General features: G+C 37.9%; 3 protein-coding genes across 4 annotated transcripts; 1 reads left to right on the top strand and 2 right to left on the bottom strand.

Annotated features, from left to right (window-relative positions):
• Positions 1-24,063: 24,063 nt before the first annotated feature.
• LOC140153142 (uncharacterized) lies at positions 24,064-34,859 on the top strand. Its single transcript, XM_072175788.1, has 8 exons — positions 24,064-24,374; positions 26,158-26,257; positions 26,508-26,583; positions 27,815-27,875; positions 29,580-29,623; positions 30,864-30,928; positions 32,464-32,538; positions 33,747-34,859. Exons 1-8 carry the CDS (start codon positions 24,187-24,189, stop codon positions 33,792-33,794), a joined length of 657 nt encoding a protein of 218 aa, XP_072031889.1. The 5' UTR covers positions 24,064-24,186; the 3' UTR covers positions 33,795-34,859.
• A 3,610-nt stretch (positions 34,860-38,469) lies between these two features.
• On the bottom strand, positions 38,470-45,810 carry LOC140153141 (2',5'-phosphodiesterase 12-like). Its single transcript, XM_072175786.1, is given in 10 exon segments — positions 38,470-39,018; positions 39,872-39,992; positions 40,525-40,677; positions 41,473-41,602; positions 42,103-42,220; positions 42,223-42,264; positions 42,943-43,082; positions 44,252-44,374; positions 44,889-45,305; positions 45,307-45,810. Coding segments are annotated over 10 exon segments (1,902 nt in total). The 5' UTR covers positions 45,702-45,810; the 3' UTR covers positions 38,470-38,755.
• Positions 45,811-47,278: 1,468 nt separating this feature from the next.
• On the bottom strand, positions 47,279-64,145 carry LOC140153140 (uncharacterized). Of its 2 annotated transcripts, none has more exons than XM_072175785.1 (2): positions 63,943-64,145; positions 47,279-50,353 (listed from the first exon to the last, which is right to left on the bottom strand). In XM_072175785.1, the coding sequence occupies exon 2, from the start codon at positions 50,320-50,322 to the stop codon at positions 48,844-48,846; it is 1,479 nt and encodes a 492-aa protein (XP_072031886.1). In that variant the 5' UTR covers positions 50,323-50,353; positions 63,943-64,145; the 3' UTR covers positions 47,279-48,843. The 2 variants fall into 2 exon arrangements, with proteins under 2 accessions (XP_072031886.1, XP_072031885.1); XM_072175784.1 differs by having other exon boundaries at positions 63,947-64,145.
• Positions 64,146-72,089: the final 7,944 nt, after the last annotated feature.

Below are 72,089 nucleotides of genomic sequence, written 5' to 3'. Positions count from 1 at the left end.
CATTTTCAGTAGAATATTTCGTCCATGGTAGAATAGCAAAACCATGGATGAATAATACGTGCGTTGACGAAGTGCGTGAGAAACAAGTTAATACTGAAAAACTTTTATTCACAAACTGACTTTTTCCCAGTCATAGTATTACTAATCAAAAGTTGAGTAAGACAGTATATTGTTTATTTGAATCAAAATATTTCTGCTCATGAAACGTGTTTTAAAACGAGTTTTTCCCGTTATAATGAATTCATGCGTATTTGCTATCTACCGAAGATAGCTTAAATTTAATGCATTTTGTTATTCTTATCTCTTGAACGAAATAGATTGATGTTTATAGAATTGTGATAGTGGCGCTATCTATTCAAGATCTAGGCAAAATTTCTAACTGTTGCGATATTTTCTTTTTCTAGGCATAATAATTACGTTGAATCCACGTGTTTTTCCTATCTCCTGAAGATAACTCAAATTAAACGGATGTTGTCATTTTGTCTCAAAGAGATAGCTTATTATTGTAGAACCCTGTTAGTGGTGCTATCTACTGAAGACAAAGAAATTTCCAGTATGGTGGTCAAAAATTAACATTTTAAAAGCAAGCACTAAATAAACATGTTTAAAGCAAGTCTTCACTGCTTGAATTTTATTTCGATCTTCAGTAGATATTTATAGCACCAGCAGGCCTAATTCTAACATATCAATCCATCTCGTTCAGGAGACAAAAATGACAATGTAGGCCTGCATTTCATTTCAGCTATCTTCAGTAGCTAAGAATGAAAACACATGAATGTAAAATTAAACCAAAACAAAATGTTGCAACACTTGAAATTTTAAATTGATTCTCAGTAGATATAGCACCAGTACAGTAGGCCTAATTCGATTCGAAAATATCACTCTATCTCCGCAGGGGGCAAAAATGACAACATAGGCCTGCATTTTATTTCAGCTATATACCTATTCAGTAGATAGAACAAAAAAATACATGAATTTAAAATTATAAACCAAAACAAAATGTCGCAACGTTTGAAATTTTAATTTGATCTTCAGGGGGCACACCACCATTACCCTTCCCATTGAAATACGTGCAAAAAAGGCTCTCGGAAATCTCTTCTAATTATTTCCCTGCAATAAATAGAGCAATGAAATTGGGCATGGTTATGGGATTATCCTTAAGCTGTGATATATTTTCGTTTGCACATAGATCGCCAATGTCGGTTTTTTGTTGTTGCAAAGTTGACATTTTTACCCCATCCCGTGATTTCTAAGCGGTTGAAAACTCAATTCTTGCGATTTTACATCGATACATGATTTGTGCGATTAGTCCGCCAGGACAGATTTAAAATCATTTTGTCTACTCATAATTTCATCAAAACCATCCCAGGTTTAATATTGCATCAAAGAAAGGTATCTCAGACTCATATTGGCCGAAAAATTAAACAAATAAGCTCAATGTCTACGTTTTACGGGGACTATTTACGGGTTGCACTTTTTGACAGCGGAATCTTATGGTGGTGTGCCCCCTTCAGAAGATAGCACACCAGTAACATGATTCTATAAAATATCGCTTTATCTCGTTCAGCAGACAAAAACGACAACCAACGGGGCATTTAAATTTGAGCTATCTTCAGTTGATAGCAAAACCACACGAATGCAAGAAATACCAAATGACATAAAACAGATAGAAAAATGCAAAGGCTTTATTTCAAAGTTTGTTTCAGCGTCCTACTGTATTCGGTTCTTGAGATATTTCAATTTTAATATTACCCATGTATATCAATGCAGGAGCTTTATAGACACCGGCACCAGAATCGAGCAAATTACGGCATGTCTCTCCACATTTTCTTTTAGTTTAAAGTTATGGTAAATTCGTGTTTTACTATTACAACTGACGATAGCTTACATTAAATTGATGGTGTAATTTGGGTCTCCAGTAGTGCTATCTGCTGAAGATCAAGTTAAAATATTCAAGCACTTAGGTCTGCAGAGTGTTGTGGCATTATTTTTGAAACGGAGTACAAGAACGTCATAAGCGTAACGGATGCGCGCATAACGCGTGCAGTATCAAATTATCGCGTTGTTTTTACGCAATCCCGCGCGACATTCGATCTGTCAATCATTTTCAGTAGAATATTTCGTCCATGGTAGAATAGCAAAACCATGGATGAATAATACGTGCGTTGACGAAGTGCGTGAGAAACAAGTTAATACTGAAAAACTTTTATTCACAAACTGACTTTTTCCCAGTCATAGTATTACTAATCAAAAGTTGCGTAAGACAGTATATTGTTTATTTGAATCAAAATATTTCTGCTCATGAAACGTGTTTTTAAAACGAGTTTTTCCCGTTATAATGAATTCATGCGTATTTGCTATCTACCGAAGATAGCTTAAATTTAATGCATTTTGTTATTCTTATCTCTTGAACGAAATAGATTGATGTTTATAGAATTGTGATAGTGGCGCTATCTATTCAAGATCAAAGCAAAATTTCTAACTGTTGCGATATTTTCTTTTTCTAGGCATAATAATTACGTTGAATCCACGTGTTTTTATCTCCTGAAGATAACTCAAATTAAACGGATGTTGTCATTTTGTCTCAAAGAGATAGCTTATTATTGTAGAACCCTGTTAGTGGTGCTATCTACTGAAGACAAAGAAATTTCCAGTATGGTGGTCAAAAATTAACATTTTAAAAGCAAGCACTAAATAAACATGTTTAAAGCAAGTCTTCACTGCTTGAATTTTATTTCGATCTTCAGTAGATATTTATAGCACCAGCAGGCCTAATTCTAACATATCAATCCATCTCGTTCAGGAGACAAAAATGACAATGTAGGCCTGCATTTCATTTCAGCTATCTTCAGTAGCTAAGAATGAAAACACATGAATGTAAAATTAAACCAAAACAAAATGTTGCAACACTTGAAATTTTAAATTGATTCTCAGTAGATATAGCACCAGTACAGTAGGCCTAATTCGATTCGCAAATATCACTCTATCTCCGCAGGGGGCAAAAATGACAACATAGGCCTGCATTTTATTTCAGCTATATACCTATTCAGTAGATAGAACAAAAAAATACATGAATTTAAATTTATAAACCAAAACAAAATGTCGCAACGTTTGAAATTTTAATTTGATCTTCAGGGGCACACCACCATTACCCTTCCCATTGAAATACGTGCAAAAAGCCTCTCGAAAATCTCTTCTAATTATTTCCCTGCAATAGATAGAGCAATGAAATTGGGCATGGTTATGGGATTATCCTTAAGCTGTGATATATTTTCGTTTGCACATAGATCGCCAATGTCGGTTTTTGTTGTTGCAAAGTTGACATTTTTACCCCATCCCGTGATTTCTAAGCGGTTGAAAACTCAATTCTTGCGATTTTACATCGATACATGATTTGCGCGATTAGTCCGCCAGGACAGATTTAAAATCATTTTGTCTACTCATAATTTCATCAAAACCATCCCAGGTTTAATATTGAATCAAAGAAAGGTATCTCAGACTCATATTGGCCGAAAAATTAAACAAATAAGCTCAATGTCTACGTTTTACGGGGACTATTTACGGGTTGCACTTTTGACAGCGGAATCTTATGGTGGTGTGCCCCTTCAGAAGATAGCACACCAGTAACATGATTCTATAAAATATCGCTTTATCTCGTTCAGCAGACAAAAACGACAACCAACGGGGCATTTAAATTTGAGCTATCTTCAGTTGATAGCAAAACCACACGAATGCAAGAAATACCAAATGACATAAAACAGATAGAGAAATGCAAAGGCTTTATTTCAAAGTTTGTTTCAGCGTCCTACTGTATTCGGTTCTTGAGATATTTCAATTTTAATATTACCCATGTATATCAATGCAGGAGCTTTATAGACACCGGCACCAGAATCGAGCAAATTACGGCATGTCTCTCCACATTTTCTTTGTGTTTAAAGTTATGGTAAATTCGTGTTTTTACTATTACAACTGACGATAGCTTACATTAAATTGATGGTGTAATTTGGGTCTCCAGTAGTGCTATCTGCTGAAGATCAAGTTAAAATATTCAAGCACTTAGGTCTGCAGAGTGTTGTGGCATTATTTTTGAAACGGAGTACAAGAACGTCATAAGCGTAACGGATGCGCGCATAACGCGTGTAGTATCAAATTATCGCGTTGTTTTTACGCAATCCCGCGCGACATTCGATCTGTCAATCATTTTCAGTAGAATATTTCGTCCATGGTAGAATAGCAAAACCATGGATGAATAATACGTGCGTTGACGAAGTGCGTGAGAAACAAGTTAATACTGAAAAACTTTTATTCACAAACTGACTTTTTCCAGTCATAGTATTACTAATCAAAAGTTGAGTAAGACAGTATATTGTTTATTTGAATCAAAATATTTCTGCTCATGAAACGTGTTTTAAAACGAGTTTTTCCGTTATAATGAATTCATGCGTATTTGCTATCTACCGAAGATAGCTTAAATTTAATGCATTTTGTTATTCTTATCTCTTGAACGAAATAGATTGATGTTTATAGAATTGTGATAGTGGCGCTATCTATTCAAGATCTAGGCAAAATTTCTAACTGTTGCGATATTTTCTTTTTCTAGGCATAATAATTACGTTGAATCCACGTGTTTTTCCTATCTCCTGAAGATAACTCAAATTAAACGGATGTTGTCATTTTGTCTCAAAGAGATAGCTTATTATTGTAGAACCCTGTTAGTGGTGCTATCTACTGAAGACAAAGAAATTTCCAGTATGGTGGTCAAAATTAACATTTTAAAAGCAAGCACTAAATAAACATGTTTAAAGCAAGTCTTCACTGCTTGAATTTTATTTCGATCTTCAGTAGATATTTATAGCACCAGCAGGCCTAATTCTAACATATTGAAATGCCCTGAGCCTACGGGTGTCTCCCTATCTTTTTCAGGCTTCACCTTTTTCTTGTGTATGAAACTTTCATCAAAATGTAATGACTTCGGCGATGCAATTTTCCGTCGCCTTCGACCTGACGAACGGACATTGACCCAGGAGAGTTTGTTGACTTGTTTACTTGCTGTATTTGCACAAGGCGCACATTCCTGATTGTTTGCGTATTTTCGGACTTTCATAAATGAAACCCAAATTATTCCTTTTGTTAATTAATTGACGCCAATTGCTTATAAATTGTCCCATCACTTCTCTTCCTCGTTATTGTGGATGCGTCTGCATTTGTGGTATGCATTATGCAGCGGAAGGTAGACGCATTTCTGCAATGAGGGCGGAGAGAGGTGGCGACGTATCAGTAGACGCACTTTTGCGTCCACTCTCGTTGTGCACTTTTACGTCGCCGTTCCCTGGCCCTGATTGGTTGGTGCTGTTGCTGGGTCGACTGGCATGTGAGAGGAGCGTGCCATGAGCGTGCGCGTGGGCCAGTCATCCGATGCACCTTCACTTATGATTTGGAGCTTGTTGAGTTAACACGTACATTTGTTTCTGTGCAAAGACGGCTTGACCATTTGTTTAGAGACATGACTTTCAATATTAAAGCGGCAGTCTCTGTATGGTTAGGATTCGTGTTTTATTAATAAATCGTGTTATTTTGTGATTGTACTTCCATTGTCGTTTTGCTCCATGTTTTCCGTTCTCTGAGTTATTTATCAGGAAATCACGCATCATCCATAAATACCACACCCTGAGTAAATCATTACAATATCAATCCATCTCGTTCAGGAGACAAAAATGACAATGTAGGCCTGCATTTCATTTCAGCTATCTTCAGTAGCTAAGAATGAAAACACATGAATGTAAAATTAAACCAAAACAAAATGTTGCAACACTTGAAATTTTAAATTGATTCTCAGTAGATATAGCACCAGTACAGTAGGCCTAATTCGATTCGAAAATATCACTCTATCTCCGCAGGGGGCAAAAATGACAACATAGGCCTGCATTTTATTTCAGCTATATACCTATTCAGTAGATAGAACAAAAAAATACATGAATTTAAAATTTTACATCGATACATGATTTGTGCGATTAGTCCGCCAGGACAGATTTAAAATCATTTTGTCTACTCATAATTTCATCAAAACCATCCCAGGTTTAATATTGCATCAAAGAAAGGTATCTCAGACTCATATTGGCCGAAAAATTAAACAAATAAGCTCAATGTCTACGTTTTACGGGGACTATTTACGGGTTGCACTTTTTGACAGCGGAATCTTATGGTGGTGTGCCCCCTTCAGAAGATAGCACACCAGTAACATGATTCTATAAAATATCGCTTGATCTCGTTCAGCAGACAAAAACGACAACCAACGGGGCATTTAAATTTGAGCTATCTTCAGTTGATAGCAAAACCACACGAATGCAAGAAATACCAAATGACATAAAACAGATAGAAAAATGCAAAGGCTTTATTTCAAAGTTTGTTTCAGCGTCCTACTGTATTCGGTTCTTGAGATATTTCAATTTTAATATTACCCATGTATATCAATGCAGGAGCTTTATAGACACCGGCACCAGAATCGAGCAAATTACGGCATGTCTCTCCACATTTTCTTTTAGTTTAAAGTTATGGTAAATTCGTGTTTTTACTATTACAACTGACGATAGCTTACATTAAATTGATGGTGTAATTTGGGTCTCCAGTAGTGCTATCTGCTGAAGATCAAGTTAAAATATTCAAGCACTTAGGTCTGCAGAGTGTTGTGGCATTATTTTTGAAACGGAGTACAAGAACGTCATAAGCGTAACGGATGCGCGCATAACGCGTGCAGTATCAAATTATCGCGTTGTTTTTACGCAATCCCGCGCGACATTCGATCTGTCAATCATTTTCAGTAGAATATTTCGTCCATGGTAGAATAGCAAAACCATGGATGAATAATACGTGCGTTGACGAAGTGCGTGAGAAACAAGTTAATACTGAAAAACTTTTATTCACAAACTGACTTTTTCCCAGTCATAGTATTACTAATCAAAAGTTGCGTAAGACAGTATATTGTTTATTTGAATCAAAATATTTCTGCTCATGAAACGTGTTTTAAAACGAGTTTTTTCCGTTATAATGAATTCATGCGTATTTGCTATCTACCGAAGATAGCTTAAATTTAATGCATTTTGTTATTCTTATCTCTTGAACGAAATAGATTGATGTTTATAGAATTGTGATAGTGGCGCTATCTATTCAAGATCAAAGCAAAATTTCTAACTGTTGCGATATTTTCTTTTTCTAGGCATAATAATTACGTTGAATCCACGTGTTTTTATCTCCTGAAGATAACTCAAATTAAACGGATGTTGTCATTTTGTCTCAAAGAGATAGCTTATTATTGTAGAACCCTGTTAGTGGTGCTATCTACTGAAGACAAATAAATTTCCAGTATGGTGGTCAAAAATTAACATTTTAAAAGCAAGCACTAAATAAACATGTTTAAAGCAAGTCTTCACTGCTTGAATTTTATTTCGATCTTCAGTAGATATTTATAGCACCAGCAGGCCTAATTCTAACATATCAATCCATCTCGTTCAGGAGACAAAAATGACAATGTAGGCCTGCATTTCATTTCAGCTATCTTCAGTAGCTAAGAATGAAAACACATGAATGTAAAATTAAACCAAAACAAAATGTTGCAACACTTGAAATTTTAAATTGATTCTCAGTAGATATAGCACCAGTACAGTAGGCCTAATTCGATTCGCAAATATCACTCTATCTCCGCAGGGGGCAAAAATGACAACATAGGCCTGCATTTTATTTCAGCTATATACCTATTCAGTAGATAGAACAAAAAAATACATGAATTTAAATTTATAAACCAAAACAAAATGTCGCAACGTTTGAAATTTTAATTTGATATTCAGGAGGCACACCACCATTACCCTTCCCATTGAAATACGTGCAAAAAGCCTCTCGAAAATCTCTTCTAATTATTTCCCTGCAATAGATAGAGCAATGAAATTGGGCATGGTTATGGAATTATCCTTAAGCTGTGATATATTTTCGTTTGCACATAGATCGCCAATGTCGGTTTTTTGTTGTTGCAAAGTTGACATTTTTACCCCATCCCGTGATTTCTAAGCGGTTGAATACTCAATTCTTGCGATTTTACATCGATACATGATTTGCGCGATTAGTCCGCCAGGACAGATTTAAAATCATTTTGTCTACTCATAATTTCATCAAAACCATCCCAGGTTTAATATTGCATCAAAGAAAGGTATCTCAGACTCATATTGGCCGAAAAATTAAACAAATAAGCTCAATGTCTACGTTTTACGGGGACTATTTACGGGTTGCACTTTTTGACAGCGGAATCTTATGGTGGTGTGCCCCCCTTCAGAAGATAGCACACCAGTAACATGATTCTATAAAATATCGCTTTATCTCGTTCAGCAGACAAAAACGACAACCAACGGGGCATTTAAATTTGAGCTATCTTCAGTTGATAGCAAAACCACACGAATGTAAGAAATACCAAATGACATAAAACAGATAGAGAAATGCAAAGGCTTTATTTCAAAGTTTGTTTCAGCGTCCTACTGTATTCGGTTCTTGAGATATTTCAATTTTAATATTACCCATGTATATCAATGCAGGAGCTTTATAGACACCGGCACCAGAATCGAGCAAATTACGGCATGTCTCTCCACATTTTCTTTTAGTTTAAAGTTATGGTAAATTCGTGTTTTTACTATTACAACTGACGATAGCTTAAATTAAATTGATGGTGTAATTTGGGTCTCCAGTAGTGCTATCTGCTGAAGATCAAGTTAAAATATTCAAGCAATTAGGTCTGCAGAGTGTTGTGGCATTATTTTTGAAACGGAGTACAAGAACGTCATAAGCGTAACGGATGCGCGCATAACGCATGCAGTATCAAATTATCGCGTTGTTTTTACGCAATCCCGCGCGACATTCGATCTGTCAATCATTTTCAGTAGAATATTTCGTCCATGGTAGAATAGCAAAACCATGGATGAATAATACGTGCGTTGACGAAGTGCGTGAGAAACAAGTTAATACTGAAAAACTTTTATTCACAAACTGACTTTTTCCCAGTCATAGTATTACTAATCAAAAGTTGCGTAAGACAGTATATTGTTTATTTGAATCAAAATATTTCTGCTCATGAAACGTGTTTTAAAACGAGTTTTTCCCGTTATAATGAATTCATGCGTATTTGCTATCTACCGAAGATAGCTTAAATTTAATGCATTTTGTTATTCTTATCTCTTGAACGAAATAGATTGATGTTTATAGAATTGTGATAGTGGCGCTATCTATTCAAGATCAAAGCAAAATGTCCAACTGTTGCGATATTTTCCTTTTCTAGGCATAATAATTACGTTGAATCCACGTGTTTTTCCTATCTCCTGAAGATAACTCAAATTAAACGGATGTTGTCATTTTGTCTCAAAGAGATAGCTTATTATTGTAGAACCCTGTTAGTGGTGCTATCTACTGAAGACAAAGAAATTTCCAGTATGGTGGTCAAAAATAAACATTGTAAAAGCATGCACTAAATAAACATGTTTAAAGCAAGTCTTCACTGCTTGAATTTTTATTTCGATCTTCAGTAGATATTTATAGCACCAGCAGGCCTAATTCTAACATATCAATCCATCTCGTTCAGGAGACAAAAATGACAATGTAGGCCTGCATTTCATTTCAGCTATCTTCAGTAGCTAAGAATGAAAACACATGAATGTAAAATTAAACCAAAACAAAATGTTGCAACACTTGAAATTTTAAATTGATTCTCAGTAGATATAGCACCAGTACAGTAGGCCTAATTCGATTCGCAAATATCACTCTATCTCCGCAAAAAAAAAAAATGACAACATAGGCCTGCATTTTATTTCAGCTATATACCTATTCAGTAGATAGAAAAAAAAAATACATGAATTTAAAATTATAAACCAAAACAAAATGTCGCAACGTTTGAAATTTTAATTTGATCTTCAGGGGGCACACCACCATTACCCTTCCCATTGAAATACGTGCAAAAAAGCCTCTCGGAAATCTCTTCTAATTATTTCCCTGCAATAGATAGAGCAATGAAATTGGGCATGGTTATGGGATTATCCTTAAGCTGTGATATATTTTCGTTTGCACATAGATCGCCAATGTCGGTTTTTGTTGTTGCAAAGTTGACATTTTACCCCATCCCGTGATTTCTAAGCGGTTGAAAACTCAATTCTTGCGATTTTACATCGATACATGATTTGCGCGATTAGTCCGCCAGGACAGATTTAAAATCATTTTGTCTACTCATAATTTCATCAAAACCATCCCAGGTTTAATATTGCATCAAAGAAAGGTATCTCAGACTCATATTGGCCGAAAAATTAAACAAATAAGCTCAATGTCTACGTTTTACGGGGACTATTTACAGGTTGCACTTTTTGACAGCAGAATCTTATGGTGGTGTGCCCCTTCAGAAGATAGCACACCAGTAACATGATTCTATAAAATATCGCTTTATCTCGTTCAGCAGACAAAAACGACAACCAACGGGGCATTTAAATTTGAGCTATCTTCAGTTGATAGCAAAACCACACGAATGTAAGAAATACCAAATGACATAAAACAGATAGAGAAATGCAAAGGCTTTATTTCAAAGTTTGTTTCAGCGTCCTACTGTATTCGGTTCTTGAGATATTTCAATTTTAATATTACCCATGTATATCAATGCATGAGCTTTATAGACACCGGCACCAGAATCGAGCAAATTACGGCATGTCTCTCCACATTTTCTTTTAGTTTAAAGTTATGGTAAATTCGTGTTTTTACTATTACAACTGACGATAGCTTAAATTAAATTGATGGTGTAATTTGGGTCTCCAGTAGTGCTATCTGCTGAAGATCAAGTTAAAATATTCAAGCACTTAGGTCTGCAGAGTGTTGTGGCATTATTTTTGAAACGGAGTACAAGAACGTCATAAGCGTAACGGATGCGCGCATAACGCGTGCAGTATCAAATTATCGCGTTGTTTTTACGCAATCCCGCGCGACATTCGATCTGTCAATCATTTTCAGTAGAATATTTCGTCCATGGTAGAATAGCAAAACCATGGATGAATAATACGTGCGTTGACGAAGTGCGTGAGAAACAAGTTAATACTGAAAAACTTTTATTCACAAACTGACTTTTTCCCAGTCATAGTATTACTAATCAAAAGTTGCGTAAGACAGTATATTGTTTATTTGAATCAAAATATTTCTGCTCATGAAACGTGTTTTAAAACGAGTTTTTCCGTTATAATGAATTCATGCGTATTTGCTATCTACCGAAGATAGCTTAAATTTAATGCATTTTGTTATTCTTATCTCTTGAACGAAATAGATTGATGTTTATAGAATTGTGATAGTGGCGCTATCTATTCAAGATCAAAGCAAAATGTCCAACTGTTGCGATATTTTCCTTTTCTAGGCATAATAATTACGTTGAATCCACGTGTTTTTCCTATCTCCTGAAGATAACTCAAATTAAACGGATGTTGTCATTTTGTCTCAAAGAGATAGCTTATTATTGTAGAACCCTGTTAGTGGTGCTATCTACTGAAGACAAAGAAATTTCCAGTATGGTGGTCAAAAATAAACATTGTAAAAGCAAGCACTAAATAAACATGTTTAAAGCAAGTCTTCACTGCTTGAATTTTTATTTCGATCTTCAGTAGATATTTATAGCACCAGCAGGCCTAATTCTAACATATCAATCCATCTCGTTCAGGAGACAAAAATGACAATGTAGGCCTGCATTTCATTTCAGCTATCTTCAGTAGCTAAGAATGAAAACACATGAATGTAAAATTAAACCAAAACAAAATGTTGCAACACTTGAAATTTTAAATTGATTCTCAGTAGATATAGCACCAGTACAGTAGGCCTAATTCGATTCGCAAATATCACTCTATCTCCGCAGGGGGCAAAAATGACAACATAGGCCTGCATTTTATTTCAGCTATATACCTATTCAGTAGATAGAACAAAAAAATACATGAATTTAAAATTATAAACCAAAACAAAATGTCGCAACGTTTGAAATTTTAATTTGATCTTCAGGGGGCACACCACCATTACCCTTCCCATTGAAATACGTGCAAAAAAGCCTCTCGGAAATCTCTTCTAATTATTTCCCTGCAATAGATAGAGCAATGAAATTGGGCATGGTTATGGGATTATCCTTAAGCTGTGATATATTTTCGTTTGCACATAGATCGCCAATGTCGGTTTTTGTTGTTGCAAAGTTGACATTTTACCCCATCCCGTGATTTCTAAGCGGTTGAAAACTCAATTCTTGCGATTTTACATCGATACATGATTTGCGCGATTAGTCCGCCAGGACAGATTTAAAATCATTTTGTCTACTCATAATTTCATCAAAACCATCCCAGGTTTCAAAGAAAGGTATCTCAGACTCATATTGTAACGAAAATGGATTTTCGCTCATTCTCTAAAATTGGTTATTTGAGCTCGTGTGTGGGTTTATGGTCTTATTTTTGTATTGTTACACGTACCTATCTCTGTTGGACTAGTTATCATGATTTTTATAACCAAATTTGATCAATTTTGATGAGTCCTCGATTTCGATGTTCTGGTCATGCATTTTTATAAGCTTACTGAATGAAGAGTATTGTATTACTCACCAGTCACTGATTTCGTCGCCAGATTTTCATGATCCAAATTATTTTATTGTGCAAATTAATAAAAGTTTATAGCAAAGCACAGGTGGAAATACTATCAAAATTACTTTTATTGAAATCTGAATTGAATTTCAGCTCAAATTAATTGATTTAAAATGATGTGTTTCGTGCATATTTTCGATCTGGGAAAGTTTTGATTTGTTTACATGTTGCCAGTTCTTTGTCGATTTGGGCTTAATTCTCTGAATCTATTAAAGATTCTGTCAAATTTGCGGCCCTGGCAACTCGCTTTTCATTCTGGAGATCGACCCCGTCTGGGGATGTCTATGGTCGGATTCTCGCTTGTCTGGGTTTGCGCCGCGTTCGTTTTTCATGTTTTTCAGTCAATCAGAAACCTTTTCGGAGAGTGAGTTCTCGTGAGCAGAATGTGCTGTTTTCTTGCTCACGAGAAAAGACGGTAAATTGCTCGCGAGCAAGGAAAGTAATTTTTCTGCTCACTCAACTCTCGTTTTGTGCGTGTTTTCGCGATAAATTGCTCACTATAAAAGCGGCTGCTCGCCAAAATTGCTCACTTTTTGGTTTGACGCTGCCAGGGGCAGTCACGCCCTGGTCAGCTCTGTCACAGCAGATTTGAAATGAGACTCATCGGGCATTGGAAGTGATTGCCACTCACTGCCGTAGCCTCGCTTTCCTTGACATTGGTTCACTAAATTTCAGCTTCGATGTGGAAGACATTTAATGCAATTTATGGGAACTTTCAGCCAAAAATGATGGTCAAAATGTAGCAGACGACATGCAGCCATGTCAGCAGTGTAAAGTGGGTTGTCATCTTCGAGCCTTTTTCAAGGCTAGCCTAGCTTTCTCCACTTCGTAGTTTAATAATTTTTGGTTCCCATGAATGCTTAATTGTCTCCCTCGAAGATAGGCCTATAGAACTGCACCATTTTAGCATCTTTACAGTCACAAATCGTCATAAATCGGTAAGCTTAGGTGGCCTAGGCTGCTGCCTTGCGACTTTTAGCGCCTGTAGGTGGCCTGGCCCTGGAAAGTTTAAGCTTACTAGGCTCTTGGGCCTTCTGCTTCTCTTGGACATCTTGGTTCATCGTGACTGATACAACAATGGTTTAATCCTATTAATTTAATTACGATAGAATATAAAAGGGGAAGTTCCTAGTCTTCAAGAAAGGCTAAGCTTAGCCTTGCATTATGATGTGCATGCATACCATGCAGATGGTGGCTCTGAATTTATGTGTTATGAATTAAAGGCACACTCGTCGTTTATGAATTAAAAAGGAACTTCCTGTTTATTCTATCAATCGTGCAGTTCTATACTTCAGAATCAAGGAAAGTACGTGGAAAATCTGCCAGTGACTTCAAAAGTAATTAAATAGGCTTGCCTATTATTTTCTGATTTATTTATTGATTTTTGGATCACAAAGAAATCTGACTTCTGATTGGCCTAAATTGCTCAATTGCCAAACTGATAGACAAGCTGGCATCAGTCGAAAGCTCCCGCCATGAGTAATATTTTTAAGAACCAGTGAAATTCGCTCAATAAGAATAGTTCACCATTTTAGATGGCATTTCGTACAGTTTGTCTTTTTGTCCAGTCGTTCCAGGTTCCGGATTCTCAGTATTCACCGCCGCGGCCCAGCCGCGTTACAAATTTTTGGGGTAGTGTAACGAAAATGGATTTTCGCTCATTCTCTAAAAATTGGTTATTTGAGCTCGTGTGAGGCTTATGGTCTTATTTTTGTATTGTTACACGTACCTATCTCTCTTGGACTAGTTGTCATGATTTTTATAACCAATTTTGATCAATTTTGATGAGTCCTCGATTTCGATGTTCTGGTCATGCATTTTTATAAGCTTACTGAATGAAGAGTATTGTATTACTCACCAGTCACTGATTTTGTCGCCAGATTTTTATGATCCAAATTCTTATATTGTGCAAATTAATCAAAGTTTATAGCAAAGCACAGGTGGAAATACTACCTAAATTACTTTTATTGAAATCTGAATTGAATTTCAGCTCAAATTAATGGATTTAAAATGATGTGTTTCGTGCATATTTTCGATCTAGGAAAGTTTTTATTTGTTTACATGTTGCCAGTTCTTTGTCGATTTGGGCTTAATTCTCTTAATCTATTAAAGATTCTGTCAAATTTGCGGCCCTGGCAACTCGCTTTTCATTCTGGAGATCGACCCCGTCTGGGGATGTCTATGGTCGGATTCTCGCTTGTCTGGGTTTGCGCCGCGTTTGTTTTTCATATTTTTCAGTCAATCAGAAACCTTTTCGGTGAGTGAGTTCTCGTGAGCAGAATGTGCTGTTTTCTTGCTCACGAGAAAAGACGATAAATTGCTCGCGAGCAAGGAAAGTGATTTTTCTGCTCACTCAACTCTCGTTTTGTGCGTGTTTTCGCGATAAATTGCTCACTATAAAAGCGGCTGCTCGCCAAAATTGCTCACTTTTTGGTTTGGCGCTGCCAGGGCAGTCACGCCCTGGTCAGCTCCGTCACAGCAGATTTGAAATGAGACTCATCGGGCATTGGAAGTGATTGCCACTCACTGCCGTAGCCTCGCTTTCCTTGACATTGGTTCAGTAAACTTCAGCTTCGATGTGGAAGACATTTAATGCAATTTATGGGAACTTTCAGCCAAAAATGATGGTCGAAATGTAGCAGACGACATGCAGCCATGTCAGCAGTGTAAAGTGGGTTGTCATCATCGAGCCTTTTTCAAGGCTAGCCTAGCTTTCTCCGCTTCGTAGTTTAATAATTTTTGGTTCCCATGAATGCTTAATTGTCTCCCTCGAAGATAGGCCTATAGAACTGCACCATTTTCAGCATCTTTACAGTCACAAATCGTCATAAATCGGTAAGCTTAGGTGGCCTAGGCTGCTGCCTTGTGACTTTTAGCGCCTGTAGGTGGCCTGGAAAGTTTAAGCTTACCTAGGCTCGTGGGTCTTCTACTTCTCTTGGATATCATGGTTCAACGTGACTGATAAAGCTTAATTTTAATCATCTTTAATTACGATAGAATATAAAAGGGGAAGTTCCTAGTCTTCAAAGTTCAAGAAAGGCTAAGGCTTAGCCTTGCATTATGATGTGCATGCATGCCATGCGGATGGTGGCTCTGAATTTTAGGTGTTATGGATTAAAGGCACACTCGTCGTTTATGAATTAAAAAGGAACTTCCTGTTTATTCTATCAATTGTGCAGTTCTATCTTAAGCAGAATCAAGGAAAGTACGTGGAAAATCTGCCAGTGACTTCAAAATTAATCAAATAGGCTTGCCTATTATTTTTGGATTTATTTATTGATTTTTATATCACAAAGAAATTTGACTTCTGATTGGCCTAAATTGCTCAATTGCCAAACTGATAGACAAGCTGGCATCAGTCGAAAGCTCCCGCCATGAGTAATATTTTTAAGAACCAGTGAAAGCTGAAGCCTATTATTTTCTGAATTTATTTATTGATTTTTATATCACAAAGAAATTTGACTTCTGATTGGCCTAAATTGCTCAATTGCCAAACTGATAGACAAGCTGGCATCAGTCGAAAGCTCCCGCCATGAGTAATATTTTTAAGAACCAGTGAAATTCGCTCAACAAGAATAGTTCACCATTTTAGATGGCATTTCGTACAGTTTGTCTTTTTGTCCAGTCGTTCCAGGTTCCGGATTCTCAGTATTCACCACCGCGGCCCAGCCGCGTTACAAATTTTTGGTGGCAGCTTGTGTGGATGAACTTTGCTTCTTAGGAGAGTTGACCTTCTTCATCGATGATAGACCTACGAGTACTGAGAGCGTCCGGAACAGACTGGACATGAATTTCGACATTCCATGGTAAGCTTACCTGTGGCTTCGCATCTCTATTTACATGTTTAGCCTATGGTGTTGTAATGTACTGATTCTACGCCGCTTCAGTTTCTACGCTACCCATGCCATGTCTACGCTACCAATGCTATGGTGATGTTTGTGATATCAGAACTGAGTCTGAAATGCTTCAAAGCCTTTTGAGCATGTGAGTGCCTGTATTCCTTGATGTAATTATGGCCTAAAAATGCAGCTTCAGAATTGAGTAGTACCAAATGACCAGTCTATCATCTTTTAATATGCAATGATGTCATTGCAAGAATTTACAACTGCATAAATGTTCTTCATATGTTAACTTTTATCAAAGTTTTTATACTTTTAGTGTTGCCAGATGGCCTACAGTCACAGCCTCATCTTACATTATCTGGTGGTATAGCAATCCTAAGGCTGGTAGACAACCCAACTACAAATTAAATAGAAAATCCTGTGTAGATGCAGGTGAGGCAGGCGCTGTAGCAGGGGCTGCAGGCGCAGTAGCATGTGATCCAAGCCCTGTAGCAAGGGCTGCAGGCGCAGCAGCAGGGGCTCCAGGCACTGTAGCAAGGGCTGCAGGTGCAGTAGCAGGGGCTGCAAGGATATGGATACAGTAGTATTGAACTGGTAGTAGTCACGTAGTAACCACCCGTCGTTCCCAGAGAAGGTGCTCGATTAAAGGAGTGAGGAAGAGGGAGATATAGCGCCATGCCTGGAAGATGTATTTATTTAGACATGTGTATTTGTTGGAAAGGACCGGTCCGCTTTTGTTGATACCTCCGATGTGGCAAGGACGAGCAGGGTAAGCTCAGCAGCCAACGGAGATTTGTTTTTGATCGCAATGGTTGAGTAAGCGCCATTGCTTGATCTTGTACTACGCCTTGAGACGACTACTACACAATGGGTGAAACCTTAGGATGATTACCAGGAGACAGAGAGTGTGAGACTGCTATCATTATACTTTATTTACATAAACCGAGAGAGGTAAGATGTGGCTGTATCAGCTGTGCTGTACTAATTGTACAGTGCTGCTGACTGGAAATTAAGAATTGAGTGGCTACCAACCAACAACAATTTTGATAGTTGGCATCTTTATTGATTTCTTCAAATAGATCTCACCTGGGGTGATGAATAATACCTATCTTTCATCTGTATGCCTTCCTGGTGTTGCTGATCACAACCTCAGAAAGTTCTACAATGATACAATGTTGACATTGATTTTTGTGGTACTGATCACACTGCAAAATTCCGTTCCAATATTTCTTCCACCTACCTTTCAGAGAGAGATGGTTTGGCTGCAATCAACCGTGATGGGCAACTTGATTTGATGGAGAAGAAAAGTCTAACATGTACCTTCAACTTTACAAAATAACTGCAAAATGTCACGTTTTATGATATTTTATTGTTCAACCAACTTTATTAATTCTGATGATTTGGTACCGTACTACACATTGTACATGTACAATACATGTATGATGCTATCAACTTGACTGTGTTGATGTGAATTACAGAATGTACCATTGCTTTGCTTGTGTAAACAACCATCTTTACTAGTTGTATCTTTTCAGCAATGGGTCATGATGAGTCAGCATTTGGTGACAGTGGTTCTTCAGTCTTCGATGGTTCTTATCTGCAACCTGGAGATGGCACGCACCTGGGACATGTTGCAATGAGAAGTTTGACACTGGTATTATATAATTATCTACCTTGGGCTCTATGTGGGATGTCATGTGAGTGATGGTCTGAACCTGTTCTGATGAGAGCCCTGTGCTAGCTACATGGTGTGATGGGATGACTGCGCTACCGAGTGTGTATGGTGAAACTTTGATGGTTCTTCCAACAATACCAGTGTTAAATTTTTTTCAAAGCAACATTTCCCAACTTGAGTCTTGACAAGGTGACTCCCACTGTGATCTGGAACCTGATTCAGCATGATGTCAGATGACAGGCTACCTGTGTGATGGTGTACCAAGCTGATGAACATCCGAGATAACCTGCAGAAGAAGACTATGCAAAGATTCAGTTAATTCAGCATGTAAAATTTGTAAATTCACACATCAAAAATCTTGCACAAATTTTGAACACAATTTCTAATTGATAAATAATTTATCTTTGAATTTTGAAAATTGGATTTTTGGAAAATGAAATTTATATGAATTTTGGTTATTTTGAAAAGCTCAAAGTGAAATACTATTATTTCTGATATCAAAATTGTGTGATGAATGGAAACATGTAAAGATTTTAGTTCATTCTGGATAATTGGAAATTCAAAAATTGACTGAAATTTTGAAACTTGAAATTTTGGAAGATAAAAAAATAACCTTTGGTTTACATTTGTATGATTTTGAAATAGATTTCAGAATATCGTTTTGAATTTGATATGTTTTGAAAACTTTTGATTATATTCTGGAATAACTTTTTATACTCAACTTCAGTTAAATTTGAAATAAATTTGCACAATTTAAATGATAAAAATAATAATAAAAATTTCTTGAAAAATCAAAACAAAATTAAACCAAATTGTAGAGTGAGATTTTATACTATGTATTTTGTACTCAATGTTGACAGAGATTGTCTTGCAAAGGTGCTCCTGGTGTTAAGTTCTCTTTAATGCTTCTTAAAGCAAGGTGCTGGAGACGTGGTGGAAATGTTCACGTGTCACAAGACGAATAATTTTTGGCAATGATGAGTGCACTAAAATGACTTAGGTATGGAATTGGTTGATCTAACCAGTTCAAATCCTGTGCATTTTTTTAAAATGAAATTTTGGCTTTTATTCAAATTTTTTTGCAAATTTGATTCTCTTTTGAATGTTTTGAATTTTAATAATAGTTCACAATTTGGATTGTTCACTTAATTGAGAAATTAAATAAAATTTCGATGACGAAATTCTTTTCAGAGGTGGGGGTAGTGTAACGAAAATGGATTTTCGCTCATTCTCTAAAAATTGGTTATTTGAGCTCGTGTGAGGCTTATGGTCTTATTTTTGTATTGTTACACGTACCTATCTCTGTTGGACTAGTTATCATGATTTTTATAACCAAATTTGATCAATTTTGATGAGTCCTCGATTTCGATGTTCTGGTCATGCATTTTTATAAGCTTACTGAATGAAGAGTATTGTATTACTCACCAGTCACTGATTTCGTGCCAGATTTTCATGATCCAAATTATTTTATTGTGCAAATTAATAAAAGTTTATAGCAAAGCACAGGTGGAAATACTATCAAAATTACTTTTATGGAAATCTGAATTGAATTTCAGCTCAAATTAATTGATTTAAAATGATGTGTTTCGTGCATATTTTCGATCTGGGAAAGTTTTGATTTGTTTACATGTTGCCAGTTCTTTGTCGATTTGGGCTTAATTCTCTGAATCTATTAAAGATTCTGTCAAATTTGCGGCCCTGGCAACTCGCTTTTTATTCTGGAGATCGACCCGTCTGGGGATGTCTATGGTCGGATTCTCGCTTGTCTGGGTTTGTGCCGCGTTCGTTTTTCATGTTTTTCAGTCAATCAGAAACCTTTTCGATGAGTGAGTTCTCGTGAGCAGAATGTGCTGTTTTCTTGCTCACGAGAAAGTACGATAAATTGCTCGCGAGCAAAGAAAGTATTTTTCTGCTCACTCAACTCTCGTTTTGTGCGTGATTTCGCGATAAATTGCTCACTATAAAAGCGGCTGCTCGCCAAAATTGCTCACTTTTTGGTTTGACGCTGCCAGGGGCAGTCACGCCCCTGGTCAGCTCTGTCACAGCAGATTTGAAATGAGACTCATCGGGCATTGGAAGTGATTGCCACTCACTGCCGTAGCCTCGCTTTCCTTGACATTGGTTCACTAAATTTCAGCTTCGATGTGGAAGACATTTAATGCAATTTATGGGAACTTTCAGCCAAAAATGATGGTCAAAATGTAGCAGACGACATGCAGCCATGTAAGCAGTGCATGAGTGTAAAGTGGGTTGTCATCTTCGAGCCTTTTTCAAGGCTAGCCTAGCTTTCTCCACTTCGTAGTTTAATAATTTTTGGTTCCCATGAATGCTTAATTGTCTCCCTCGAAGATAGGCCTATATAGAACTGCACCATTTTCAGCATCTTTACAGTCACAAATCGTCATAAATCGGTAAGCTTAGGTGGCCTAGGCTGCTGCCTTGCGACTTTTAGCGCCTGTAGGTGGCCTGGAAAGTTTAAGCTTACTTAGGCTCTTGGGCCTTCTGCTTCTCTTGGACATCTTGGTTCATCGTGACTGTTAAACAATGGTTTAATCATCTTAATTTAATTACGATAGAATATAAAAGGGGAAGTTCCTAGTCTTCAAGAAAGGCTAAGCTTAGCCTTGCATTATGATGTTGTGCATGCATGCCATGCAGATGGTGGCTCTGAATTTAGGTGTTATGAATTAAAGGCACACTCGTCGTTTATGAATTAAAAAGGAACTTCTTGTTTATTCTATCAATTGTGCAGTTCTATCTTGAGAGTCAAGGAAAGTACGTGGAAAATCTGCCAGTGACTTCAAAATTAATTAAATAGGCTGAACTTGAAGCCTATTATTTTCTGATTTATTTATTGATTTTTAATTTTATATCACAAAGAAATTTGACTTCTGATTGGCCTAAATTGCTCAATTGCCAAACTGATAGACAAGCTGGCATCAGTCGAAAGCTCCCGCCATGAGTAATATTTTTAAGAACCAGTGAAATTCGCTCAATAAGAATAGTTCACCATTTTAGATGGCATTTCGTACAGTTTGTCTTTTTGTCCAGTCGTTCCAGGTTCCGGATGCTCAGTATTCACCCCCGCGGCCCAGCCGCGTTACAATATTGGCCGAAAAATTAAACAAATAAGCTCAATGTCTACGTTTTACGGGGACTATTTACGGGTTGCACTTTTTGACAGCAGAATCTTATGGTGGTGTGCCCCCTTCAGAAGATAGCACACCAGTAACATGATTCTATAAAATATCGCTTTATCTCGTTCAGCAGACAAAAACGACAACCAACGGGGCATTTAAATTTGAGCTATCTTCAGTTGATAGCAAAACCACACGAATGTAAGAAATACCAAATGACATAAAACAGATAGAGAAATGCAAAGGCTTTATTTCAAAGTTTGTTTCAGCGTCCTACTGTATTCGGTTCTTGAGATATTTCAATTTTAATATTACCCATGTATATCAATGCAGGAGCTTTATAGACACCGGCACCAGAATCGAGCAAATTACGGCATGTCTCTCCACATTTTCTTTTAGTTTAAAGTTATGGTAAATTCGTGTTTTTACTATTACAACTGACGATAGCTTAAATTAAATTGATGGCGTAATTTGGGTCTCCAGTAGTGCTATCTGCTGAAGATCAAGTTAAAATATTCAAGCACTTAGGTCTGCAGAGTGTTGTGGCATTATTTTTGAAACGGAGTACAAGAACGTCATAAGCGTAACGGATGCACGCATAACGCGTGCAGTATCAAATTATCGCGTTGTTTTTACGCAATCCCGCGCGACATTCGATCTGTCAATCATTTTCAGTAGAATAGCAAAACCATGGATGAATAATACGTGCGTTGACGAAGTGCGTGAGAAACAAGTTAATACTGGAAAACATTTATTCACAAACTGACTTTTTCCCAGTCATAGTAGGCCTATTACTAATCAAAAGTTGCGTATGACGGTATTTTGTTTATTTTAAAGCCATATTATAACATTTCTGTAAAAATAGATTAGTAGGCCTATTTATTTTTCATAAAATGTTAGCTTTTACTGTCAGATATGTCCCCTTTTAATTTTGAGCCGAACAAGTGAGGTTAAGCATAGAAAATTGGAATTTACTACAGGCTACTGTCAATAAGTGATCAAACGAAAGTCGCGTGAAAGCACCTACTAGAACGAACTTTGTTACCATACAACCCATGAGTGTGAATGACTAGCCGTAAGCACAAAAGGCACACATTAGCCGCCGACGTACAGTTCGTTGTCACCCACTGACTTTAGGTGCTTCATTTAAGGAGGCTGGAAGCGTTTTGAGCGTTTCGACAATATTTTGTGTGGGACATGAGAGCACATCAGACATATCGAATTGCATTCTGAATACGAAGAATGTCTTCCTGATATCAAATAATTTTCGTTTTTTGAAATTCACGATATAATACAAATTTTATGACAAATTATTAAAATTTGATATTTTTGATATATAACAGTCCTCGAAGTAAATTTTATAAATCTAATGTTCTTAAAGTGTATGTAGCTGGGGGAAAAGCCGACGATCAATTGAAAATTTTGACCTTCATATTGAAGATATGTTTTTTTTCCCAAAAATTTGTTTGGGGGAAAAATCCATATCTTCAATACGAAAGGTCAAAATTTTCAATCGTCGGCTTTTCATTCCACCTACATACACTTTAAGTATAAATCATCAGATTTATAAAGTTTACTTCGAGTACTGTTAAATATCAAAAATATAAATTTTAATCATTTGCCATAAAATGTGTATTACATTGCGAATTTCAAAAATCCAAATTATTTGATATCAGAACGTAGAATGCAATTCGATATGTCTGATGTGCTCTAATGTCCCACAATAAATACTGTCCAAACGTTCGTACCCCACCCATTAAATAAATTGAATGCGCTTGCTGATCGATTAAACATCAGAATGTATTTAATAAGGCTGCCATGTCCGCATGTCTATAGTACTGTATGATGGTAATAGCTACATAATACATGTAACATAAGAAGTACCGGTATAGGCCTATATAAAAGTTGTTTCACAAATTGACGTTTTATTTTATTTTAAGAAGGAGATTGGTATGAACAGTGGCGTACCGAAGGGGGGGCAGCTCTTCTGTGAGAGGTCTTGGGAGGGGGTGAGGGAGGAAGAGGTGGAGGAGGGGATATGATATGAAGAATGAGAGGGGGACTGGAGGAAGCGAGAAAGAGGAAGAAATGAAGAGAAATAAATAAATAGAAGTAAATAAATATAGAAAGGTAAGGAAAATGATAGGAATGCATGAATGAGAGGGGAAAGTAAGAGAGGATGGAGAAGGGAAGGTGAGAAAGAAAGGGCTAAAGAACTTGAGGGAGTGATACTTAAGCAAGGAAAGAATAGCAGAGAAAGGAAAAGAAAGGAATGACAAATAAATAAACTAACAGCCTCCCCCCATAGGCCTAACACTAACAGCACTATCAGCCGATGATTCGATGATGTCAATGCCTTTATGCGTTACGTAACTTTTAAGTTACGTAACGCATATTGGAAAATGTTGCCAATCAATATTCATGAGAGTGTACATTCAACGTTAATTTTCGAAATTGGATGACTTGTGCTTGGCAGGTGTGAAATACATCTAATTGGGCGTTTTGCGCCCAATTAGATGTATTTCACACCAATTTCGAAAATTAGCGTTCAATGTACACTCTCAGAATATTGATTGGCAACATTTTCCAATATGTCAGCGCTCGAATCGGACACAATAGAACAATAGACCATTCAGTGCGTTCATCAGAACATCCTTTCTATTCCTTGCGAAAAAAACTCCTGCTAGTAGAGACTACGATATATTTGGAGGAAATGAGCCTCGTGCTATGTTTTGTTTTTGAGAAAAATAATCGTTGAAGTTTACAGGGCTTTTTGTAGAATCCCTGCACAGATTCATTTTCAGAAACATTATCAAAAATATATTAAGCGATTTATTAGAGAAAAGGATCAGTAAAATTTCAAAATGACCTCTAAAATACCGCGAGTAAACCGTACACAGAAGACTGATGAAGTAAGCTTAAAATTAAACTCGACATCGAAATCAAGAACCACAACAAGCATGACAAGTAACAAATCGGCTTCGTCTTCTTTCAACCGCAGCAAGAAGCAAGCTGTGTCTACAGTTTTAAATGGTACTCAAAAGACGATGAGGTAAGGCACTTGGACTGGTTCCATCATCCATGTTATACAATGTTAATAGGTATGCTAGGTGAATTAAAATTTGCCATCAAACTGCATCATTTTACATATCAAATTAAATCCCTTCTTGAGCAAAGAAAGCCAAAACTGAGTGAAAACATTTTTGTCATAGCACTTTCCGTAACAAAGTTACATCTTGTCAAAGATTGACTTTCATCAAAAAGATTCTGCTAGCAAAATTCCCCAAAACGGCATTGAGGGGTGTTTCTAGATCTTAGTCTCATGGCGATAGCAGCTTTTTTAATGGAACTGCTATCAAAATCCTCTAAAATTCCATGTGCGACTTGATTATCACCATAAAAATCATATATTTGGGTCAAGTGAAGTATAGAAAACATAATTATGTAGGTTTCCTTCACCGACCTATTCTCGAAAAAAATTCAAATTTCTATGTAAATATGCATTCAGTGTTCGATTTACTAGAAAAAAAGTTACTTGCATTTGTGCAGGTAACATAGAAAATCTACCTGCACAAAGTGAAAGTAACATGCACACAATTTAACCATTATAAAATAAGAAGTTTGTGCCGTGAAACTATTCAACTTTTTTACAGATGAAAAGGAAAAATTGGTGTAATTTCGTAAGGGATATTTTACTTCTTTGATTTAGATTTAATTAATAGAGGCACATTGTATGTTCCCGATTCAAACTGTGTAATTTACGACTAAAATTCTACATGCACTTATGCAGGTACATTTGAAAAGTTACCTGCACAGAATCAAAGTCACCTGCATTTGTGCAGGCATGCAGGTGGTAAATCGAACACTGTATGCATTGTGTTTGGGCCCCGGTCTTGGCGAATTTCGCTGACTAGCAAATGTGTTAACTAAGGTTTGCCTGGGATACCTACATGTTACATGTACACACTATAGAATCTGATTATATGGCACTGTCCTGACTCGACTGCACGCTGTGGCTCGAGAACTTGTCAGAGTTAACAATTATTAAAATTGAAGATTCAAAAGACTGTGTCGGTAAGTTGTGTCTGACGTCCGAGCAAAGGTGTAGTTCCAGTAACTTCTCGAGTTGAAGCTGTGCCAAGGGATGTCATGCATAGACTTGATTATATTAAACAGAAATAAGTAGGCCTAACCCTTACTAGTTACTACATTGTAGGTTATCACTTTGCACATATTCGATTAGGTGTAGGTTCCACGCAACACAATCCTGCCCTACAACTTAACTAGTCCGAATAATCAGTCCCAGAACAAAATATTCATTTACTGACTTGATCGTGTTTTGGGTCTGAACTGTTTACATTCAAAATCTTGATGGCAAACTGGACAATAGAAGCACATGGTCCAACTTCACAGCTTTTTATAATCCCAATTCATGTTGCGTGAATCACACTATTGTGGACCATCCTTGAGTGTTTGGACAACTGGAACAGTTTTGACAGGTCTTTTGTCTACCTCCCTGTTTGTAAACAGACCTCACGAAGTAGGATTATTGTACTTGGGTCAATTCTAACAGCATTAATACGGCACTGCAACTTGTCAGTGCTTACATGCAAACTCCCTTTTGTGTATGCTCATAATGCTATTTGCACTATTTTTGAGTTTGCTTACATACCCTGCACAGGCTGCACTATCTATAGTATCAGATATGACTGCAGATAATCTGCTGTTGAGTATAGTACATCCTCATATGAAGTTACCATCTGAGGATTGTTAAAACCCTATGGAAATGACATATATTTTAAAGTTATATTGAAATCTTTACTTTTTTATTTCAGCTATAATCAATTGAAACAAGAAGTTGGTATTCTCCAAGAAGAAAACTGTGATTTGAGAAATAAATATAGCAAACACCAGAATGCACTTCACTCATCTCAGGTAAAAATAATGATAGTGGGCAATTCCATGGTAACGGAAGGACATTTTGCACTAAAAGACATTTCAAACTTTGGATGACTACAACAACCATGACAGGTGCTATTCACGTGCTATTCAAACACATGCAATTCCCAAGTTGGACCAAAAGACATTTTATCAGTATATAAATTATAAGTAAATTGATCGTTCAACCAATGAACTTTTGTTTCAAGCCAGTTTGTAATTCTATGTGGTACTTAATATATTACAGAAAACCACAAAGCACTTACAAAAGGAGAACCAGGAGTTGAAGGAGCAGATGGAGAAGTCTGAGAAAGAATACACAGGTAATAAAAGGTGGCAGATTGTTGCGACTGCCAGGGATGGTATGATACAAACATTTATTTACACAATAATAACTGCGCACTATCTATTTTGAGGTCATTGTGTGAAATTGGAGGGTTTTGTTTTAGGCTAAAATACAGAGGCCCAAAACAAAACCTGACAATTTCATACAATGACCTCAAAATAGGTGGGGCAAAGTTATTAAATTGTCATTCATTACAGCTCAACTTACCGTACTTTGCCTAACCAGACAGTCCATGCCAAAATTGTTACTACACCTTTACATTTCATCGAATCTCTTTTTGATGTCTGTCATTTTGAACATCATACTTGAAAGATGTATGCTATGTAGAAACTTTATTTTGCAATTTCATAATTTGCATATTATTAGCATATTTGCAAGAGAAAAACATGAAAATCAATAAATACCTATATTTTTCACAATTTCAATATTTTATTAGAAATTAAGCATGTAGGCCGTTTGTTATGACTTGATGAATGAAACTGTTAGACAGATTTTGATATTTTTGCTTATTTTTCCTTTTTTGCCCCAAAATGTGTAAAAATCACAATTTTTTGGATGACCTATATTTTCTTTGAATATTTATCAAATTTCTTAATTAAGGTATAATACAGTACAGAAAAAGATGTCAAAAAAATCTGTTAAAACAGATTTCCAATAAATTGTTCCATTTTCATTTTTGGGTTAAATACTCAATTTTGATCTTGCTGGGATATTTGAAACATAAAATGAAAACATGTCCATTGCACTTTTTCCTCGAGATGTACTATAATATCAAGGTTACGGATATATTATAATCCCTTCTTATCTTCACTGATCCATCAGATACCTATTGTTATGAATGATCAATGAAAAGGTTCAGAACTGGGCTACTAATGGTCTTGTCAAGTATCTATAGTTATTTTCATGACTGTGTGAACTCAAAAATCATGCAAGGTCGAATGTAGGAAAAGTATGATCAGTTGAGCTGTACCGTCGTATCTAATATTTTGAACAAATCAAAATGGCATTTTATGTTATTTCATGCCATAAAACAAATATAATCAGTTTTAATTATTGTTGTAACCTACCCAACAAAAAAATATAACATTCGCGCCGACAACAAGTGCTACCAATCACAGAAGCGTGACGGCATCGCGTAGGCATGGTATCAGTACTTTATCCTTAAAGGGCCTTCAAACTTCATTTGTGTTTATTCTTACCCTGTACAGAATCCATGGAAACAAAGACACAAGAATGGACATCTAAGAACAGCCACCTAGAGGGAAGATTGTAAGTATTAACTGTGGGATGATATCTCATTTGGTTATTGAGGTAATAATTTACTTGCAGTTACTGGGATTAACTGTGGGACAATATCTCATTTGGTTATTGAGGTAATAATTTACTTGCAGTTACTGGGATTAACTATGGGACAATATCTCATTTGGTTATTGAGGTAATAATTTACTTGCAGTTACTGGGATTAACTGCGGGACAATATCTCATTTGGTTATTGAGGTAATAATTTACTTGCAGTTACTGCATGGGATTAAGAAACAATTTGCTAAGTGATCAAACACTTGCAGGCAATGCACATTTTTTTGTTTCTCGAAACGGCTGCATGGGCCATACTTTCAGTGTTTTATCTGTTGACACCATGCCAAAATGATAGGTCTGAAGGATGCCAAAATGATAGGATAAGTCTGAAGGACACTATTTTATTGCTTGTTATCATCATTGACTTATCAAGTACTATGATGCCTCAAAATATGCTGTTGTTATGGAACCAGTTGCCAGCTCTTTTTAAACATGTTGACATCCATTTACTCCCACTTTGCTTGATAAGGCAAAAAAAAAAATTGTTTGTTTGTCCACGTCCGACCGACCGTGTTCCCTGGTCCCGACCGTGTCTTTTTTTTTTATATTAATTTGCGTTGAATGTGCTAGGAAAACAGTGGTTAGTATAAATTTAAAGGAAGAAAATGTAAAGAAAATGAACAGTATAACATGCAGAACCATCTCAAGAGTTAAACCAGTAAAGTGCTGCATGTTTTTACTTATTTACCAGTCTTCAAATTGTCAGTTTCAAGTGCAATATCTGTAAAAAAAAAAATCCGACCTACCAACCTAACTGTTTCATAAGCCTCTATGGACAAACAAACTTTTTTTTTTGGCCTAAATATAATTTACAATATGCATAAATAATTGAAACTCAACATTCCATCAAGATTAAGAATGTTGGGAGCAATTACAAAAAACCCGAATATGGTGCACCGACTAGGGTGCAATTCTACTAGTCTCATTACAAAACTGCCCTACCCCAACCATAAACCCTAATCCTAAACTCCGTAAACAAGGACTGGACTCAAGTGTAGCAAGTTGTACCCAGTTCGGTAATTGTACCAATTAATGTGCGAGTACCTAAATCATCACCTCCTCCTCAATTCAGTGTTGACCAAAGTACTTCTGAGATTGAGTCCTTTTTATTGTTGATGCAGCCATCCCATGATACTAGGGAACTGAAGAAATAAATTCTGACGTTTGAACTCTGTCATCTTATAGAAAACACCAAGCAAAATTGGGCTATTTTAGTTGAAATCCATACACCCTCCTATGGAAGATTATCTCCCACACAGGAGTGTGAATTTCAAATGGGATTACCTGAATGGGTGACCCCATTTGAAATCTACACCCCTGTGTGGGAGATTAAGGTCTTGTCTTCTATAGGGGGTGCATGCATTTAAACTAAAATATCCCATTGAACACATATAACATTCTGTTCTGCAAATTTACAATGGAAGTTTTTTAAAGATTTTATTGGCAGCTTGCAATTCATTTCAAGTTTGAAGTCTCCATTTCGCAGAGTTAGAAATTATATTCTTCAATCGTCATAACAGCAGGGCAACATGGGAAGTTGATCTATGTACAGAACTATAATTTGTAAGCTATGTTTGCACAATTTGATCATATTTTCTTTTCTGTTTCTGTTCACAGAGTGCAATGTGAAGTTAAACTTGAAGAATTAGGCGTTGATCCAGGTAAACCACACGTAGACTGATACTATACTACCAGGGCATAAAGGGATTGTTTTAGTCAACTGACCCATTAAAGCCATATTATAACATTTGCTGAGGAGGACGCCTCACTGATTTTTTTTTTAATTCACTTTTTACACGATTATATTGTACTTTATTAAACCAATATACCCTGCAAAATTCAAGACTCTAGGTGCTGTAGTTTTGTCAAAATCCGAGATTTTGAATAAAGCGCCGGAACCGGTGTCTTATTATTACGATGGAATTATTAGTCGAACGCATACACGATGTTCATAACACACAGTACACACGACGTGCAGGACGGTGATCTACACAACAAAGGGTTGTACCATAACATGACCGAAGGAGTGGTACGTATTGGCGACATACGCGCTGGTAGTAAATTCCAATTTACTTTGCTTTGCCGTAGTTGTTCGGCTCAAAAAATAAAAGGGGATATATCTGACAGTAAAAACTAACATTTTATGTCAAAGAATTGCTAATCTATTTTGTATGATAATGTTATAATATTGCTTTAATACCAATCACAGAATTCCTATCTGTGATATGTTTTCTGCACTGTTCTGGAGGCAGTTGCGCTAGTGCCCTATTGCCAACATATACATGTATTTACACATATTTCTTTGATACTGGTACTATTTTAGTTACCCCTGCTTGTTCACACAAAATTATATACAGTCTGGTGCCGTATTCTATGAATAAGTGTGAATATATACGGCACCTTACTAAAGATATTTTACCATATTTTGTGAGAACAAGTAAGGAGTAATGATTTTATCCTTTAGTGAACATGAATTCTGTATTTTTTTAAGATTTGTTGGTCAACATTGGTGAAGGATATTAGTTTGGTAATCTTACTGAAAAGTAGTCATACCATACATTTCTTGCTTTTAGTAGCAGTGGTGCAGCCGTACCACATGCGAAGTACCCACACGCCTCAGGATGTCACATATGTTATGTTACGCAACCTCAATGTTACCGTTCTACTTCAATGTAATTTCTTACTGGTTTATTGATTTCAAACAAAACTTGGTTCCCTCTTTGTACAATGGTATGGATTTGTAGTATTTAACCCAATCCCTTATTGAAAATAAGGTTTATGGCACCAGTTGCACAATTTTTCTAGGGGGTATCTCTATATGAAGGAGGAATGTATTGAATAATTATGAATATATGAGTATTATTTCTAATTATCAAATTTGTTTGATTTATTTTTTCATAGTGAATCTGGATAGATTAGATGGAAGCAGTGATGCCCAAGAAACGCAACAGAGAACACAGGCAGTTGTAAGTATAGGTATATCAGATATTTTGGAAGAAAGAAAGACTAGAAAAATGAACTTTAAACCAGAGGTTTCTGAATGATTTGAAACTCAAGTTATGTATTGAACCTGGTTGCAGAATTTCACACAAGATTTCAAGTTTTGCCGCCATTAATATATTTTTTAAAGTGGCCCCATGTCAGCCTAATTTTCATAAAAACCAACTCTCATGTACCATAACTTTTATCACACTGAAACAAGATGTGGCAACCAGACTACTCAGTATATTATTAGTTATTAGGTGAAGCGTCGGTAGTGGGGGAAATTATCGTATGCCGAAGTGTCATACTGGTGAAGCCAAGGCTGAACCCAGTATGACACTGAGCGCACGATAATTTCCCACCATACCGACGCTGAACCTAATAACGTAATTTATCATACCACTAAGTCATTCTAAATATTGATATAATTACGCTTTTAAACATTTTAATTGCTGCTAAATAGGAAAAAACATTACAAAAAAGATTGACTGTTCCGCGTGATTACAGATTGCGTGCATTTTACGCGCCGGTTTACGCTGAATCGCCTTTATACGGCGTACCTCGCCGTACACGCCGTAATGGGCTTGCGAAATACGCTCTCACTGACTAAATATAAAGCGTAAAATACGCACTCACTGACTAGATACGAAAATATATCAGGTTGGCGGTTTTCTTTGATGTTTCCCTTAGTGGTATGATAATAGGCACTCTTGAGTATTCCATCTATCAAAATAAAGCAAAATTTTCTGATTAAAATTTCCCAAGAAAGCTCTCAGAGCCCCTTCAAGTATCATTCTAAAAGTTTACTTGGATCAATGTTATAGTAATTCACTGACATAGTGCATGTTAGTTACCATTGGTTATTGGTTCAAGACTTCACTTGGCTCATACACCCGTTCCGAGTTATGATATGCCATAGGAGTTGTGTTGTGATCATTTGGATCAGTAGTTCGTAAGAAAGATAGCGTGAGCTAGTTGACCTAGCAACGGTCATATACTATTATATCACTTGTACATAAATTCTAGACAGTTCATTGGTTGATTACCATTTGCCATTTTTACGATCACCCTCTCCGTGTGATAGTCTTTACCATCATAGTGCTCTGCAGTAGTGCGCCAAGCCGTGCGCTGACTCTTAGACTCGCCGATTTAGTTATGGGGTGGACCCCAAAATGTGAAGTATATCACGGCAAAACATGGTGTTATGTTGATGAAAAAATGTATTTCCTACCTTAAATAGTATTTTAGTAATAGAATTTATGCATGAGTGATATAAAACAAATATTAACTGTCTTAAATTTGTGTAATGGTCGAAATATAATCACTCGGTTAAAGATGTATTGTTCCATTCCACTCACCGTTCCGGCTCGTGGAATGGAACAATCCATCTTTCACCTCTTGATTATATTTCGACCATCACACTCATAGACAGTTAATATTTGTATAACATGCACTACGCCAGCGAATAGAATAAAACGTACATCCTACAAATTTTGATTCTTTTTTTTTTGCTCGGCAGGAGAATGCCAACATCTTAAAGCAGAAACTTGAAGACAATATTGTCAGAAGCCAGCAAATGTTGAAACAGGTCAAGGTAATATATTTTGTACACATATTAAAGTGGTATTACACCCCTTGATAAGTTTGTCACTATTTTTGCAATAATTAAAAAAAAAAATAATAACACACTGGTAACAAAAGTTATAATGTATATTATAGGGGCAAGGAATCCAGTAACTACACTGAAATGTCAGTGACTCAACACAAGTGGTACGTTATTTATGATAAGAAAAGAGGAACCGCTAGAATGTACCTCATTTCTTAAAATTTATAATGAACCACTTGTCTTTAGTCATTGAAATTTCAGTGAAGTAATTGGATTCCTTGCCCTTATAATATACATAGCTTTTGTTACCAGTGTGTAGTTATTTTTTGAGAAAATGCAAAGTTAGTCACAAAATTGATCAGGGGGTGTAGTACCACCTCAACCATTGTAATGGAAAGGATGTGAAAACTTGCAAATGAATATATGTGACTCATTCATTGACAATGTTGTCAAAAGTAAATGTTTAAATGTTTGCATCATTAATCAGACGTAATTGGAAGTAAATACATCAAAAGGTGACATTGGAATGGAAAGCTATACTTGAAAACTAAAATTTAATTTAAATCTGGTCAACCAGACATATCTATTTTTTTGACGGACGAACCAACGTTGCGACTGAAACCTGGGTTGTGATGCAAATGACCTTGAGTAACGGACACTTCCGGTATTGATGACAATCGGCGAGGAATGTCCTTATGATTCGGTCCCAGCCGTGTGACAGTTGAAAACATTTAGTATTTACAGCAATAAAAGAACATGGGGTTTTATGGTAAATCAGCTCATACCTTATAAAACAGCTTTGATGACATTGTTCTCACTTTCCTTGACTGGGTCACACACACACAGAATTTTCATTCAATGTAAGGAGGCCTCATATCACTCTTGTCTTATTGTCAGGTTTAATTTACCCACTGTAGCTTTAGGGTGTTCTTTATTATCAACGCATGGCATTAACCGAGCACCAGGCCTCAAATTTTAGAAGAAGGCCATCAATGCCAACAAGTGATGAAGAATGCCTTGAACTATGACAAAGATCTGGGGCACCAAGGCCAAAACCGAAAAAGGACAGGCAATGACCTTCGTTGCCTCCCTGAAATTTGGCAGAGAGATGAATAACAATTTACTATCAAAATTAAACATGCTTTTGCTATTTGTGTAATAAGTGAAGATATTGTTTCAATTTCTTCTTCTTACAGGACGTATCAAGTCAGTGTCAGCTTGCCTTAGCAGAGTTGGATGATTGACAAGAATTTGGTAGTACAAACAATATAATGGAATTTTATGTGAAAAAACCCATATTCTTATCCACCAGAAAAAGAAACTTCCTACAGCTTTGTGCTATAGCAAATCTTCATCTAGCCCTTTACAAGACTCTTACCAGTTTACACCTGAAACATAAAAAAGGTGTTCGCATTAGGATAATTTTATATAAGGACATGCTAATAACCTCAGCTTTCTAGTATAATAGTATATTGTACACATGAAATGAGTAGTCTTGGATGTAGACTTTGCAGTGAGTGCACATGTTCATAAGTCAGTTCCTGCTACCAAGTATCAATGTAGACATCATTGACCAAGGAAATAGTACCAAGGGTGGACAAGCTGTTTTCACATGTATGTCAACATGATGCATGGTGATTTGATCTAAATCCTCCAAAGTATCACATCACACATCATGTTTGCCCATTGTTTATTGACAAATGCAGTTGTTACAAGTGTTCCTGTAAAGGCCGTTTGGCCCAACGCTTCCAAGAATTGGTGCAAGCCCACCTGGGGCCCTAGAGCAGGCCCCTGGGCTCCAAGTCACTCACAGCTAAATTGGCCCCACAAAAAAATCCTTGGAGGGAACACATTGGTTGTCCTTCATATTTTTCTGGGAGGTGGGGGAGTTTAAGAGAAAAAAAAATCAACAAACAGTCAAAATGGATCAAAGGTTGTTTTGTTTAAACAGTCTCTTTCTGCAGTGGTTCTGCCATTTATTCATGAAGTCAAATCAAAACTAAATTGAGATGCATATAGCACACTCAGAATAAGTTACACTAATCATAAAAACATTTTTTTGTACCTTTTTACATTCTTTTCTACTGACACTTTCAAAAGTCGGATGACAGCATGGAAGTAGATACTATATAGAAGTAAATCAGAATTTGTCCAAGGAAATTCAAACCAATGAAAGTGGTAAATATATAGCCACCCTGTTTAGACATCTGGAGTGGAATCATGGGTGAAAGGTGCCACTTCATTGAAAGGGAATGATGCAAATTAATCTCTTACATGTAGAGCATAATCTTGGTACACTGAAAATCACACTGATGTAAAAATAACCCTGAAAACACCTCTGAAAAGCTCTGGCCATTATTTAATCCCATGTAAATATTGTTAATCACACTAAAACTTTCCTATAATGAATTGTCATTGCTCATTGTATACCTCTTTTATTCTGGTAATTTTCAGGGTTATTCTGCAAGTTTTGATTTTCAGTGTCAGTTTCATATTATTGCTACGGAAACAAACCAACAGTTTGATGACATCCTATAAACAAAAGTATTTTTGTTAGGAGGCTGACCCCCACCCCTTCCCTGAACCTAAGTGTGAATCCGAAAGACCATCTTTGACAGATTATAACTTTTTACAAATGTAATCAAACTTTTTGACCCTCCTCCCGATAGAATTTCATTGAACTTTTGGTTTGTTTCTCTAAATCGTTAATTATCATCAACAGTTTTTTTGTGAAAGTTTGCAAATTAAACGACAAGATTATGAGTAATAAAATTTTGGCAAGACTAATTTTATTTATTGCTTGCTTGCTCTTAGTATTCTACAATTTACCTAAATGTACTGTGCTACAAGTTCCTTCTCTGAACCTGCATGCCAGGGCTATATAATTTACCCAATCTCTCAGCCTGCATGCCATAGTATAGACCGTATTGAATAAACTCAAGCGGAACGGTATAACAATTGAAATGGCAGCCACATTGATTTTAAGTGACAGACGGAAAGGTGTCTAGTTTCGATTCCAAAACCATTCATACCTATCACATGTTTTATCGTACGAATTGCCCTGTGGTACCTTATGGTGGACAGAGTTTTATTTAAATGAGGACGAGTAACGTAGTATTCGGTAGGGTCTATACAAATATTGACTACTATGAGGGGCATGGTTAAAATTATAGGCCCAAGGTGATCTCAAAACCATGCTATGACCCGAGTCGCAGTCGAGGGTCATAGCATGGTTTTGAGATCACCGCGGGCCTATAATTTTAAACCATGACCCGAATAAAGCAGTCAATATTTGTTTTATATACCAAATAATATAGATTTTTGTCATCTGATTGGTTAAAAGGCTTATTTTATTGCTCAAAGACCATGGTTAAATTTACAAAGAAAGTTTCAAGACTTACCAGAACTTGCATGCAGGGCATCGACGCCGCGTGCGTAATGCGCACTACGCCATAACGCGTGCGTAGAGTTTGATTGGGACGTAATCGGTCCATAGTTCATTTTAATGAAATTCTCTCAAACACAGGGCATAGTTAAAACAATGCCCCTCTTTTAACCAATCTGATGACAGAAATCTATATATGTAATACATTATAATCAATGAGTAATGAACTATACCCACAGTGGCATAGCCAGCATTGCCATGTGTACCAACAGTCCAGGGGAAAACATACTATATACAAAATTGGCCAAAATCTGCAATTTTGGCACATTTAAGCATTAATATTACAAATTGTTGTACACTGCATGAATTGTCCTGGTAAATAGTAATTTTCAATGTTTGGTCAGTACATTACTGAGCAGGGGGGGTCAATAAGGAAGGTTATCATTGACGTGACAAGCTTCAAGCTTGTCAAAAAGAACAATCGTCATCATGTTTTTGTGAGCACATCCACACGTTTGTGCCTTCCTGTTCTGAAAACTTGGCTATGCCACTGACTACCCAGATTTTATATGCAGGAATAGAGTTTCAAGATGAAGAAAAAAGACACAAAGACCAAATTTTGAACAATTTTTTATTGTGTCACAAAACAAAATGGGTACTAAAAACATGTTTTTTTTTTGTGATTTTATCCACAATGGGTGTTTTTAAAACAAATCTCTGTTCATCTATAGATTCCTCAATTATTTTCCTTTTCGACAAATATGTGTGAATAATTAATAATAATTAACAACACTTACTTTTATGTATTTCTGAGATTATATTCCCTTACACTGCACCTCTCCATTTTGTCATCTTAACCTTTTGCACTGAGGCACAACTTTGAGAAATTTGCACCAAAAAGGGTCAAAAAATGCTGAATTGGTCAAAAGTTGGTGAAAATTAAAAAAAAGGCTCCTAGATATTTTTATCTAGTTTTTAAAAATTAATAAAAAAACATTTTGGCCCAAGAATTTTTTTGTTACGATTTACGAAAAAAAAGTGGGATTTTGGGCCAAAAATTAGCATTTTGGCCTAAATTTGACCTCACAGATGAACTTATCAAGTCTTTGCCATTCTAAATATGTATACTTTTATATACATTACACCAACAATTTAGCAGTTATTAGGTCTGAAAGTTTCCAGGGTTCAGACCTACCTTAATCACTTTTAGAGCAAACACATGACAGACATATTTATGTCATAATAAATGATGTTTCACATAACACAAGTCTCATTGTTTGAGATAGTTGATGATGTAAATTAAATGACAAAAATCATAAATAAATTCATCACTTTTATATAAAGAACAAAGTGTGATTAACTACCAGTTTCACAGATAGCAAGTGTAAAGTTACTATAGGTTTTTTAAATAATTCTCAGCCAAGGTGGAATACTTGGCATTAGTACATAATACATGTACAATCAGAAGATTGCATGCGTACCCTATGTCCTTACACTACATACTCGCTTGGTAGGCTACATGGACACAACAGCTACACTCCACCTTGGCTAAGAATTGAGGATGCTAGTTCTAAGAGGGGGTAGGGGCAAGTCATAGTCATGAAAATATAGCTAGTGTCAGTTTCTGCTACAAGGGGCTATCTACACTCTCTGTGCAAGTTTCATAGTGAAATACTGTGTTAGAGCATTGAAACTGCATGGACAAAACCACCTTACATTGAAACTACATAATAGTCATAAAACCTTTGCCATCTCAAAATGCACTCAATGTGACTTTTAAACCCCTTATAGAACTAGCATCCTCAATAACATTAAATGCCTTATAGTACCAGACATAATTTTTTCCATTTTTAATAAGAGGCTAGTTTAAAAACTTTATTATCAATACTACATGTAACTAGTACATAATTGAATGGTTTCTGATGCTCCAATCAATGGGTGGAATCTGTATAGAAGTAGTTCATGCACTTAATGCCATGTAGCCCAACTTTTGCTTCTCATTTATTTTGAAACCCACAAATTACTGCTAATAATTTATTATAAGCATAGCATAATCCTTGCAAGTGATCCAAACATCATTCTTAGTCAGTGGGAGTGGTCTAGTTCATAGACACATAATCTGATTGGACAATCGCATGATTTCGGGTGTCGTCTATCAGGCCGTAGACGACCCCACGTCATCATGTGTGTTGATAACGCGTAACACGCTTGTAGAGGTGCGCGTATATATCACGTTGTATGCGTAGACTAGTGCGGAACACACGCACGCGCTAGCAGTACGCGCAACAAAAGATGTGAAGTTGTAAACAAGTTTCGTTCATTTTAGAAAAAGGGGAGTTTTTATGACGGTAACTGAATTTTTGCTTTAAAAAATAGTTTACAGTTTATCAAAATAATATTTAACTGACTAAGAATGAGAATAAACGAAAGGAATTTTTATTTTGACTATCCTCTACCTATGATAGACGCCAGGCATGGCCAATATTTTTCTCGTAATGGCTGCGCCGGCGTCCACCACTCACAATATTGGAGCTGCCTGTTGTCCATCACACGGTAGAGGATAGTCAAAATAAAAATTCCTATCGTTTATTCTCTAATCACTGCACAAGCTGAACTGCGTAGTAACCAGCAGTAACGAATAATGATGTGCACATCGGTGTGACAAAATTATAATTTTCAAATCGGATGGAAACTGTCATATGGGTGGATGGATACTTATACCACAGTCCTACTCACATCACCGCCATCTTATATCACACACTAGGGCCATGTGGTCAAAGGGGAAGCTTCATTGGATAATGCTACTCACATCACCGTGATTCACCGCCATCTTATATCACACACTAGGGCCATGTGATCAGAAGGGAACACTTCATTGGGTAATGCTACATGTTTAGTAACCTCCTCATGAGTTGGCATGGGAACCATGCATTCTAACCCTAGCTGTGATGATTGGATAAACACATGATCTAGTTTACCGCTGAATCCAGCCACAAAATTGGTGTACTGGATATCCTTGCAAGCATCTGTCATCTCCAGGGAATGTTGCAGAGGAAATCCACCACAGAACTCCTGTTTTCCACCTGTTAAAAAATAAAATAAACAGGTGAGAACATAGGTTGTACTATGCTACTGTTGTAAAGATCTTCATCTGAAGCGTAGCATTTTGATTTCTTTATGAGGAGCTGTGAGATATCTTCACATTTTTACTGCTTAGAATTAATTTTCTCTACATTACAAGCCTTTGCATCGGGCCTGAGATTGGAATTCCAGTTTCCTTTCTCACGAAGTAAGGGCTAAGAGTAAAATTGTACAATTGTGTTTGGGAGTGGCCTTCTCTCTTTCTCTTTTCCTAGCTATTTTCTTCCATTTTTTGCTTTTTTTATCAAAGCTATCTAGGCCAGCATGCATATATTAGCCTACACTGGCTATCCAGGCTTGTGCATTTGTATGAGCTTGGAACGGTCCATGGTTTTCCATGGATTAGCATGTGTTCCTCACGGACCAACCTGGGTAAACAAACAAACAAACAAACAAACAAACATGTACCTATTGACCCTGGGCTATTGACCCAAGCTTAAAAAGAAAACATCAATTAAAGTTCAAGACATATCTACCTGAAACCTTTTTTACTTTCTTGTTCTGGGGGTGATACATTTATGATTTTGATGCCTTTTAAAAACAATATCATTTGAAATCAATTCCAATTAAAAAAAGAAGAAAATATAATCAATTAAATATTAGATTCTTATAATTGCACTATTCTTTGTATTCCTTAGATATATCTAGAGAGGAGCTTACTTCCCTGAAGAGCTTCAATCTTGTATTGAAACCACTTTCCTTTATCAATACCATACTCATTGCAACTGAACCACCACTCATTATGGATTATGGAAATGTGCCTGGATATATTATATTCATAGAGAAAGCCCTTACTTGTGTACCAGTCCACTGAATTGTGAGGTATAGTTTTGTTGGCAATGTACTCATAGACAGCCGAACTAGGATTGCTATTCAAATCGCCACATAACATCACTGATAGATCGCCTTTGCCCTCCTGCAAAAAAAAAAAAAAAAAGTGAGTACATAGGATTTAGGGGTTGGAATGCTACAGCAACTTTGCCATACAGGATTGTCATTCATACAGGTCATAACAGTGTAAATTCATAGTACACAAAACCTGTTTATTGTTAACATCCAAAGTCAGAGTATAATAAGTTATAAGAACAAGCAGATGATATACCAGTCACACAAAGTCACCAGAAGGCAATGGTGCATCCTATTAGAAAATAACTCACCAATATAAACTTCTTATAAGGTTAGAAAATGGCTGTTTTTACCATGAATTTTTACAAGTCATTCCCATTTAACCCTTTGGTGGGGATGTCTACAGCCGATTAGTGCAAATTTTAGGAGACATGAAGTCCTCCCTGTTAACAACTCAAGTTCTTTTAAGAGATATCCTGTTGCAATATAAGTACATGTATGACTATGAAATGACCAAGGCAAGAAAACAAATAAACTCATCAGTGATCAATGCCAATATGATGTTGGGCATCATCAAAGCATGGGCTTTGGTCCTTCCTTACCGCAACATAAGACTGCTTAAGTTCTTCTAGGTGGCGTATCAAGATTGCTGCCTGTACCAGTCGTATATGTGCAGCCCGTGGGTGAAAATATAAATGGGTGTTAGCTACACATAGCTTCTGTGTTGGTTGTGCTATGTGTTCAACAACAGCTACCTGGAGAAAGGGAAACAAAATTATAAATAAACACAAAATGTCATAAACTGTATCAGTTGTATAATATCAGGGACTGCTGTTTGAGAGGAGCTAGAGCAATCACTCCTCTACAGCTCTTCTTAAGTTGCATTTGCAAGAGCGATTTATAGCTCCTCTAAATAATAGTTAAATTCTTTATGCTTTAATGGCCAGATGCAAACAGCTCTTCTAAAGCTCTTCTTGAAGAGACCAGCAGAGCATTCTACAGCTCTTTTCTAATTTTCAAAAGGCAGTCCCTGAATATGCAGCTCATAAAATATCATGTGTTAGCTATACAATATCAATAAAGAGTAACACAAGGCGCCACATGGCACATATAGACTGAGAAGGCAATCCAGGCACTGCACTTAAACACTGGTTGTCCAAGCAACTCATTGCATTGATAAGAAGCGTCTAAGGTCATGTGATGATATTGTACTGCTGGGGTCCCAAGGAGAAAGGCTTTCCATGACAATAGCAGGAACATTATATTGAGGTAGTCTGGTTCAATCTTTTCAAAAAGCAAGATGGGCACTCCAGCCTGTGAACACAGGTTTGTCCCCTAAACTTAACACAGATCTACAGGGCAATAGAGGTCAGTGTGACAATTTTGGCCATCTTGTGGGAAAACCAATATAATTGTACCTTCATAAACCATGTGATAGCTTTGAGATTACACAGATTTGAACCCATGACAAAGAGGAATGCATGTGTGGATCTACCTAATATGGCTGATACCCTCTATCAAGCCAACTACAATAAACCATGTATTTTTACCTGACAGATAGTTGCCTGCTCTTTGAAACGTTTCAGCATAGCAGGACTACGAGAAATCCCCTCTAATAGATCACTGTTGTAGGGTTTCTCTAATTCTTCAGACAGAACGATGTTGTGTTCTTCAACCAGCCTGCAACAAAAACATTTTGTTGAAGAAAGAAACGTATTAATGATATAGGAGAAACCATTTGGAGCTTTAGTGAGCTTGAAAACGAAATTATTTTGAAATTATATTACAAGTACCAAAGTAAGTTTAAAAACAACCTACAGAGGTCCAGAAATTGAACCTGAGTGATTAAGGATAGCACATGCATGTGATCAGGTCTCGAAATAAGCCAGAATTTCTGAGGGATATTTGGGCCCTTGATCTTAAATTGGTTTTAACCTATGAACCCCACAAAAAGTGAGAAAAATTGCCACAAATTTTGCGGGCCATTTGGGTCCGCCGGATATGTCTTTTGCGGGCCCTCACTGATTTTCGGGGGTCAAGGGTCCTTGGGCCCTCCTTATTTTGAGCCCTGCATGTGATGGACTAGTAAGGAGGAATAAATACCCTGAACAGTCTTGGGGCCACTAGTTCAGGTAATCAGTGCACCAATAATACACGTAAAGATCGCATACAACACTCACTTGAATTTATCACCATGATAGAATATAGCCTCTCCCTCTGGTACTTGTCTGTCTTTGCACTGTAACAGTCCTATGAGACCGCTATTCAGTAGGGATGGTTGAAGAGACTGTTCAAAAATTTCTTGCCTACTTCCTGAAGGCACAAAATGTCGCAGTTGTAACCTATGGCAAGATTGAAAAATAACAATGTACACAAAATTAGGGATTGACTTGATACAAAATATAAGCAACTCAATCAATACATACAAACTTTGAAAGTAGACAGCCACATACTGTATTTATTTATTTATTTGACTTTATTAGCATCATGGGCACTTGGGGTGGGGTGGGTACGCAGTATATGACCATACAGGGACGTGCCGCAAATTGGCCTTCTGGTATATTTTTAGGCCAATTTTTCATGGAATTATGGATGGGTCCTTTTTTCAAAATTTTCTCAATTTTTTCTGAAAATAGCCCAATTTTGCATCACTCTGGCCAAGTTTTTTTAAATTTTTTTATTTGTAAAACAATTGTGACTTTTGGTATTGATGGGTCCAAATTTCTTGAAAAATTGATATTTTATTGATGGGTCCACTGTCATACCCCTACCAAAACCAAATTTGAGTACCCCCTGGGCATAGTTTACAAACATTGACTGCTCATGAGGAAAATGGTGCAAAATATTTTCCCAAGGTGAACTGCAAACCATGGGCCTCCTTTTTCCTAAAACAAAGTTGAGGGGGAAATATCAGCAGATGTAAATGATCCAAATAATTAATATATGCCTAAAGTTAGGCAATATGAGACACACAACAATTTATCTAGTACACCACCACTTGACAGCAGGAATATTCTTACCTGTAAGTTCTTTCAATATAATTTGTTCCCTGTAGTCTATATCCAATACATCAGCAGGACAGTAAGGGTAGAGAACGTCCCTAGAGAAATCTGAATCTGCATACATGTCTGCCAAAATATTGTAGCACACTACTCGAAAACTGTGGATGTTCAGCAGAAATTAGAGAAAAATGTTATCTATTCCTTTACTGAAAAATATGTTAAAGCATACTTTATAACAGAATCAAGTGGCATATAAGCTGCATAGCCATGGGAGTCTTGGGAGGTGGGGAATAGATGTGTACCTACATACAATGTACATTTGTACACATACATGTAAATTGTGAACCATCTTTTATGCACAATCTCATAATATTGGAGATCACACAGTCTGCACTATACTAGTTGAGCGTGTGACAGCAAATGTTCATCAATTTCTACACTGTTTAATTATAAACTGCTGTTTACAATCACTGGCAAAATGTTAGGGATTTTGAAGTTGCCAGATTGGGCACAGCTAGGTTACCTGGGAAAGGTCTGCTTTACCCAGGCAATCAGACAGACAATTTCTTGCATGGTTAGTGTTATGTCTTTGATCAATTTTTCAATTTCAATATCATAACATCAAAATTAAAAAAAAAAACATTTACAGACCTGCCAACCAAAGTCAGAAAGAGGGACATTGATGCCAAAACCTTGTACATACACAGTTTTGTACACAAACCATGTACCGACAAATTCAAAGACTTGAGGTGTGCAATACTTTCAGAATTCAGAGGTTTTCAGGTCTAAATCGCTCACAATAGACTAAGAGAAAGCTATAGCAAAATTTTAAAGTGAAATTCTCACATTTAAATTTGCCATCACTGAAAACCCCAAATGAGGGACAGTCCCTCAAAATGAAGGACAGCTGGCAGGTCTGCATTTATGATATTCAAGAGATAATTGAGGAGACAGGTGAGGCCAGATATGATCATCCCCTAGATGAAAAACACTTCAAATTAAAAATAATACATTTTATATAAAATCAAATAGACAACAAATAGGCATTTTGAATTTTCAAGCAATTGTTGGGTATTGGTCGTATAATGCACAAGTCTAAGCCCATTGATCAATCTTTTGCACTCAGTTAATATAAAATTCAGTGGCGGCGCCACGGGGGGGGCAAATCCCCCAGTCAGAACTCCCCCAGTAAAAAAACCCAAATCCACTTTTTGAGGTAATTTTGCGCAAATTTTGTTGCTTTCCCCCCTGAAATTCACTTTGCCTCCCTAATACCCCCCCAAAAAAAATTCCTGGCACCGCCACTGATAAAATTTTTCCATCTTACCATCCATCATCAGCTCTTCCTTTGGTAAACACATGCCTCTTCTCAAAAGGAAATACTCCTGGACTCATCGTTACTCTACTCGCTGAGACCACTTCCTTTGGAACCCCCTGTCTCTGTCCATTCCTGTAAAATGCATTAAAATTCAATGCATTTTGATATCATTAATAGAGTATGACATGAAAACAAAGTATCAATTTTCATATTAAAAACACAAAACATCGTGCAAATTTTTTTAAATTTTTAGGTCAACCATTATGATCCTAGCATTTAGGTCTAGGTCCAGGGACACTACAAAACCAAAAAAAAAAACCTTAAATAAAAAGCTGCTATTGTACAAATTACTAAGATTTTCATTGAACAGTCAGGACCAAGCACTCGATGCAGCATAGTGGGGCTCATGCTTGATCTAGCTTGAAATTTTCTGAACATTTATGTATTTAAAAAAAGAATCCACATGGTTAAATCTTGGATATTTTGATATTTTTGTACACTATTAGGTGTACCTCAAGTTTTCGGCAATTTGTCAGCAATGGTTCAATCACGCTGAATTCATAAGAGTGTGATTCAATGCTTTTATAGATGGAGCATGATTGGTCCAAACTCACAAACAGACATCATAAACATCACCATTACCTACCTTGGAATACATTCTAACTTCAGCTTGCTTCCCAACATTTCTGCACTTGGTGTCAAGATTGGTTCTCTACAAACCTCTGCCCATTGACACTCTATTGCCTTGATTTTTGCAGTTGGTTCCGTTTCCATTGCTGTACAACCCACATCCATGGCAACTTCATTGTTGTTACTTTGGTTAGATCCACCCTGACTGGTTACCTCACTATGGCTATTCAAACTTTTGCTTCCTAAACTAAGCTGAGCTGTATTACTTTGATACCAAACATACGAACAATTCTCATGTTCAGTAAATTCAACCGACACTCGCGGATAGAGTGGGCAACCGACCATGAGTCTACCAGGAAGTTTAAGACTTAGGACTGCCGGAACATTTTTACAAACTTCGTATGTCCTGTCTTGAATTTGTAGCAATGTTCCTCAATCCATGCATTTTGTTCAATTCAGTTTTATCAACTTCTATTCCATTTCTCACGAGGGTGCATTTCACTTCATCAACATCCCTATTTTGAGTACCTTCCGAGTCAAGTTTAGTCTTTTTAACTTTCTTATTACCCTTTCTTGCTAGCTTGGTAACATTTGCTTTAATTCTGTCCAAAGATTTCTCGAGAATTTCGGTTTTTGAACGTAGCAAGTTGCTGTGTTTGTTACCATACACAAATGAAAGGGTGAGGAATTCGTCACCTTCGACGCATCTGACAGTAACTCGTTCCATTTGACCAGGCATTTTACTGGGATAAACTGAGTTATACCAATCTGATACCACCTTTAAAACGTTTCGCCTTCGTGTTAATGTTAAAATATGTCGCAAGACCATAGCTTTTAACAAGAAAGACGCTTTTCACGATTGCACCACACTGCAGAAATTCTGTTTTCATTCAGACACACGAGCTCTCCTACGCCGTAAATGGCGACGATCTCTCGCTATTTTAAGGTCGCACATCACTAGATAAGCTACAAAATAAATGCAATAATATTATTTAAGCCGCGTTGTCGGGGGGGGGGGCAGGGTCTCAGCTAGAAATTCAGGTTTGCCCTTCATTTGAATAAAATTGCCTGTCCTAATTTGACCTTTAAAACATTTATCAGACCTCTACAGCCCATTAGCGACTTGCGGAAAACCGCCCTGCTGACTAAACATTCAGAAGGATTGGGGGTTCAAAGAGTTCAAAGACAGTATGTCTTGCTATGGCCTTGTTAAGTTGTTTTGCAAAGCTGGTCTACTAAAAAAGGTCAACAGCCTTTGTCAATACCTACAATTATAATGCAGCATCTGTCAAAGGCAATAATTTTACCCTGCAATAATTTTACCCGTCCCAGGAGCAAACTCCCCGTCTAAGACGGCCAGACGGGTGGCTAACTAAGACACTGGGGGGCAGATGCGGATCCAGGAATTTCCAATAGGGGGTCGCCATATGCGGCACGCTGCAAAAAATAGGAGGGAGCGCATGCTGGGATGCCCCCCCCCCAAATCGGCCTCTGCAGGGCACACAAACATAGTTTTGAAAGCCTACAGTCGTGATTGGGTGGTAATGAAACTGATGCAGTAGGGCAGATCAAGGATGTGAAAAAGGGTTGTTGAGAGGCTCATATTGGCCACTGTGTAAACCTGGAAACAGCTGTTTTCTACATTATTTTTGCAGGTTTGACACCACCCCTGGCCATCTGGGGGAGGTACAAGACACATCGCAAATGAACCCCTAGTACCCTTTTAGATCTGTAACTCATACAAATACATGTACTCCATGAATTTAGCACTGCTTTCATTACTTGTTAGTAAATTAGCCAGTTATTACAATGTAACTACATGCAACATTTCAAGCTCCTGTAAGGCAGACCTTGTTTTTTTTGGTAAAATTATATTTTTACCCAATGACCGCCTAAATCAGATCTACAAAATATCCTATTTTTTTCTCACAGAATGTGAAAATCTCAGCCTTACACAATGTTTCAAAACTGGTATCAATTTCATTTTGAAGTTACCTCCCCCTTGGATCAGCCCTTGGTTCTGGAGTCACATCAAAGAAAATGATTCTAAATGACAGGCGCAGCTTAGATTATAAGTAATTACAAGCTTCAAAAATTTTTGAAACTTACATTTCTAGAAAACCCATGGCTCAGTGAAGATTGACTATATATAGTTCTAATTAAGAAAAAGCATGTGGACCTTTGGATTGTGTGTGAAAACTGAAAAAGGAAAAAAAAATCCAAGTTTATAAACACTTGCCATCATAAGCGCCAATCCAGCTTGAAATGTTGGGGGGGGGGGCAATTGGTCTGAATTGCCATAAAGTGTCTGAAAAGAATGAAAAATGGGTCATTGACGCCCATGCTTGCCATACACATTGATAAAGGAAAGCCATAATAATAGTCAAGACATGTTTTATACTTCCCAGTTTTATTTCTTAAGTGCATGCCAAATTCTTAATGTTAAATATATTACACATTAAACATGTAGGCCTATCTGCAATGAGTTGTTTTTTTAAGGTTTAGAAAGATCTACATTGTATGATGGATATTTATCTTTGCACTATTCTTAAAGTTTACATGTCCAAAAATGTATGTCTTCTTCCAACTGATACATTTATGTATGCACAAAACTGGTGGTCTGTAATTTTGATTTATGTCGTGTGCTTAGTGCTCCCGATTCATTTGTATCTTGGATTTAGCTTTAATATAAACTCCAGATAAGGTTCCTAGATGGGGCATATTTTAGCTGGTATCACATAGCAAAATGCTACATACGTATTTCAAACAAAATGATATATAGTTTTTGAGTTGTATTTAAAATAAAATAAATAACTAGTTGTTTTTTAAGGTTTAGACATATAATGGATATTCTTTGCACTATACATTATTTTAAAATAAATATTTTACATTGTAAAAATATATAAATTAGAAGTTGCTTGTCACTTACCCTGCAAATGCTATACAATATTTTACAACTACAACTGCCCTGGGTTTGATTTCAGTAACATTTACAAAACTTTGCAAATCCAAAACCCATCGTAACTAGAATTTATATATGTTTATAGTGACTTTTAGGTTTTACGACAATAGAATACATGATAAAAGTCCATGCCTAGGAAAAAAAAGGCATCAGGCCTTATTGTAATATCCTACTTGTATGGTGGTTTTAATATGAGAGGTCAGCAGGTCAACAAGTTTGGCCTCCAGAATGCAAGGCAAGGAGTACAAACACCTAGTAGTAAATATAAACACTTAGTAAATCTGAAATGTTTAGGTGCAGCAAATTAATATATATGTATTAATTGTACTCTCTGTGTTCTGGAGGACTCAAACAAACTCTAGTTGACCTGCTCAGGTGATCATGAATCAACCCTAGAAGTATAATATATTCCTATTGAGTGGGTTTCTTTTATCTAAACATATTATGACTTCAGCATCATATTGGACTAATACATTGTAAACTCAATACTTGTACTGTATGGGCTTTTTATTGCAGGATTAATTTTCAACATAACCATGACAATTATTCATAACCTAAGCTAACACTCCCAAAGTTCACAATAACTACCTAAAATATCATGGTGACATATTGTGAGATCACATTACATCCACATATGATGTGATAAAGCAGAATTGATACACTTATGTTTCTGTAAAATCTGACAATTTCACATAATTTGTGATTGTGTGCTGTTTCTCAATATGTACCATCAAACTTGTTTCATTTTTGAACTGTTCTTCACAATATGAGCAATTATGGCTTGAGGATTCTTTAGGATGAAATTTAAGGGTATGTTTAGTCAAATCACTATTCACGATGTAAGTTTTGTGCAATAGTTACACTTGTAGGGTCTCTCTTTACGTATGATAAGTTCGAATGTGGACGGAAAGCTTAAAGTTGTCCCGACAACTTTTCTGGCAAATTTTACACCGAAACTCCTCCTCCTCTTCTCTATTGTGAGTCCACACATGCTTGGTCAATGTACTTTTTACTGCAAAGGATTTCTGGCACAAATCACATTTGTAGGGTTTATCCATTGTGTGATTTCTGAGGTGGATTTTGAGTCGACTTTGGATAGGGAATGATTTTCCACAGAATTGGCAATGATAAGGTTTTTCTTTTGAGTGGGTTTTAAATGAACAGCAAGACTGTCATTGCGTGCAAAGAATTTCAAGCAGATGTCACATTGGAAGGGTTTTAAATTGGAGTGCCTCTGGACATGTTGTTTTAAAGTGTTGCTGTGTGAGAAGCATTTCTGGCATAGTTCACATTGGAAGGGTTTTTCTTTTGTATGAGTTCTAAGATGAGATTTCAAGTTGGAACTAACAGTAAATGATTTGTTACAGAAATCACACTCGAACGGCTTTTCATGAGTATGTGTACGTCGATGCAGGGTGAGTTGATCGTTACTCCTAAAGTTTTTTGGACAATAATCACAGTGAAAAGGTTTCACTTTTGAGTGCACACGCATGTGTTGTTTCAAATGTCCATTCCGCGCAAACCGTGCCTCACAAATCTCACACTGATAATTCTTCTCATCCGAGTGCGTTTTCATGTGCGTCTTCAAATAGCTGAATAGAGGAAATGATTTCTGACAGATTTCACACTGGTGTGGTTTCTCTGCGGAATGAGTCTGAATGTGTTTCCTCAAACTACCATTGGTTGTGTAGCGTTTCTCGCAGAGTGGACACGGGTACATTTGATTGGTGAGATGAGTTCGCATGTGAGTTGTAAGATTGTAATTGACGGAGAATGTTTTGGAGCAGATTTGACATTCGTAAGGTTTCTCTTTGGTGTGGACTCGGATATGTTTTGTCAGATGTCCCTTATCGCCAAAACCTTTCTGACAAAATTCACACTGATATGGTTTTTCATCTGTATGTGATCTCAAGTGCACTTTCAAATCCTGTTTCCTAAGACAAACTTTAGGACAAAAATCACACTGAAATTCTGCTACTCTTGTGTGGATCAACATGTGTCTTTTACGGTCAAAGCTACGTTTGAAACTCTTCTCACAATAGTGACACTGGAACGGCCTTCCACTTGTGTGAATTTTAACGTGATCATCCAGTGAAATTCCATCAGGAAAATATGTTTTGCAAAATGTACACATGTATTCACCGTTATAAAGGTGATCCTGCAATACATGTGTGGACAGCTGAAGAGGTTGTAAATACGTTTTCAAACATACTTTGCATTGGTAAACCTTTTCATTTTGAAAGTTTCCATCAATCACTGCTCCGTCAGTTGCAGGTCGGAAAAAGTTGTACAACATTGCGAGTTTCTTCTTTCTCTTGTAGAAGGTTTGCATATGTTTGCTGGAGTTATAAAATGTAAAACATTTCAGTGTGAAGATACCTGTGCGTGTGTTCAGATACTTGGCTCTGTGCTTTTCACTGTGGCGTCTCAGCTTGTCTAGGGAGTCCAAGTATACTCCACAAAACGTGCACATGTATGGCTTATACATCTTTGGCTTTGAGTTAGTTTCCTTTCTTAATCTGTGTAGAAAATAAAGAATAAAATAACAAATAATTAATTTCATCAAATTAAAATTGATACAGTGGACACAGCGACAGAAGGGGTGGGGACACACAGGGCGTAGCCAGCTTTTTTTTTGGTCAGGGGGCAAAATAAAAAATTTGGGGCACAGACGAAAAAAATTACAGTTGCATCATACAATACATAGAGACAAAAGGCTTTATTGGGGCGATGTGCGCACGTAGCACGCACAAAATTGGTATTTTACACTATTTTCGCCCATTATCAGGATGGAAAGGGCTTAACCTCTGCTATATACGCGCGTAGCGCAGAAAAATTGTGTATTTTCGGGCTGAATTTCGGTGAAAATGGCTCCTTGCCCTTTTCTTTTCCTTTGCCCTCCTGATTTTCCCTTTTATTTTTTTGTCAGAGGGCACTTTTTTCTTTCATTTTTTGTCAGGGTACTCTGCCCCCCCTGCCCCCCCCGCTGGCTACGCTACTGGGGACACACCCCCAAAATGTTTGCAAGGGGGATTGTACCCCCTAAAAATCTCAAGTTTGGTTTTGGTAGGGGTGTCCCGCTGAGAATTTGAATGTGGACCCATCAATATAGCAATTTTTCAAGAAATTTGGTCCCATCAATTGCCTTAGTTACATGTAATATAAATTTCCCCCCAAATTTTGGCTAGATTGAGGCAAAATTGGGCAATTTTCCGAAAAAATAGAGAAATTTTGAAAGAAGGACCCATCCATATACCAAAATTTGCCTAAAAAGGGGGTCATTGATATACCAGAAGGCTGAAAATGCTACCGTACCCATGTTTGCGGCACGTCCCTGTACATGGTCATTTGTACTGAGCAACCCCCCGGGGCACTGGCCCACCAATAAGCAAAAAAACAAAACAAACACACCTTCATTTGGGGCTATTCTGAAATTGAAATCGAGGACGGGGGTGGGGAATATCACAGCGATCAGAATGGCGGCCAACAGCACAGCAGGGCGGTGACATGTCTGCCACTTGGGGGGGGGGGCATTACGGTAGCTTTCCCCCTCTTCAGGCTACTGACATATGATAAAAATCTGATAAATAATAAATAACTCACCCATGCAATTCCTGTATGAGTGTATGTTGCATTTTTTGTTATTTAAAAGTTTTATGAACGTGTATTACTTGTTGGGACTGACTGGGAGAGAAATTAATTTTTTGCAGTATTCCTTTTAATGACTATAAAGCGTCCAGCACGTATTATTTTCCATCAAGGTCATATGCACACCCTTGCCTTGACGTCGCGTCGTACATATACGTATACGCGTAGACCGAGTAATCAGCCCCAATACAAAATTCACATGCTGCCTTATAATAGGGATGACCAATGAACCATCAACTTGATTAGAACGCTCCCATATATAGACATGCAGGGAGCTCAACTGTGCACTGCTTGCACAGACATTTCTAAATTGATCTCATTCTTTTATTTTTCAATATTTTTCTGTAAAAATTGGGGAAGTGAATGCCAATTATATTTTGTAACTATCTTGCAAATTACAGCAACACAACTTATTTCATTTTTCTGTAAGTGCGAGTCAAAATTGGTCCATCACCACAGTGCGTTTAATTGCCAGTGGCTGAGTTCAGCACTGCTCAAGAATGGCACAAAATATTCATGTCAATAATTTCAGGTGAAAAACGTGGTCTACTGAGCTGTAATTTGGCAGAGTTGCCAGTAATACCTCTATCATACCCTCTGTAAAAAAAAAAAAAAATTGAACAAGTAGATCTCGAGTTACAAATTAAATCACCAGCTTCCCTTTAGAATTTCCATACTCCTTCCGAATCATGCTAAGAAGACACCTTTCTGAACATAAATGTGAAGTTTAGGTGCTTATTCGATGTATTTTTCACCTGATTTCAACCCTAAACATTTTCTTATATTTAGGCCTATACCATCTACAACTTGCTGCTGGCTATACCTTGTTTAGAACTTTCAAAAGAAGTACCTGAATGTGCAGACATATAACTGTTTCAAAATAGACTGCGAAAGTCATGCAGGTGACTCCGAGGTCATGCATTGAATTGGTTTGAATGAAGAATACTATGGGAACCAGCACCTTTTGTTAGAAGTCACACATGAGCATGATGAGTGAAGTGGATTTAACCTCTATTGTTGTGAATGAGTCAATGACCTTCAATGACACTGAAGATTTTGTTTGCATACACCTACTAATTGGTCATATTAAACCCAATAACATTGAAATTTTTTTTTTTTATAAAAAAAGTTCACCTGGACTTAGTGCAATTTTGATTTTGTGCCATATCGGCCATCTTGGATGATTTTTGGCAAATGTTCTCTAAATGCATAATTTCAATGCCTTGAGTTTGAAAAAATAATTTATGCCATTGACTAGTAAAATGCCATTTCACAAGAAACCCCTTTGATACTTTCACAATATGCTTGTTTCATGTTTGCATATATGTTAAAATAAAGAAATATATAAAGGTAAATATATGGTCGAATCCAACCAAAAAGTGTCCACGGGCCAAAAATAAAAGTCCGAAATAAAATGTCTCCACAATTTTTTCCTTTTGCCCATTGATTGATGACATATTGGCCTTATAGGAACCAAAAGTGCCATTACTAATCTTGAAAAATAAATCCAGGACGTGTGATAGTAAATGTGATATCAAAACCCAATGTTACCTACTGAATACCACTAGGATGCTTTCACTATCGCAATACTAATCAACCTAAAACAAATGGAATATTCCCATTAACGCTTTTTTTTTGTAATGTAGACCACAGGGTGTCAGGAAAATGCTAACTCAACCAGAAAATATTTGTTTTTATTTTAATAACGCGATCAATATGACCATAGTCAGTGGCGTATCTAGAAGGCCCTTACCCCGGGGGGCTGAGATGGTTTGTGCCGCCCTGGAGAAAAGATACAGGATGCCGCCCTACCCCCCCCCCACACACACACACACCACACACAGCGATTATTTGGGAAGTCTGAGGGGAATGTTACCTCCTAAGAATTTGAAAAAAAAAAACCCCATTTGGTGGACGATTTTGACACTATTATATTGTAAAATTATACTTAGAAAAAGTGAAAATGAAGGCCCAAATGAAGCAATTCGTGGACCAAAACTGATTCTGTGTTCTAAAGAGAAGAGAAAACAGCCACTTGTTTATCTATTCGTAGGAGGTTGTCTGCTCAGAAGTTGGAAAGTTTTGGTAAATAATGGTCCAAATTGAAGCCATTTTGTGCATCATTTTTCACTTGTTTATCCACAGGCAAGGGGTGTCTGAGAGATGTTCCCCCTCATAAAATGTTGCAAATGAGGGTCCAAATTGAAACCGTTTGGTGCATCACTTTTTACTTGTTTATCCATAAGCTGGAGGGGTGTCTGAGGGAGATATTTCCCCTCCTCCGAAGTTGGAAAATTTTGCCAATTAAAGGTCCAAATTGAAGTCATTTGATGTATAATTTCAAAGTTGTTTACCCAATAGCAGGGAGTGTCTGAGGAGGATCCCCCCTCCGAAGTTGGACAATTATGCCAAATGAAGTTCCAAATTGAAGCCATCTGGGGTATAATTTTTTTTACTTCTTGAACCAGGGGGGAAGGTGTCTGAGGGGGATGTTCCCCCTGCCAAGTAGGAAAATTTTGCTAAATGAAGGTCCAAATTGAACCCGTTTGGTGCATCGTTTTTACTTGTTTAACCATACGCAGGGGAAGTGGTGTCTGAGCGTGGATGTCCTCCCTCCGAAATTGTACAATTTTGCCAAAATTAATAAAGGTCCAAATTGGAGCCATCTGATGCATCATTTTTCACTTGTTTAACCATATGCAGGGGATGTCTGACAAGTCTGAGGGTGGATGTTCTCCCTCCGAAGTTGAAAAATTTTGCTTTTCACTTGTTTATTCATTCACAGGGGGTTGGTTATCTGAGGAATGATGTCCTTTTGCTGGTCCCTGCCCAACATGAGTGCCACCTCTGGCCCATCAAATAGAAGACACCCATCCCCACATCTCTAACCCAAGTTTTTTTCCAAGCTGTCCCCATAATTCCTTTACCGGAAATTTTGAAAAAGTGCACAGAAGGCAGCAGAAATTTGCTATTTCAAAGCTAAAATTAAAAAGGGATGTATCGGCATGATCGAGTCACCGAGCCAGGGGCAAATTCCTAAATCATCCCACTGATTTACTAGGCCTACTAAGAGAACATTACCGGGACAAGTGCTTGCAGGCCTTGCAAAAAAATTGCAGTTTCAATGCTAAAATGAACACAATTGAGGACAATTGTGCCAAAGGAAGATGTATAGGCGGTTTACAACATTTGGTAAATTTAGTCCGGTGTTTTGATCCAGCTCATGAGTTTTATGCTTATTACAGGCATCAGAGGAGCTGCATATAGCACTCATATTAATGATTTACATAATAGAAAGGATGGAATTATGACTCTGCTTTTTGAGATTCGTGATTGTGTTCAAGTTTGAGATGAAAAAAAAAAAGGATTTCCAATGGGGCGTCTCACAGATCTACTCACAGAATGGGTTTGCCGAGATAAATGCGCGAGAAGCGCGATCCAATCTGGCATTTTAATACTAAATGTTCCAAAATGTTTGGCTTAAGTTTGGGTCTAAAATATACCAAAAGGAAGATGCAAATCATAAATTGTCACAACATTTCTCTCGAATGAACAGGGAGGGTACTGACTTGCCACCCTGCTCTATGGACAGTGTCGTAGATTTCTTTTTTGGTGGGTTGGAAAATTTCTTGAAGTACAGTGAATCCAGAGCCTTTCAGTGACAAAATTAGTTTATGGTACAAATGCGCTCAAGCGCCAGAAAAATTACCATGATTGAAGCTAAACAGAAGTGGAATAAAAGGCACTTATTAGGTTTATATGACAAAATATAATTGACTTCCATGCAACGCTAATGGCACGGGGCTATATGATTGTTGTTACCCTCTGAAAATTTTGGATAAAAAAAAACTGTCTTTCATAAGGATTAGTCTTTCATAAGGACATTTTTGCCGCTTGCATCATGGAAGGTGCTCAAAATCCACCGACGGGTGCTGATTCCAACACCGGCTGCACGTTCCTTTTTTACTCTCTTAGTTTTAATGATCAAAGCAAAATAATCAGTTTTGTTGAAATTAAGCTCAAGCGCCGCAAATAATTTTGATTTTTACTGCTTGGAAGGGGCTCAAAATCCATCGAGGGGGCAATGTATCTGATCATGCGTTTATTCGGTTTTTTTCTGACCCTCTGAATTTTGCCGGCCGTAAAACAATCTTTCATAATGATTAGTTTTGTTGAAATTTAGATTTTCACTGCTTGGACGCTGGCTCAAAATCAATTAAAGAGGCGCTGAACCAACGCAGGGCGGCAAGTTCCTGTTGTCTCCCTTAGTTAAGGAATGATCATGCATGGCGTTAATTTTCCTCTCCTCCCTCTTCTCTCAGTGCTAGTTGAAAGCCAGTGGCATAGATAGGGGGTTTGGCGCCCAGGGCTAAGGATACACAATGGAGCCCTCCCCAATCCTTGAAACAAATAGGACCTATCACTATCACTCATTAATTTTGGTTATAATGAAGTTGAATATCGTCAATTGATCTTTCCAATTAATTTGTGTTCAGATGCTTGCTGCTGCGTCATGAAAATTTTGACTTTTATCGCCAGGAGGGGCGCAGAATCGATGTTGAATTGGTCAATTCGGCGCCCCTAAGGGTGGCGCTCAGGAACGTGCCCCCTCTGCCCTGTCGTTACACAACTGTTGAAAGCCACCATATATATGCGATTTTCTCTTCTTCATCTGCTTTATTCCTGGTTATAAGCTATCTTCCTTGTATGTGCCGCCCTATAAGCCACCTTACTTTTATGTAGTGCCGCCCACAAGCCACCCTCCTTCTATGTGTCACAGTGCAGGCCCATAGATAAACAGCGTGATATACCGTTTTCCACTAAGAATCACGACGTGCCGCCATTTATATGTGACTGACAAGCTTTTCTCTCCCCCCTCCCTGTTCTTTTGTCCTGGTTACAAGTCGCCCTCCTTGTATGTGTCACCTCACAAGCCGTCCTCCTTCACCTATATTTATAACGTCTGTTGTACGTTTCCGCCGCCCCCCTCTTCTCTTGGTTACAAGCCAACATTTGCGGCCCTTCAAATAGGTAGCTGATAAGCATTTTTCTCCCCAGTTTACTTTTTGTCCTTGTTACAAGCCGACTTCCTTGTATATGTGCCGCCCCCCAAAAAAATCCCTCATACTTCTGTGTGCTGCCCCACAAGCCACCTTCCATGTAGTGCAGGCCCATATAGTCAAAAAGTGTGATCTACCTTTTCACCCCCTCTTTTCCCTGGTTACAAGTCACGATGTGCCGCCCTATAGATGACCAACAAGTGTTTTTCTCTCCCCCTCTACTTTTGTCCTGGTTACAAACCGCCTTCCTTGCATGTGCCACCACACAAGTCGCCAGGGGCGTAGTAAGAGCATCAGGGGCCCATGGACAAGGAACAGTACGGGCCCTTTTAACCAGGGCGGGATTAACCCTATATGGGGCCCTTGGACCAGGCCAAATTTGGAGGCCCCCAACTCATGTTTCGAGGAAGGCATATGCACTCAAGTCAGTGGCCAAGTTATGGTTTACGTTTAACATTATAGACTATTTTAGCCACAGATCAACATGAATGTTGCTATTTGTGCGCGCGAAGCGCGGAAAATTTTACAATTTTGCCCCAATTTGGCCAAAAAGCTGTTATTTTGGGTGCCCTGGACTCGGGGCCCATCTGGCCCAATGGTAAATCTGGCCCTACTCTTCATTATCAGCCCTTAAGGCCTTATTTAATTTTCGCTTTTGTGCTCAGGGCCCTGAACCCTTGGGGCCCATGGACTTCGGCCACCCTGTCTCCCCAGCTTGCTACGCGCCTGCAAGTCGCCCTCCTTGTGAGGTTACCCTGTAGGCATATTAGACTTGTTGTACATTTCCACCCCCTCTTTTATCTTGGTTACAAGTTGACCATGTGCCGCCCTTTATGGATGACTGACACACGTTTTTTTATTGTTGTTAATGAGTTATGTACATTCTACAAAAGTTTTGTTGTTTTAGCCTTCTTTACAACATAACTCAAGAACCACAGGACCAACAAACGTATATCTGTGATATCTGTGACACACTCGCTATGAATTGATCAATGCAAGTTTTAAAATAGTTGCTAACCTTAAATAACCGCTTCATGGCAAAAAAGGTTTTACTCTAGCGTTCAGCTAATTTCTTGATTAGTTTTACATGTTAAAAAGCAACTAAAACTTGCGCTTATCGTCACCAAATAGCAAAATAAGTCTTATTCTTGAAATAGTGAATTATTTCAACAAGCGCCAATATATAATTATGCCTTATATACCTTCTATATCTGCCACCTTTCAATCACCCCTCTATCCATCTATTTTTCTCCTGGCTGGTTACAAGTCACCCTCCTGGTTTATGCCGCCCTACAAGCCTCCTCTCTATATATCCCTGCAGTTGTGGTATGTGCCGCCTCTCTCTCCATCTGTGATCGCATGACTGGTCCTCCTGGAGTGTGTCTCACTTACAAACCATCCTTCTGGTTTGTTCCGCCCTACAAGCCACTTCTCTCTATCTGCCACCCTACAAGCCGCCCTCTATCTGCGTCCCTGGTATGTGCCGCCTCTATCTCTCTATCATGGTTGGTTGGCTACAAGCCGCCTCTATCTGCATTCCTGGTATGTGCCACCCCTCTATCTCTCTATCATGGTTGGTTGGCTACAAGCCGCCCTCTATCTGCATTCCTGGTATGTGCCGCCTCTATCTCTCTATCATAGTTGGTTGGCTACAAGTCGCCTCTATCTGCATTCCTGGTATGTGCCGCCTCTATCTCTCTATCATGGTTGGTTGGCTACAAGTCAGCCTCTCTCTGCATTCCTGGTATGTGCCGCCTCTATCTCTCTATCATGGTTGGTTGGCTACAAGCCGCCTCTATCTGCATTCCTGGTATGTACCGCCCCTCCTATCTCTCTATCATGGTTGGTTGGCTACAAGTCGCCTCTATCTGCATTCCTGGTATGTGCCTCTCTATCTCTCTATCATGGTTGGTTGGCTACAAGCCACCCTCTGTCTGCATTCCTTGTATGTGCCGCCCCTAGATCTCTCTATCATAGTTGGTTGGCTACAAGCCGCCTCTCATCTGCATTCCTGGCATGTGCCGCCCCTCTATCTCTATATCATGGTTGGTTGGCTACAAGTCACCTCTATTTGCCTTCCTGGTATGTACCGCCTACCCTCTATCTCTCTATCATGGTTGGTTGGCTACAAGTCACCTCTATTTGCATTCCTGGTATGTGCCGCCTCTATCTCTCTATCATAGTTGGTTGGCTACAGGCCGCCCTCTGTCTGCATTCCTGGTATGTGCCGCCTCTATCTCTCTATCATGGTTGGTTGGCTACAAGCACGCCTCTCTCTGCATTCCTGGTATGTGCCGCCCCTCTATCTCTCTATCATGGTTAGTTGGCTACAAGCCGCCCTCTATCTGCACTCCTGGTATGTACCGCTCCTCTATTTCTCTATCATGGTTGGTTGGCTACAAGCCGCCCTCTATCTGCCATTGCTGGTATGTGCGGACCCCTCTATCTCTTTATCATGGTTGGTTGGCTACAAGCCGCCCTCTCTCTGCATTCCTGGTATGTGCCGCCCTCTATCATGGTTGGTTGGCTACAAGCCGACCTCTATCTGCATTCCTGGTATGTACCGCCCCTCTATCTCTCTATTATGGTTGGTTGGTACAAGCCGCTTGCATACCTCTGTCTGCATTCCTGGTATGTACCGCCTCTATCTCTCTATCATGGTTGGTTGGCTACAAGCCCCCCTCTATCTGCATTCCTGGTATGTGCCGCCCCTCTATCTCTCTATCATGGTTACAAGCCACCCTCAGTCTGCATTCCTGGTATGTGCCGCCTCTCTATCTCTCTATCATGGTTGGTTGGCTACAAGCCGCCCTCTCTCTGCATTCCTGGTATGTGCCGCCCCTCTATCTCTCTATCATGGTTAGTTGGCTACAAGCCGCCCTCTATCTGCACTCCTGGTATGTACCGCTCCTCTATTTCTCTATCATGGTTGGTTGGCTACAAGCCGCCCTCTATCTGCATTCCTGGTATGTGCCGCCCCTATCTCTCTATCATGGTTGGTTGGCTACAAGCCGCCCTCTCTCTGCATTCCTGGTATGTGCCGCCTCTATCTCTCTATCATGGTTAGTTGGCTACAAGCACCTCTATCTGCACTCCTGGTATGTACCGCTCCTCTATTTCTCTATCATGGTTGGTTGGCTACAAGCCGCCTCTATCTGCGTTCCTGGATGTGCCGCCCTTTATCTCTCTATCATGGTTGGTTGGCTACAAGCCGCCCTCTCTCTGCATTCCTGGTATGTGCCGCCCCTCTCGCCGCCTCTCTACAGGCCGCCCTCATGGTTGGTTGGCTACAAGTCGACCTCTATCTGCATTCCTGGTATGTACCGCCCCTCTATCTCTCTATTATGGTTGGTTGGTACAAGCCGCCGCGCCCTCTGTCTGCATTCCTGGTATGTACCGCCTCTATCTCTCTATCATGGTTGGTTGGCTACAAGTCGCCTCTATCTGCATTCCTGGTATGTGCCGCCTCTATCTCTCTATCATGGTTACAAGCCACCCTCAGTCTGCATTCCTGGTATGTGCCGCCTCTATCTCTCTATCATGGTTGGTTGGCTGCAAGCCCCCTCTATCTGCATTCCTGGTATGTGCCGCCTCTATCTCTCTATCAAGGTTGGTTGGCTACAAGCCGCCCTCTATCTGCATTCCTGGTATGTTCCGCCTCTATCTCTACATCATGGTTGGTTGGCTACAAGCAGCTCTATCTCCCCTTTTCTCCTGACTGGTTACATCCCGTACTTGATATGTGCCGCCCTACAAGCAGCCCCTATCCCTCATCTTTTCTTCTCAGTGCTGATTACAAGGAGCCTCCTTGTATGTGCCGCCCCACCCATAACTCAGGCCGTTTTTTTGGTCTTTTTTCCTTCTTTCTTTCTTTCTTTCCTTCTTTCTTTCTTTCTTTCTTTCTTTCTTTCTTTCTTTCTTTCTTTCTTTCTTTCTTTCTTTCTTTCTTTCTTTCTTTCTTTCTTTCTTTCTTTCTTTCTTTCTTTCTTTCTTTCTTTCTTTCTTTCTTTCTTTCTTTCTTTCTTTCTTTCTTTCTTTCTTTCTTTCTTTCTTTCTTTCTTTCTTTCTTTCTTTCTTTCTTTCTTTCTTTCCTCTTTCCTCTTTCCTTTCTTTCTTTCCTCTTTTCTCTTTCTTTCTTTTCTCTTTCTTTCTTCTTTTTCTCTTTCTTTTTCTCTTTCTTTTTTCTTTCTTTCTTTCTTTTTTTCCTCTTTCTTTCTTTCTTTCTTTTCTCTTCCTTCTTTCCTTTTTTTTCTTTTTTCTTTTCTCTTTTTCGCCCCTTTTTTCCCGGCTATTCGCCTAAAGCCCCCCATAAAATACGCGCATGATAGTCAATTTATGCTAGTTTATTTTTGAAAATGAAGTTTAGGTCAGTTTCTGTATTTTATTTATCAAATGAGTATGAATCAATTTACACATTGTATAAGAACGAGTATGATATATGTTTTCAAGAATATTAGGAATTATACGCATACACCTAACGCTTTATACAATGAAAAGGTGAAGAAACCCAGGTATTCGTAGGTAGCATGAGCGATTTAACAATATCTATATTGAGTTTATAGGTTTAAATTTTGCTATTATGGTAATGAATTAATAAAATGGTAGTTTTAGATCTCTTTCAGATGGTACGTCCAAATGAATAAATGCTATTACCTTAGATCAAAAAGTTTTGATGCTTTTAGCAAGATTTTGACCACTTCATTTTGATATACAAGTAGTTAATCAGCAATTTTACATAATAAATAATTGTTGAATGAGTCAGTATATGGGTAATAATAGTGTCCTGGGGTACCGCTTAAAGTTTTTGACAATTAATTTCCATTGGTAGGGACACTTCATTACACATGTCATGTATTATGCTGTATTCGTAAGTAACATTTCAGTATTTGTAGGTAAGAATTAGACTTTTGGTAGATATCGCAATCAAAACTTCAGTTTATAAAGCACTTTGAATGTATTATTTTCTTTATATGCGTTTATTGATACTTTAGACCCTATCATGTATTAATAATGTCGGTTCAAGAGCGGTTGAAAGAGGATTGAAGTAAGAAACAAAGGCACTAAAGTGACTTTAATTTGCTTAATTGCACACAAATCGCTTAAAACCGTTATTGCAGACTTGTGAAGTCCATCTTGGAGTCAGTTACGCCTTGTGGCCTTTCGTTTGAGGGCAACTACAAATAGCTTTATACCAGGGTCCATCAATGTGTTGTCTAGATCATGAGACAATGAGAACAGTCGTTTTTTCCATGGTATTCGTAGGTAACCTTAGCGAAAACGTCAAAAGTTACCTTCGAATAAATCAATTTGGACACAAATTACTAAGAAACCAGAAGGTCAGTAAACATTTAAAATGAAGCACATATGACAGTTGACAAATCCAAGTATTTATCCCCTTCTAATCTTCTTTGAATCTGATTTTTCTTTCAAATGAGCAGACCGTCGTCTATTTCAGTACATATTTGTCACCAATTAAGCCAGTATTCAGTTTTGCATGGTGGGCATGTATGTGAATTCATAACTTTCATTGACATATGATTTGATAGCAAACATACAGGCCTTCGTTATGTACCAATATGGGCATTGGCATGAATGGCGGTGTTTCACAATACTGTCATGATGTCAAAGTGTATTCGTAGGTTACATTCGGTTACCGAAATTTACCTACGCATACTTGCTTTTATTGTTGACATCTCAGAAATATTTAAACACAGGTTATTGAAACTTGGTAGAAATAAAGAGTGTATTACCCTGCACCTATTGCTTAACTATTGTTTACTATTCTCGCACTTTGTGGAAATAGCACAGCTTTTAACATGTATTCGGAGGTAATGCATATTTTTACCAAACCTACCTTTGTGCCATTTAGAATTTCTGGCAGCTAAACACAATAATAAAGATGTCCGAATGCAATGCATTTCAGTATTGGACATATCAAAGCTTGTATCAATTATGCATTTATTAGTGATTTCCATTTTTAAAGATATATCTAGTGCTATGAAAAATTGTATTCAGTAGGTAATGTAAAAAATACCACTCAAAAAATTATCACAAAAATTCATAATTATGTACAAATATGTGAAAAATTGAACAGGCAATCTATGAATCCACACCTTTCAGGAAATCAATTTAGATTCAATCCAATGACTTCGTTTCATAACTGATTTAGATGTTTTTAAAAATACTTTAAGAAATGTTTTGAAAAAATGGGTAAAAATAGCATGTTTTGGGGTCTCTGTGTCTAAGTTATTCACAGAAGGGGGTCTTATTATATATGGCGCGAAGCGTATGATCAAGGCGAATAAACACAATACAAAAAACGAATGTCAATTGATTAATACCTTTAAGTTATGGCCCTGAACATGCCGTGTACACTTTTCGTTGGATTCGACCATATGCTTATGCCAATTTTGCTCCCAATTGCTATTTTTGGACCTTGTCATTTTATTTCGCTCCAATGACCGGTCAGAATGGGAAACTTTGAAAATTCATAATTCAAAAGTTTTGTCCGATTTTGACCATTTAACCACCAAAATACTTCTGTTGATGAGTTCTATCCAGAAAACAATCTTTTGTAGCAATAGGGGCAACATGAAATTTTGATGGTTATCCCTACTTATAATCTGTATACGATGGTTATTCATAACAGGAACCTTGCAACAGAAATAAGCCTAGTTCAATATACCATGATACTAGTATAATTATAGGCCTACACACAGTTCCAATAATTGAAACTCCCCGCTCCGACGGGGAGTTCCAACAGGTGCTGTGTATGTGTTTGTATGTGTTTAATGTGCATTCACATACACACTTAGGCACAGGGCTGTCAACTTTTTGGAATTGCTTGGCGTGAGACAGAGGCGTACCGGGATTTGCCAACTCCAATGTTCATTTTGTACCATGATTATTTGAGCAACAAATTATTCATGACGATGCGTGAGATTTTACTCATTTTCCAGCTTTTTATGTGAGATTTACTACCTAGGCGTGAGATTATACTACCTTGGCGTGAGACCGTGAGAAAGTGACCCAATCGCGTGAGACTCACGGCCAATGCGTGAGAGTTGACAGCCCTGCTTAGGCATAGCCGTCGGCGTCGGTACGAAGAAATCGTTGCTCCAAAAATGAATGCAAATTTAATTACACATTTGTAATCATTTTTCACCACAAAATATGATATGAAAACACACGTGAGCAATGTATGAATATATGGAGAGGTGAAACAGGTTGTTAATTATTGTCAATATTAATATTTTGCGACATTTATAATGGAAATAATTAACACTGTAGACACCCTATGGCACCTTCTACAACTTGAGAACAAGTCCTCAAACGTTCGAAATTTGTAGTTACTACAACGTAACTGGCCTACACATTACTAAGGTAAATTGTAAGCTTACTTACTGTGACTGTCACCAACTCGTTACACCGCACTGATCGTTACCCTGGGATCATACTAGCAAGCCTACAGATACGATGTTCCTCCTTGTGCTACCTCAGGGCACGTTAATTAAGGTTATTTGGAACCAATTTCGTGAAAAAAATGTATGTATAAAATTATCCGCATCGAGTGAAAGGAAAATCCAGGGCGCACACCACTAAATCTTGGACTAAATGACCTCTAGCATAAACAAAGCTGGGAAACAAAGGCCCCGTGCAAAGGCCTCTAAAAGATAGCCCCTCCATTTAGTCTTCTTTTTTCAGGAGTTTTTTTTTCTTTCTTTTTTCCAATTTATTTATCGGGATGTTGACCCGGGAGTACCGTAAAATGGGGTAACTTCGGTCAGCGGGGTAACTTTGGTCGGTCAAAATATTTTTTTAAATGGTCATATTTTCGTACAGCAATATTGTTTTTAGTCATTGGTGGCAATTTGTTGAGGAATATATTTGGAAGAAATAATAGTCGCTCATGTCAGGATTTTTGACCAAAAATTAGCATTTTTTTACATTTTTTTCAGAAAAAATAAAATCGATGTTTGTGAGCAATGATGTGTGCTTGATTTAGTTTTACAAGGGGTCAAATGTCACAAAAAACAACAACTTGCGAAAATACAGCGAAGATCAATTTTTTTGATTTTTTTTCCTTCATGGAATGTATTTTACTCTGACCAAAGTTGCCCCAAATGCGTGGTAACTTTGGTCAGGCTATTTTTAACCCCTAGGGCACCGTTACAAAATTATTAAAATTTTTTTCAACTTCAAGGTGTGGAAGGGAACCCTAATATCATAAAAAAGAGATAATTAGAAATATAATTGGTTTTGTTTGGAAGCAGTGGTTTAAAAACAGAAAGTGCCCAAAGTTACCCCATTTTACGGTACTGCTGCATGGCTAGCAGTTGCGGTTGGGGAAGGTCCACATTCAAAATTAAAAAAAAATAAAAGGCACCACTTTTCATGTTTAACTATGCACAGAAATGCATTTTTAGATCATGAACTGAGGCCATTTTTGTTGTATTTTTCACATTCCTCTCCTGGAAGAATCATGTCTAGCTCTTAGTGTCTATCATAATGGGTCTCATCATTGTTTAGAAGGCCACCTCATGATCTTTTGGAGCTGTAAACATGGAGAGGCGTCTTTTGTAGTTGCGAACAGTCTAAATCAAGGGTCTTTCTTGGGGCGAAGTTCGCTATTCCGAAGGTTCGTTATTCCGAAGGTTCCCTATTCCGAAGGTTCACTATTCCGAAAATTAAAAAGGTTCTCTATTGCGAAGGTTCTCTATTCCGAAAACAGAAAAGGTTCTCTATTCCGAATATGAAAAAGGTTCTATTCCGAAAACGAAAAAAGGTTCTTTATTCCGAAATAAGTCACCGTGTTCTCTATTCCGAATATGAAATAAGGTTCTGTATTCCAAATATGAAAAAAAAGGTTCTCCATTCGGAAATCTTAAAAAGGTTCTTTATTCCGAAATGTGTCACCGTGATCTCTATTCCGAATTATAGGTTCTTTTTTTCCGAATCTGTCCAGGCTGAATCTGTCGTTGTTGAATCATGTTGCGCCCTCTAGTAAAGTCCTTTGGGTTTGGTTTATTTATTAATCTATGGGTTTGGTGGTATGATATAGGCCTAGGCTGTATAATTTACGGTGCTTTGGCATAGTTTAGGGTTGGACGGTATCCGTACGCCATTGGGTTTTGACAGTATGTTTTTTAAGGAATGGGTTGTGAGAGCACGTGAAAGCCCTATTAAACCAGGGACCGTTTTTCTTACCAGCTTGGGTCTAACACTCTCTATTTATACTACTATTACGGGGTGAAAATCCAACTTTTTAGCAACAACAAATCCGTTTATATTTTGGTAAACTTTTAGTATTATTTCCAGGGGACATTTCTGAAATCTATAGCAATGAAATGAAACCATCATTTTGATTGTACTAGATGAATTTTAGGTCATTTTACGAAGCTATAAATAATTAGGGGGGATCATGAGTAAATTTAGGTCTCATACAGTGGCAGTTCCCCTCTCCCCCGTGAGAAGTCTTTCCCCCCTCTAGTCTTCCCTCCCCCTGTAGGATGCTGGCCGCCCTGATATTTAAGATTTTAGGGCCCCCTTTTTTTTTTTTTACTTTTTAGCCTATTTTTCAAAGTTTTCCCCCTTTAAAAGTTGGTACCCCCCTTTGCCTACCCTCTGAAAACCCTAACCCATTACCCTAAGTCCCTAACCCTAAACCCTAACCCTAACTAATACGGCGGTGGGCAATTTATTTAGCAGTTCAGCATATAGGGGCGAAATTTCAGGGAAGCGAAGTATGCTGTTTCCCTTTAGTATAGATACGTGGTGGGTGGGTGGGCACTATATTTAGCAGTTCAGCCGGGAGTTCAGCATGTAGGAGACGTAGGGAGGCGAAATTTCCTTTTTCCCTTTAGTAGATAGCAATAACTTCACAGAGCCATCAGATAACCCCAGTATATAGCATTAACTTTACATATATAGCCGTTAGCTATCTTCAGTAGATAGCAAATGACTTCACATAATAGATCACCTATCTTCAGCAGATAGACAAAGCCATCCGCTAATATCAGTAGGTAGCACTGACATCACATAGCCATCAGCTACCTTTAGTAGATAGCTTCATACAATAATCATATCTTCACCAAAATAGCAATTACTTCACAGAGCTATCAGCTACCTTCAGAAAATAGAAATGACATCACATAGCCATCAGGTAACCTCTGTAGATAGCAATGGCTTCACAGAGCAAGCTATCTTTAGTAGTTCAGTAAATAGAAATGACTTTACATAGCCATCAGGTAATGGATAGCAACGACTTCACAGAGTAACCAGCTATCTTTAGTAGTTTGCAATGACTTCACAGAGCAATCAGCTATCTTCAATAGATAGCACTGGCTATCTTCAGCAGATAACACGGGCTATCTTCAGTAGGTATAGCACTGGCTTTACATAGCCAAACAGCTATCTTCAGTAGATAGTAATGATTTTGCAGAGCAATCGGCAATTTTCATTTGATATAGCACTGACTTCATATAGCCATCAGTTATCTTCACTAGATAGTAATGACTTCACAGAGAGCAGTCAGCTATCTTCATTTGGTAGCACTGTCTTCACATCACATAGCCATCAGCATAAGTAGATATTAATGAATTTAAATAAATGTCAGCTTTTCTAAGTATAGTCTCCACAAAAAGTAACGCAGCTGTAATAAATACGCCTATAGATTCAGATCTAATAAATTGTTTTCACAATATTTTAACATGGAGAGAAGGATGATTTATTTACACGCATTTTGATACCCCATTTGTCAAATGTCGTTCAATATTAACAACACCGTAGTGGTTTTACAGAAAAATACCCGAATTTAAAAGTTGCAGTTTACAGCGATCAATGGCTCTAATGCCAGCACTGTGACACGTAAAGCCATCCACTATCTTCGCGCTTACTTCAAATCAATACAAATAGCTGTAACTTTTAAATTCTGGTATTTTTCTTTCAAAACACTGCTGCATTGTTAATATTGAACAAAATTTGACAAATTGGGTATCAAAATGCGCGTAAATAAATCATCCTTCTTTTTATGTTGAAATATTGTGAAAACAATTATTAGTTCTGAAGCTATGGGCGTGTTTATAACAGCTGCGTTACTTATTGTGCAGACTATATAGCAATAACTATCTTCAGTAGATAGCAATGACTCCACAGAGCCATCAGCTAACAAAAAAAAATATCAATGACTTAACTTAGCCATCAGCTATATTCAGTAGATAGTAATTACTTATCATAGCCATCAGCTATCTTCAGTAGATAGTAATGACTTCACTTCAGAGAGCCATCAGCTAACATCAGTAGATAGCAATGACTTCACATAGTCATCAGCTATCTTCAGTAGATAGCTGATTATTTCTTATAGCCATCAGCTCAGCTATCTTCAGTAGATAGCAATGACTTCATAATAGTCATCAGCTACATTCAGCAGATATTAATAACTTATCATAGCCATCAGCTATCTTCAGTATAATAGAAATGATTTCACACAGCCATCAGCTAACATCAGTAGATAGCAATGACTTCACAGAGCAACCAGCTATCTTTAGTAGATAGTTATGATTTCATATATCCATCAGCCTCATTCGCAAATTTTATGATAATTTTGAATGCAGCATAATTTTGGACAACTTACTCTCTGATTGGTTCCCTGTTCAGCCAGGAGTTCGTCAGGGATATATACTTTCCCCAATTATGTTCCTTGCAGCAATAAACTGGATCATGAGAAATACAAAACATGATCAACCAAAAGGCATTCAATGGACTCTGTTTTAGACTTCGCTGATGACTTTGCTGTCTTCTAAGCTTGATCATATTCAAGAGAAAACTGATAGACTTTGTTGTTTTGGAAAACAAATTGGTTCATCTGTAAATGCCAAGAAAACTCAAGTTATGAAAATCAACAGCACCCACCAAGAGCCAATCGAATTGGACATGTCGACAATGCAAACCTGGAATAAGTTGGGAAATTCACGTATATTTGGGAAGTGTAATCAGTAGGCCTATACAGAAGAAGCCACAACCGCCACAACCATAGACATTAAATCAAGAATCAGCTAGGTGTGATGTGCCCTGAGTAATTTAATTTGATGATTTATCTTTGTTTACAATTAAAATCTATTTCATGAGACATTTTAGGGATTCCCCTTTCTTGCATCAACTTGATCAAAACAAATTGAATCATTTCTAATTTTGGATCATGTGGGAATTCCCCTGAGATTGTAAAGTGAAGATGACATCATATGGGATTCCCCTCAGAAAGTGATGTCACGGGATTCCCCTCAGGAAGTGATGTCATGTGAAAGCTTAATGTTATAATTACGACTTGGGAATTTCCTAGACTGCAGCATAAGGTGAAGGAAGTAATTGGCTATTAATAGAATGGGTTTTTGCCAGTGCTTGGTATTATAAGAAAATGTAAACATAATTCTTCACAGTTGAGTGTTGTACTGGGCAATTAGCTAATGTGCTTACAGTCCATTTCCTTCAAAGAAAGGAAATTGCGAACCAGAAATATTTTATGTAGTCAATGTACTACTGCCTGCCAGTGTTGTCGGAGAAGATCTAGTTTGGCGTAACCCTTCCAAGAAAGGAAATTATATTCTTCTGTCGACTTTCTGAAGTCTGGTTTATTGAATCAACACATCTGTCAATATAAGTGGGGACAACTGCAACGCAGTCCTGCTTCCTGAAGAAATTGTGTGAAAGGTGAAAATAGCACCAATTTGGAGATAGAGAACGGCGCAAGAAGTTAAGTGTTTGGTGAACTGCGCAAGGTGTTAAGTTTGGAGAAAGCAGCGCAAGGAGATAAATATTTGGAGAAAGCAGCACCATTTTTGTGTTGTGATTTTATACGCAAGGATATCTATAAATGCAAGTGTATTTTTTGCAGGACAAGTGAATAAGGATATATACATCAGCCGTCCAGAACATTGCAAGAACTCTATTACCATCAAGACAAAGAATGTTGGCTAAGTACTAATTAGTTAAAAGAGTGACTATATTTGATTGTATTGTTTATGCATTTGTTGTCATATATTGTACCAATCATATCCTACTTTCAATTAAATACTTAGATTTTGTTAGCTTAATCAAACAGCGTATTTGTGTTGTGAATTTGGGTAAAAGGTGATTTTGGCCTTGAGTAAGTACGACTCGTAACAAAGGCAAGAAATGCTTTCTGTAAACTTCGTCCAATTTGAAACTAAAAATAACACAGTTTAAAAACCAAAATCAAACTTTACAACCATGACAACAGCAATGTTAAATCAATTCTTCTTTATGGCTCAGAATGCTGGCGTGTCACAAAGGCAGACATGAACAAACTCTCAGCATTTGATGTTAAAGAAAAATTTGTAAAATCTTCTGGCCCATCGTCATATCAAATGAAAATCTTCACAGAAAGACAAACTCAAAACACATGGTTCAAGAAATAACCCAAAGACGTTTCAGGTGGTTAGGTCATGTGCTCAGAATGACTCAAAACAACATCCCCAAAACAGCACTTTACTGGACACCTCAAGGGAAACGAAACAGGGGAAGACCAAAAACAACTTGGAGGAGAACAGTGGCAGCAGAACTCAAGAAACTAAAGTTATCATAGGCTGAGGCAGAGAAAAGGACTAAAGACAGAACTGGATGGAGGAACTTGTTGTGGCCTTATGTCCCGCAAGCTGACAAGAGGATAAGTAAGCAAGTAAGTACCCCCAAACTGGCACATCCCCGTAAACCTTCAATCAGGAAGACCCCCGACTAGACTAAATCGGTTATTCTGAGGCGCGCGATACCGACAAAAAGCAGGTTTGAATTTTAGGTTGTGTGCACGCAATACAAGAAACGTGTTGTACAGCCATTTCCGACTTGGCCCGTTTATTGTTGTTTTATTTTACATGACCAATTAACAGTTTACTGCTTATAATGGGCGCTTTTCGTGCATACTTCGAGAAGTCCCTTACTGCTTCAAATATTGTCAACTTCAACGATTGGATCTACGGGCATACTGATAATATACGAGTATTTCGTATAAAACTGCATATCTTATTGGCATGTACGGATAACGGATTCAGCTCTCTCCCTCCCTCCCTGTCTCTCCCTCCTTTCTCTCTCTAGTTTCCCCTGCACTGGTAGGGGCGTGGCGTGATTTAGTCATTTTAATGACTTTACTCTTTGCCGTTCCCATTTTAGCTGGAAAAATTCGGGAGTGTGTGTGGGGAGGCGGGAGGGCACTCTGTCCCCTTCCACCCTGGCTAAGCCACTGATAATGCGTCTGGTGTCAGGAGTTCTGTCACCTGATTCTCGTTTAGTTTAAGTTAATGCCCTATATCAAAAGCCAATTGACAGGAGCAGTTTACATGGTTTAAGGGACACACTACCAGGGATTTGCCTTTTCAAAAGGTTTCAGACACTGCCTAACTGTCTCGATGTTTCAACCGGAGACATTCAGCCAGTGGCGTAACTAGGGTTGGTAGCGCGCCTGGGGCAAGAAATAAAATTGGCGCCCCTACCCCCACCCGAGAATATCTTAGACACGGGCAGTGGCGTAGCTAGGGGTTGTGGCGCCCAGAGCTAAGGATATAATGCCCCCGCCCCCAATTCCTGAAATTGGAGCGGAGCGCGCGAAATTTTGGACAAATAAGGCCTACCAGTAATTAATTTTGGTTACTAGAAGTTGAATATCGGTCTTAAAATGTTCTTTCAATTGATTTTGTGCTGAAAATTTTGACTTTCATCGCTTGGAGGGGCGCAGAACCGATGCTGAATTGGTCAATTTGGCGTCCTCCTAAGGGTGGCGCCCGGGGCACGTTGCCATCTCCCCCCCTAGTTACGCCACTGCATTCAGCTACTATAATGAAAAATAAAAGATGATTCGCCAATTGGACGCAAGCGTTTGTTATAGAGTCGTCATGATCGCTTCACCATGTTCACTGCGGAAAGCTGTCATGAACAAGATCCTGAAGAGGAACGCCGACTTAGGTGCACCTACTCTCAGTCTACGCCCTACCCGACGACGTCTTCAATTGTTGATGGAGATTGCCTGCCGATCGAGTCCGATTTTTAATCTGCATGGAAAGCACCCCACATGCATGGTGATGCCATCATACCTCCTTGTTCTCGAAGCAGTATGCAGTGCACTATGCACTGTTCATTGTAAAGCTCATTGGCTCTGATGCTACCATCGTGACAGTAGACTTTAAATCTAACCTCATCACTGAAGACAACGTAATCCTATTGTCGTGGTAGTAAACGAGAGTGATCTCTGGCCCATTGAAAATACTGTTGACGATAGCTTCGGCTCAGCAGGGATTTTCGTAGTAGCTCGTGGTCTCTGGCGGGATAATCAACCCGAATCAAGCGATTATTCGCTAGAGGAATAATATAGGCATTTTGCCTCTCAATCGTCAGGGTTGAAGCAGTCTTTGTGCAGCCATTACGAACTAACTGGGTTAGTTGACGGTTCTTGAACGGACGTCAAGGATGTGATCTTAGAGCATCCGACTCGGTATCCTCTTCAAGATCTTGTTGACATCTCCTTGCGTGAAGATATGCTGCC

Source organism: Amphiura filiformis, chromosome 5, assembly GCF_039555335.1.
Source record: "Amphiura filiformis chromosome 5, Afil_fr2py, whole genome shotgun sequence".
NCBI classification, from domain to species: Eukaryota; Metazoa; Echinodermata; class Ophiuroidea; order Amphilepidida; family Amphiuridae; genus Amphiura; species Amphiura filiformis.
This window is presented reverse-complemented; position numbering and strand designations above follow the sequence as displayed.

Bases quoted from the DNA above. Each gene is read 5' to 3' on its own strand.
- LOC140153142 (XM_072175788.1), top strand. From the start codon at position 24,187: ATGACCTCTAAAATACCGCGAGTAAACCGTACACAGAAGACTGATGAA. The intron at 27,876-29,579 runs GTAAGTATTAAC...TTCTGTTCACAG, and splicing joins AGCCACCTAGAGGGAAGATT to AGTGCAATGTGAAGTTAAAC. The intron at 32,539-33,746 runs GTAATATATTTT...TTCTTCTTACAG, and splicing joins AAATGTTGAAACAGGTCAAG to GACGTATCAAGTCAGTGTCA.
- LOC140153140 (XM_072175785.1), bottom strand. From the start codon at position 50,322: ATGTATAAGCCATACATGTGCACGTTTTGTGGAGTATACTTGGACTCC.